At 40.4% G+C, this 72089-nt stretch overlaps 1 protein-coding gene across 1 annotated transcript; it reads right to left on the bottom strand.

Annotated features, from left to right (window-relative positions):
• Positions 1 to 33666: 33666 nt before the first annotated feature.
• GALR1 (galanin receptor 1) lies at positions 33667 to 51056 on the bottom strand. The gene is made up of 3 exons (XM_084618935.1): positions 50348 to 51056; positions 41066 to 41131; positions 33667 to 34080 (listed from the first exon to the last, which is right to left on the bottom strand). Exons 1-3 carry the CDS (start codon positions 51044 to 51046, stop codon positions 33763 to 33765), a joined length of 1083 nt encoding a protein of 360 aa, XP_084475061.1. The 5' UTR covers positions 51047 to 51056; the 3' UTR covers positions 33667 to 33762.
• Between the last annotated feature and the right edge of the window lie 21033 nt (positions 51057 to 72089).

Below are 72089 nucleotides of genomic sequence, written 5' to 3'. Positions count from 1 at the left end.
TGGTTCCAAGGCCCATCAGGGACATCAGTTGGCGGCTCCTTCACAGAGCTGTGAGCACAGGCACGTACTTGGCGCGGTTCAACCCCATCCCAGATACTTGTCCCTTTTGCGGTGTGAGGGAAACCCTGGCGCACGTATATTTGGAGTACGCCAGGCTGCAGCCCCTGTTCCAGCTCCTCACAAGTCTTCTATTACATTTTTGGTTGCATTTTTCCCCTCACCTTTTTATTTATACACTTCCCATCCGTGGCCTCACAAAGTTGCGGGATCTCCTAGTTAACCTCCTCCTGGCCCTGGCTAAAATGACCATCTATAAAACCAGAGAGAGGAGGTTGGCCAATGGAGTTTCCTGTGACTGTGGGGCTGTTTTCTGATCCTCGGTCCGTTCACATATCCGGGCGGAGTTCCTCTGGGCGGCATCCACCGACTCCCTTAATGTTTTGAGGAGCGGTGGGCGCTGTCCGAGGTTCTCTGCTTGGTGTCCCTGTCCGGTTCCCTTTGTTTGACCCTTTGATTGGGGGAGAGAGTAAGGGACCCCAGCCCCAGCCTTTGCTGCTACGGACACCACCACCTTAGAGGGGTCCTTTCACACATGGGTGCATGTGCACCCTCCCCCGGATTGTCCACCCCACAGCCTGCCCCTCTTGTTGGGTGCTTTCAAAGGAGGGAATTGTTGGTGACACTGGGCATGGCACCAGGTAACTCCAGGGGGTGGCAGACCTTGAGAGTCAATGAAGCCCCCTCGCTCTGGGCCACCAGGTAACTCGGAAGGGTGGAAGACCACGAGAGTCAAGGAAGCTCCCCGCTCTGGGCCCAGGCAAGCTTGAACATTTCCCTCCCCTGAAGCTAATGAGAAAACAATTGTGTTTGGCTACTGTGTTACACGTTGCATATGCTGTTGGTTTAGTTTTGTAAGTGTGTTATGCAAATAAGAACACCTTTTTTGCTTCAAAAAAAAAAGTACTCTCCTGTTGCCCTCTGGCTGTGCTGTATCACAATGTATAATGTGCCTGAATTATTAGTTAGCATCAGGAAACCATACAATATAATCAAGGCAAATACTAGAATAAAAAATAATCATCTAACCAGCCCAAACAAAATATCATTTGGAACCAAAGGGAGGACCTTCAAGGAAAGCCATCCCAAAAAAACAAAAAAGAAACCATTCCCAGATGACACATAAAATAATAAAGCAGTTAGGTTGGGAAAATGAGAACAAAGGAGGAGACTCAAAAAAGGGATCAAAATGTATATGCCTGGTATTTTTTCTAAAAGCCCGATCTGACTAAGCATTTAAGTATGTGTTTAACATTAAGATGATAGTGGTATTAGTTACATGGTTAAAGTCAAGCATGTGCCAAAGTGCTTTACTTGACAGGTGTGTAAAAACAGTCAAGGTAGGCCATTGTGCAGCTCTTCTGGGCTAGACTTTCACAACCAAAGAATCTTAACAAATTTCTGACTCCAGCCTGGACTAGGCTAAACTGGGGGGAGTGGTAGACACACTGGAGGGTAGGGATGGATACAGGGGACCTAGACAAATTAGAGGATTGGGCCAAAAGAAATCTGATGAGGTTCAACAAGGACAAGTGCAGAGTACTACACTTAGGACGGAAGAATACCATGCACTGCTACAGACTAGGAACTGAATGGCTAGGCAGCAGTTCTGCAGAAAAGGACCTAGGGGATACAGTGGACAAGAAGCTGGATATGAGTCAACAGTGTGCCCTTGTTGCCAAGAAGACTAACGGCATTTTGGGCTGTATAAGATGGGGCATTGCCAGCAGATTGAGGGACGTGATCATTTCCTTCTATTCAACATTGGTGAGGCCTCATCTGGAGTACTGTGTCCAGTTTTGGGACCCACACTACAAGAAGGATGTGGAAAAATTGGAAAGAGTCCAGAGGAGGGCAACAAAAATGATTAGGGGGCTGGAGTACATGACTTATGAGGAGAGGCTGAGGGAACTGGGATTGTTTAGTCTGCAGAAGAGAAGAATGAGGCCCCGGGGATTTGATAGCTGCTTTCAACTACCTGAAGGGTGGGTTCCAAAGAGGATGGATCTAGACTGTTTTCAGTGGTAACAGGAGTAATGGTCTCAAGTTGCAGTGGAAGAGGTTTAGGTTGGATGTTAGGAAAAACTTTTTCACTAGGAGGGTGGTGAAGCACTGGAATGGGTTACCTAGGGAGGTGGTGGAGTCTCCTTCCTTAGAGGTTTTCAAGGTCAGGCTTGACAAAGCCCTGGCTGGGATGATTTAGTTGGGGATTGGTCCTGCCATGAGCAGGGGGTTGGACTAGATGACCTCCTGAGGTCCCTTCAACCCTGATATTCTATGATTCTAGACTGATCCTAGGCAACCAGAGCTGTATGCTTAACAGTTCTGTGGTAACAAACTTTGGTACATAAGCTTGGTTTGGGTAGCTCTCTGCTCACTTCATCCATTTTAGAAAAAGGCAAAGAAAATAAAGATTCAAAGTTACTATTTCACAATTGTGCTCTTTCCTTATCCCTTGTTCCTAATTCCCATATACTTGAATAATGGTTTTCTGTGTCTTTTGGCTAATGAGTATAAAACATATTTGAGGAAGGAGAAACCTTTTAGTTAAATGAGATCTTCATGGAACTGTAACTATTTCTTGTTCTTTGAGCAGTTGTCACTATGTGTTGTGCACTTCAGGATGTGCATGTGCCCAGGACTGAAGATTTATCCCTAGCAATGTCCATTTCGTTCACAAATGTGCCTCGCTCTCTTCATTCATTGCACCAAGGGCATGAAGGGGGCTGCTGGACTGCTGCCGTCTTAGTTCCTAGAAGGAAATGAGGCAGCAAGGGAGCAGTGTGCTGCATATAGGGACAACACCTCTCAAAGAACTCGTTACTACTAGGTGAGTAAACCATCCTTTCTGCTCTTCTGGTTGTTTTTTGTACTACTTTCTACACATCTTGGTAACATCCTAATCTTCCATTTCCATTTGTTTGTTTGTTTTTGTTTTTAAAAAAAGTTTAAATTGTAAACGTTAAAATGCTTGTCATGCTAGTCTTTTTATTTCTCCAGCTATGTTAATCATTGGTTTCTGTTACTCATGAATTGATTTTAGCATCGTAAAACAATGAATGAAATATCCCTTTGTACTTCAGATATAGCTATTAGTCACACTAGATTAAACTATTAACATTCTTGCCATTTAAAGCTTTGAGGGAACACAACCGTAATTATCCACTATAATGCGAATCTCCAGAGACACCATTACACTGTGTAGTATAACTTCTTCAGAGGGGAGTAGGGTTGGTTTTGAGATATTTGGTGGGTGCACAGGCACTTAGACATTTATGAAGAGAACACTTTTGGTCCAGTACTACTTCATTTTAGGCTCCTTTCTGACAAAGGACACTGACCCTGATAGAAGGACATGGACTCATGGAAATGTTCTACATAGGGTGTATCGAGAAGATCCTGCTGCTGACTCTGGCTTTAGGGCTGGACCCCAGAGTTCCATAAGTAGGTAAGCTGGAACTACAGTTTCTTCTCAAGGTATGATGGTTGTAGTTCTTTTCTTTGCCACACTTTCCTGATTGTCACAATCTGGGAATTGTCCACCCATGGCAACCATATTAATAGTCTTAGTTTCTGGCAAGGCATGATGACAAACAATGGGAGTTATATAAACAGAACCCTTTCCTCAAGATGGAGAAAAAACCCAGAGGGAGCCAGATCTTTCTGATGATCTTTCCTGTGAGATGTGGACAAGTAAACCCCTATTTGTTTATTTTATTTGTTGTTTTGTAATGGAACTATGAGATTGACACTTCTGAAGAGCATCTGAAACAATCTCTGAGACTGCAGGTAAATTTTGCTGTGATGTTATAATTTTGGCCTGTGCAAAGATCCAAGTGAAATGCGAATTTGTAAGGGAAAGAAAATTACTAACATGGTCTTTGTATGGTCTGACAAAGATGCTGAATAATCCTGGTGCACTCTACTGGAAGACATTGTGAAAAGAAAGTTAAACTCTTTCTTGGAGAATCAGTTATACATAGCAAACATCTTCAAGATAACTGTGTCAACAGTACGCTCAGTATTTAATATAATGACCTTATCTTTCAAAAAAACCCAACAACTCTGCATCTATTAAAGCTAAACCTTCCATTAGGCAGGCAATTCAGTCCAGAAGTCACTCAGCAGTGAGGTCACTTTGTTGTACAAAGCACAATTGGATACCAGACAACAAGGAGCAAAGATTAAAGAGTTCTCCCACAGAAGAATAAATAATGAGGAAAATGCAAAATCTCCGCTATTAGAAAACAAACCACCCACTCAGAAAGAGCATCTGGCATCAACTGTGACTAAGCTGGAAAATCAAGAAAGAAAAGCATGTTATTGCTTCCTTTTCCTCATATTTCTTCCTGAAAATTAGGAACCTAAAATTTGTTGCCAGATTTTTTTGCTCCTGATCTGGAAGCTGGATGCTAAGAGCACTTGTACTTAGGGAATGGGATTGGGTTGGATGGACTCCTTCCTTTTGGAAGAAGATTTAAGGACTCCAGAGTGGAAGAAAGACAACCTACTGCGAGGACTGAGAGGAAGAATTTGGAGAAAGAATGCAGGGAAGAAGAGCCTGTTTGTGAGGTCCTGGAACTTTGGTGGAACTGGGCCAATTTTTAGCCTTATTCCACCTAGATTCATAGATTCATAGATATTAAGGTCAGAAGGGACCATTATGATCATCTAGTCCGACCTCCTGCACAATGCAGGCCACAGAATCTCACCCACCCACTCCTGCAAAAAACCTTCACACCTATATCTGAGCTATTGAGGTCCTCAAATCGTGGTTTAAAGACTTCAAGGAGCAAAGAATCCTCCAGCAAGTAACCCGTGCCCCATGCTGCAGGGGAAGGTGAAAAACCTCCAGGGCCTCTTCCAATCTCCCACCTTTCACCAAATTTTAAGGATGTACTAGTGGACAAATCTAACAAATCATTAAAGTCAATGGCAGTTCTGAGTAAGTAAGGATTTTGGTCATAGTTATCTAAACGGGAAGGGGGAGCATATAAAGGTCCATAAAGAGGCAGAGAATATAGAAATAATGACCTAAGTTATCTGAAGAAATTAGTATCGTAACATTTCTTAAATGTACCTATAAAGTTGTTTGGGTTTTTTTACAAATAAGAATTGGGGCTGTGACCTTTTTCACTTGCTTTGCTGATTTTGTTTTTTAAACATTAGAAATACCAGGAGTGTCATGTATGTTCTTCCCTGGTGTTGCTGAAGGATTCTTTGTAGGTCTCAGAAATGTGTAACGTGACTCTTATAATTTAATTGAAGGAATCAAGGGGTTTTGCAAGCTTTTTCCCAAGTGTTCATTGGCAATGAAGTTAAAAAGCTGTAAACATATACGAACAACAATCCAGATGGCTTGATTCTCCATTGTCCTGCCTCTGGCATAGTCATTTGCAAAGCATGAGCAGTACCATCTACCGCAAAATAATGAATCAAGATGCAAAAAATCATGAGCTGAGCCAAGAAATCATGATTTAAATAAATATTGTCTTTTGTCTGTCTTCTGATTTTTGAACTCTCTCTATCCACCCCAAATGTGTGACAGTTAATCTTGCAGATTCTCCCAGATTTATAGTGAATATGGTATTGACAACCTCAAGTGTTCTGAAATCACAAGCAATGCAATCAGGACATTTGGCTTATAAATCATATTTTAATATATAGATAGATGATAGATATAGATAGATAATTTGATTTCTTTTTATTTACCTGGTGTTTTTTGAACCTTTGTGGTGCACTCAGATGACATTTTGAAGCTCCCACCCTCAATCATGAGGGTTAGAAACTTTAATTTGTTTAAAGAGAATGAGAGTTAAGATTCTCACATGACTCCAGGAGCTGGGGCTTTAAGAAAAACACCAAATATCATGAGACTCATGATAAAAACATGAGAGTTGGATCTGTGGAAATAAAATGTTATCATTCTGAACTGGTAGTGTTTTACCCATACTTTTGAACTGCTGTAAATGACTGCAAAAGGTACAAGACAATGTAGAATCAGGTCTAAAGTTTTAGCAGCCTAACTAAATAGCCATATCCTGCTCAAATGCTTAACTGTCAGTCTCTTGTATGGTCATAATTTCAACACTTGTCCAGTTAAAATTTTCCACATCAGGTAGTCTTGACTTTTTGTATCGTTTCTTTTTCATATAAGATTTTTTCTTTTATATGCTTACAGTAATATACAATACCCCAAGTCTATCATTCCAGATGCAGTAGAGATACATGAGACAAGATATAAATGTGCAAAGGGACAGAAACTTGGAACAGTGACATGAAAAAGGCTTTTTCTATAGTAATTGAAAGTACATAATTAAATGAGCATTGTACATAAATATTATAGACGTTAGCAACCCAAAACCGACGGTCACCCATGCGGCAAAAAAGTAAACCATAAGCATAGCAACATCGTGGCTTAATAGAGCTCTAGCCTACTAATATTCCTGTTTATTTGTCACCTAAACTGATAAAACTTGGGTCATCTAAATCCCTTGTATATTAGTCTTAATTAACTTTTATTACTTCCTATGTCCCTGTTAGAACCGGAGAAAAAAGCAGTTGCAGAACGATTAGGCAAATGCTTTCCTTCGTATCCTGCCCCTGGGCTGATCTAACAGATATTTTTTATCTAGGCTGGTATATCTCACAGAAACAGCGTTCTCTTTACAGAGCGCTTGGCATATACAGAGGATACACCAAACATTTACTGTCTTTTACTATATATCATCGTCTTTTACTGTATCTGTATAAACTGCTAAGATGAGAGATCCTTTCTGCCATCATGCATCTATTTTTATAAAATTTGTTTCATCTAAGCCCCAATTAATATTTAGACCTTTCATATGGAAAAATATAAAGTGCCTAACTCTATTTAAAACAGCTGAGCAATTCATAGCAGTTATCCCCTCTGTCACCACAATGCAGGACATCATCCGTGATGATGATAGAGCCTCACCTCGATGTCGACATACGAGGATTCAGCAAACGCTATTCAGGGTTGCATTGCTGAATCACCTGCATTGTTACTGGACTGTGACAGTGGGACAGGTGTGTGCAATTACAGACCCACTCTCAGCTATACAAATTATGTGCCATGCTGGTGCAGAAATTGCAATGAGGAACTTCATTCAATGTAGAGCTCCTTTCAATTAAATGCAATCAGTTCAATTTTCTAAGGGCCTGTCTAAATGGTCATTTATTTGGCAGCAAGCTGGGGTGTGAATCTGCCACTAACTGTCTATGTGGAGCCTGCTGATGTGCACTCACAGTTCGCTACAGTGCTTTTATCTACTTCTGTTTCATGGCGGGGCCGCTAGGATATTTCATCCATGTGAACTAATTATTGGAGCCGTCCTATGCATATGAACAGATATAACGGTTTGGCATCTTTTTGTTCTATGGTAATGATGAATTTGTAAGTAATAGTCCAAGCCGATACAAAAGTGGATGCATGCTGTAATGTCTTTGTGCATACAGTTAAGCTGTATCAAGGCCTAGGGGTATGTAACAGCATCACTTCAGAATTAGAGCTGGCAGAGGATGACAATTCTGTTTCACTACAACTTTTAAAGTTCCAAAATTTGTTCACACTGAAACAAAACCAAAACCATTCAAACTTTGTCATGAAGCAAATTTGGGTCAAAACATCCATTTTCAGATCAGAAAGGTCAGGCTTTTGATGTAGGTCTCTCTCTGACTAGAGAGTGCACCCTAGACCTCAGAAAACTTTCTGTCAAAAACTTTGCCCAAAGCAGTACTTCTCCATGAAACACACTGACCAGCTCTAATCAACAGTTCCTTTCTTTGTTCAGTTTTAGAATCTCAGCCTTAACATTAATGTTAGACCTTTTTGTGGATTTAATTAGTTTCCTCAGCTGTCATAGTTAAGACCACAGAAGAAAACACAGAAAAACAAGGAAAACACCAAGAGACCTTGAACGGAGAAGAGCAGAAAATTCCATTGAGTCCATTAAAGATCTGATTTTGTCATTTTAATTAAAATGAGAAGTTCTCAGATGCTACAGTGATGAGTGGTATATATCAATTTATCATCACCTCAGTGCAGTCTTTTCTGTGTGATAATGCTTTAAGGCTCTCTCTGACGAAGATTTTATTTGAAACTTAGCCCTTTTTTTTCAGATGACAAACTGACAAGATTTTCCTGCTCGTAACATTGAAAGATTTCATCTTTAAAACTTTTCAGTTACAACCTAGAATCCTTTGTCAGGCTGAAGCAGTGATGTTATCCATTTAAAGCAAAATGCCAGATCTTGGTGAATGAAATGAAATGCATCGGACCTCAAGATTACGTGTTTCTGATTTGATAACAAGAAAATGAAATTAAATATTTATTGTCAAGCTGTCATCTCTTATTTTAGAATAAATGTAATTAGGGATATATAAGCACTTAAATGATTACATTTTTTTAAATGGAAAGATTAAAAGTATTCTGCGCAAATGAAGATACATCATGTTTTAGATTTAAAAGGCAAGGGATCTGGTTAGCACTTTGTTTAACAGATTGCAAATTTCACATGAACACACCAACCCATCAAGAAATATCCTCAACCTTTTAGAATACTAGGAAGACAATGGATATTGTCTCCACATCAAGCTGACCTTTTCAGGAGAAAAGCCAGCCTTCCTTGCTGTGCACAAAGCCCCTCTCAACCAGGCATGATGGGAAGATGAGGTGCTTCATACCCACTCTGCTTTGGAAGTCCTTATGGTGAACATGTCCTGCTTCTGCCTCTTGAAGCTGCACAACCCACAGCTCGGTGGGGTGCACACTAGTTTGGAGAATTTTAAAGATTACCTCTGGATAATCTATAAAACAGAGGGGTGGGGGTGTGTGTGTGTGAGAGAGAGAGAGAGAGAGAACACACTTTTCCTATATCTCAATCACTGGGGGGTGATCACAGTTGTAGAAGGGGTCTCCTTGATCACTGAAGAATATCGATCTTGATTAGTATTTAATTTGTGGAGAATCCTGAAGTGGGAAAGGAAAATCTTCATTCTTCAGCTAATTGGGACTCTCTTCCTCCCTGTATGATCTTTCTGACGAATGTGTTTGCCAAAGCATCATTTTCAGACTGTGGATTACCTTTTAAAATTATTTTCTGACTTACTGAATGTCAACTAGAAAAGTATCCTACCTCCATGTGAGGACATTATGGAACTCACTAACCATGCTCAGTGCATTCCCTAATGCCAACCCCTTGAACCAAATTTCCATATATGGCACTTGCAGGCAGCCTTTGAAAAGGGCAACCTTAAACCATCACATAAGAAGGTTAATGGTGACTAGATACTCAACACAAGTAATATTAACAACAGTGGGAAGGAATGTAAATCAAGATAGGTAAAGATCTGGTTAAACAATATTTAGATGTATTCAAGTCAGCAGGGCTTGATGAAATTCACCCGTAGGGTACTTAAGGCTCTAGCTGAAGCAATTTTGCAATCATTAGCAATGATCTTTCAAAACACTGGGAGGATGGGTGAGGTCCCAGAAGACTGGAGAAGGGCAAAAATAGTACCTATCTTTAAAAAGGGGAACAAAGAGGACCCAGGGAATTATAGACCAGTCAGCCTAACTTCGATACATGGAAAGATACTGGAACAAATTATTCAACAATCAGTTTGTAAGCAACTGGTTATAAGGGCTAGCCAGCATGGATTTTTCAAGAACAAATTTTTCTTCTTTGACAGGATTACTTACCTAGAGGATAGAGGGAAAGCAGTAGATGTGGTATATCTTGATTTTGGTACGGCTTTTAACACAGTCCCATGTGACATTATCATATACAAACTAGAGAAATGTGGTTTTGATGGAATTACTGTAAGGTGAGTGCACAACTAGATGAAAGACCATACTCAAAGAGCTCTTATCAATGGTTTGCTGTCAAACTGGGTGGGCGTGTGTAGTGTGGCCCCCGCAGGGGTCAGTCCTGGGTCTTGCACTATTCAAGATTTTTAGAAATGACTTGGATAATGAACTAAAGAGTATGCTTATAAAAGTTCCAGATGGCACTAACTGGGAGAAGTTGCAAGCACTTAGGAGGAGAGGATTAGAATTCAAAATGACCTTGACAAATGGAAGAATTTGTCTGAATTCAACAAGATAAAATTCAGTAAAGACAAGTGAAAAATACTTCACTTAGGAAGGAAAAATCAAAAGAAAAACTACAAAATGGGGGAAAACTGGCCAGGTGAAAAGAATGTGGGGATTATTTTGGATCACAAATTGAATACAAGTCAACAATGTGATGTAGCTGTGAAAAGCTAATATCATTCTGAGGTGTCATATGTAAGACACAGGAGGTAACTGTCCTGCTGTATTCAGCACTGGTAAGGCCTCAATTCTGGGCACCATGCTGTAGGAGAAAAATGTGGACAAATTGGAAAGAGTCCAGAGGAGAGCAACAAAAAGGAAAAAGGGTTTAGAAAACCTGACTGATGAGGAAAGGTTAAAAAAACTGGGCAGGTTTAGTCTTGAGGAAAGAAGACTGAGAAGAGACATCTGATAAGTCTTCAAATATGTTAAGGGCTGTTGTAAAGAGGATGGTGATCAATTGGTCTTCATGTCCATTGAAGGTAGGACTAGCAGTAATGGGCTTAATTTGCAGCAAGGGAGATTTAGGTTAGATATTAGGAAAAACTTTCTAATTATAAGGGGATTAAGCTCTGAAATAGGGAGATTTTGGAATCCCCATCATTGGAGGTTTTCAAAAACAGGTTGGACAAACACCTGTCAGGAATGGTGTTGTTTACCTAGTCCTGCACAGTGCAGGGGGCTAGACATGATGATTTCTTGAGGTCCCTTCCAGGGGAGACATAACCCCTCAAACTAGGTAGCTGTCTATCAGGAAGATGTCTTTGGCCCTTACAACTAAACAGCTAAAGGAGTTGACAGTTTCTGTGGGCTAGCTGCCAAAGAGTTTTACTTCTGATGGATAGGTTTTGACAGTATCTTAAACTGTGGAACATTTCATTATACAATAAGAAAGCGTACTAGGTGGATAACAAGATACCACAAATAGGGCCAAAAGTGGGTCAAAAAGTGGGTCAAAGAACAAGTTGCTATCCATTTCCATACCACAATACAGATTGATTGATTATTATTGAAATGAGCCATTTTTTAAGGAAAACTTTCAGTAACTCAGTAACAGCAGAGAAAACTTTAATGCTGTCATTACTCATAGATTTATTTATTGATTCAGAAACATTTTGTCAAGACATAAGTGATTTGCATCTTGCAGATATACAGCAATTTAAAATTTTATTCCAAAATGGGCTGGTTATGTTCCTCCCTTGGTACAACGTATTATTTTCATAAGAATTAGGTACTGTTATGTCTTCAGTGACACTGTTCCTTTTTAGATTTTTGTTTTGCTAAGTGATTGATAAAGTGCAAACAAGTTAAATTTACAGTACTTGGGAACAGTGTCAAAAATTCACCCTACTTTTCCTGTATACACACAAGAATTGTATGGGAAAAGACCAAAGAAAACTGTTGAAGAATATCAGTTACAAAGGAATGAGCCTCCAAACAACATATTATTGCTCCATTTATGGTATGAACCAAATTATAATTCACAAGATGAAAGCAAAGGACGGGATCCTAAACTAGGGTAAACCAGTGTAGTTCCATTTACTTCGATGGAGTGACACCATTTTACACCACCTGAGGCTGGCCCAATAAGTTGGAAAACTAAAGGATCAAAGTTTTATAAAAGATAATTAAAGCTTGTTTCATGATATATTTTAAAACTTATGTTTCTGTTTGAGAGAGGGATATGCCATTTTACCCTTTATTTTTCCTCACCCTTGAAGGCCCCACTTCCTGGTTGCAGGTCTGTAATGAAGGGGCCTATTTGACCAAGAAATAGGGGTCTGGCAGCTAAGGAAAGTGTTTAGCTGAAGGTTGTGCACTCCAGAAAAGAGATCTAGGCCCCACAAAGGGAGGAAAGGCTCTTGAAGTAGCAACTGGGTAAACAAAAGGAGACAGCTCTGGCGTGGGGAAAAGAGCTGTAAACCAGGATAGATAAACAGTTGGACAGTGAAAAGGAGTTAAGCAAGGTTAAAGATCCACGGAGCAGTCACAGCGGAGAGTAAGGAGACAGGCAAGGATCTGGAAAGCAGGGCTGAGAGAAGGAGCTAGGCCCAGGAAGAGAGGAAGAAGCCAAGCCAGGAGCAGGAATGGAACTGGGAGTCCAGGCATGGGGATTAGGATGTAGAATCACACCTCAGCAGCTCCATTCAACTGCCGCTGAAGTCCATGGAAGTTGAATTAGGGATGAATCAACTAAGCAATATTATATGTGATGGAAAAACTCTTTCCTCAGTCACGGTGCCTGGAATGGCTCACAGCTGACCACAGTGTCAAACTCAGGTCAGACTGTCAGAAATCAGGGCAGACACCCCAGACTGGTGGTATATTCTATCTTCATTTGCACCAGGCTAGTAATGAAACTGTACTCCTGGATCACTATATTAGTTTTACCATGGAGCCACAGACAGTCCTCTTTAAACTCTCCAGCCCCTACTTTACCACCCAGAGAGACTGGACTTTGGTTATTAAACCAAAATGTACCCCCACATTATATTACTTCTGGCCCCAAAGGGCCAGTCACTTACCCCAGGTCAAAATACGCTCCAGATCTCACCAAAGACAATGTTGTAGCCAATCCTTTAGTAAACTAAAACTACAGATTTATCAATTAGGAAAAAGTAATGAGAGTTATAGCAAGGTTAAAGCAGATAAAATACATTACAGATGAATTAATCTGTAGGTTCAAAATAAAAGCAGTGATGTAATGATCTGCCAGTCTCATAGAGTCTTTTCATAAATTCTTTCAGGGTTTTCCCAAAGTGGATTTGGGGAACTCTGTCTTGTATCTGGAAAGCCCCCTGGCGGCCTCCAAAGAGATCAGAGACATCAGGATCCTTCCCAACGTCCAGTATTTAAAGTTGAAAACAGCCGGCCAAGTGTCTTTAGCACAGTATGTGTTCATAGGTTTCCCTTTGTTGAGCACACAACGCCCCACGCTTTGAAGTCAGTGTTCCTCCCTGCTCAGCAACTTTAGACAAATGGGTGTAGATAAACAATGTGATAGCCAAAAACATTTAGTTTTCATGCAGTTTTACACATCAAGTGAATTCACAACTAAACACTAACACACTTTATTCTTCCAGGATTAATTAAGTATACAGACAGCAATCACAGGTAAGCAGTAGCGCTTTAAAGTGACTGTGTGGTTGTGGCTCTCCCCAAAAGGGGAGTCCCTGAGTGAGAAAATTTCAGCACTGTAAAGTGACAGTGTAGACAGGGCCTTAGTGTATATGTAGTTACCGGGCACGTGCCATGAAAACTCTGTGTGACAACATCTTCCTTTGTTCTGTTCTAACAAGTGAATACAATACCATTAGCAATCAACTGGTTCATAGAAAAGTGGATACAATAACATTCATATTTCTTCTGATCTAGAGTTATTTACCATAGGGCATGAATAATAGTAAATAAAGCAACAGGATATAGCCAAATTTAACAATCCAGTTGCATTTTATGAGTGGATTAGTTTGCACATATCAATGCCACTCGACATTCCTCTGAGGTGCACAGACAGGTGAACTGCCTATTGCTTTTAATCTAGACTGGTTTGCCTGCTTTTCACTGGTGATTGGATAATGGCCTGAAATGCAACAATTGATTTTTCCCATAATTGTCGAAATTTACTAACCTGTTAGCTTACATCCCTGGTTTTGATATGGGGTCATTAAGTATTTCCTGTACATCTGAAGGCCCACAGCACTGACAGCAAAGTACTTTATAGCAGAGGACCCTTATGCTATGCCCTCTTGTCTGAGAATTTGAAGCAGGGAAGTTTCCAGACACACTTCCTTCAACTACCTTCTCTTAGGGATCTTTCTACCTCTCCAGGACATCCTGCATGAAATTCTCAAGCATTCTAAGACCAAAGTAATACTAGATTTATTAGATATAAAGGGGAAAAATCACATTAATGCTAAAGAAATGGTTCGTATAACATATGGTGTCTAAAATTCTTCAAAAAACAATCCACCTAGTAGTATCTATGTTGTTACAGTGAATAAGCTATATTGTACATTTCCTGAGCATATCCATCCTAGATGGTCAGGTGAGGGGGGCCACATAAGATAGGTCATCTCCTCAGCTTGCCTGTTATTTCCTTTTCCTTCGGGACCTTTTGGTAGTTGGCCAGAGAGACAGCCTCTAATCTCTCAAGAAGATACCATCTCCATTCTTCCCTGCTCCCTGATATCCAATTCCTCTGTAATCTTTTCTGAAGGTGTGACAGTGTTCATTATCACATCAGCATTTTGCATCTATGGTGATGTAAAATAGTCTTTGTCCTTGTACAATAGCTATTTTCCTCTTTCCCACTCCCTGCTAGATTGCCACCTTAATCTAGTTATGGATTTATTTCCCAGGTTCTTCTCTCAAAAGCAAGGCCCCTTTAATCTTGCCTACAATTTAGTCCACCTAAGTATCCATTAGATACTAGGTGATTAGATTCTGGTTTGCATGTCAATTGTCCCTGGTTGGAGGTGCTAAGCAAAATCTATATCACTGTTTGCCTTTGAAAAAATAGGGCTCAGATTTTCTTATAAATCTCTTACCTTTGAAATATTGATAACTTCATACTGATTTGCCATAACTAAACATTCCTCTTTAAAAATCAAGCCACACTCTGTGCCTTGAAGGCTTCCTGCAGCAGTGAATTTTACACTGTGTAAAAAGACTCCGCAGTTCATAGACGATGATGATGGCACCATATAAAGTGATTTAAAGAACTCATTCTTCTAATTTATTATATTAAAATAGAAGACATCAGGATTTTGAGTTTTCCTTTTTCTTATTTTGTGGAATATTTATTGGCATTGGTTAGCTGCAGTATTGGACAGTCAAACTGATGTAATGCTAATCCACTCCAAGGCATCAGCAGCAGGGACAGGGATCAGACCTAGGACTTTGCATGAGCTTTTACTGCCTGAGCTGAAAGACACATGTCTCTTAGCCAAAGCTGAAGAAGATTCATCAATCTCTAGCTGGCCTAGCCATCACCAGAGGGGGACAGAATACCACACCAAGCAAGTAGGGGTTACATCGAGATAAGTATCAAAAACATATGAAGTATTTATTGGCTTGTCCACACACAAGTATGGACAGAATTCTCCTCTCACACCAATGTAAATCAAAATATTCTATTGAAATGAATGAAAGTTCATGTGTAAAAGTTAGACCATGTCCCTACATGTCCTGAGTTACCTAGGTGTAGTTCCCATTAAAAAGGGACCATCTGAGTCTCTTCAAATCAGGAACAGTTGTGGATTCCAACATTCATGGACGAACTGCCCACTCAGGACTTATCTGTACTGGGATCCCTTTTTATACTGATGTAAAACATATCTACAACAGAAGTTTGCACCTGTGTAGCTACAGAAGTGCAAAACACCTTTGGTTGAATAGAGATAATATATAGTACTTATAGTGCTTTTTATCTGTGGATCTTACAAAATAGGTCAGTATAATTAGCTCCATTTTACAGATGCAGAAACTGAGGCACAGAGAGGAGAAATGACTTGTTAAGGTCACCCAACAGGCCAGCAAGGAATTGAAAGACAAGTTCTCAGTTACAAAGGTACAGCTCCCCTTGACTTCTCAGTACTTCTCTTTCGAATTGTAAAATGCTGAAAGGAATACATTGTATTTACTTGTTAGTTAGGTGGTTAGTGTATCTATAATTGTTTTGTTCTAACTGTGCAGCCAGATTTCAATCTCTGGGCCAGAATCAGCCCAATGTCACAAGCCGGTGCAAAGTACAGTTACATGACCTAGCTTGGTCAACTGTGTATTTAGGGGTGATTAAAATGCACCCCCAGGCTGCCATTGAAGGGAAGGGTAATAATAGATGTTAAGCTTTTGAAAAGGGAGTAAGTATGTAAAGGAAATAGTACTGTACTAATTGCTGTGTTAAGCCTCTGAACATGACTCTCATGAACTAGGGGTGAAATTCTGGCCCCATGGAAGTAAGTGGCAAAATTCTCATTGACCTCAGTGTGGCAGGATTTTGCACTAGATGTTTCCAGGAATCATATTGAACCAATACTGCCAATCCCAAAGGTTCAAAAATCATGAGATTGGCTTAAAAATTATGAGATTTGAAAAACCACATTTAGGTTCTTTTTTTTATTTGCCTCTTTGGTTTGAGCCTTGAGGGTACACTTGGATCATGTTTGCAAGATTTCCTCTGCAAACATATGAATAGAGAATTACTTAGTTTTTAAATGAAAGCTGAGGCTCTCACATGCCCCCATGGATCCAAGAGCTGGAGCTTTAAGAAAAGCAACAAATATCATGAAACTCAAAATAAAAATCACTCGAGTTGTCAACACTATGAGCTGAATGCTGATTCAATTTATAAAAATACCATGCCATGTCTCCTAATAACCCTCAAGAGTTTATTCGTCATTACAGAGGGAAGGTGATATTTCCACAGTATTTGTGTATTAATGGAAGGATGGATTAATTTAAATAACTGATTTTAATCATGATTTAAATCTGAAAGCAGGAAACTGAATTAAATCAACAACTTTTTTACATTTGTACTTTTTTAGTTAGTTTCCTAAAGAAAGGTCAATTTTCATGTAATAGTCATGCAAATCAGCATGTTTGTTGGCAACTATTACGTAAGAACATAAGAATGGCCATACTGTGTCAGACCAATGGTCCATCTAGCCCAGTATCCTTTCTTCCGGTAGTGGCCAGTGCCAGATGCTTCAGAGGGAATGAAACAACAGGGCAACTATTGAGTGATCCATCCCCTGTCTTTCAGTCCCAGCTTCTGGCAATCAGAGGCTTAGGGACACCCAGAGCATGGGGTTGCATCTCTGTCCATTTTGGCTAATAACCATTGATGGACCTCTCCTCCGTGAACTTATCGAATTCTTGTTTGAATCCAGTTATACTTTTGTTCTTCACAACATCTCCTGGCAAAAATTTCCACAGGTTGATTGTGCATTTTTGTAAAAGTACTTCCTATGTTTATTGTAATCGTGATGCCCATTAATTTTGTTGAGAGTCCCCGGGTTCTAGTGTTATGTGAAGGGGTAGATAACACTTCCCTTTTCACTTTCTCCACACCCTTCATGATTTTATAGACCTCTATTATAACCCTCCTTAGTCTTTTCTGATCTGAACAGTCCCAGTCTTTTTAATCTCTCCTCATATGGAAGCTGTTCCATACCCCTAATAATTTTTTGTTGCCCTTCTCTGTAACTTTTCCCATTCTAATATAGCTTTTCCGAGACGGAGCAACCAGAACTGCACACAGTATTCAGGATGTGAGCGTACCATGGATTTATATAGAGGCACTATGATATTTTCTCTTGCTATCTTCTAATGTTTCCAAACATTCTGATAGCTTTTTTGACTGACGCTGCACATTGAGCTGATGTTTTCAGAGAACTACCCACGATGACGCCAAGATCTTTCTTGGGTGGGAACAGTTAATTTAGACCCCATCATTTTCTATGTGTAGTTTCGGATTATTTTTTCCAAAGTACATTACTTTGTACTTATAACATTGAATTTCATCTGCCATTTTTTTGCCCAGTCACCTAGTTTAGTGAGATCCCTTTGTAAATCAGCACAGACAGCTTTCGACTTAATTGTCTTGAGTAATTTTGTATCACCTACAAATTTTGCCACCTCATTCTTTGCCCCCACCTTTCCAGATCATTTATGAATGGAACACATGCCCCAGTACAGATTCTTGAGGGAACCCACTATTTACATCTTTCCATTTTGAAAACTGGCTTTTATTCCTACCCTTTGCTTCCTATCTTTTAACCATTTACTGATTAATTAAAGTAGCTTTCCTCTTATCCCCTGGCTGCTTACTTTCTTAAGAGCCTTTGGCATGGGACCTTGTCAAAGGCTTTCTGAAATTCCAAGCACATTATATCAGCTGGGAGGTATTGCCAATACTGAGGAGGACCAGAATATCATACCAGAAAATCTGGATGACCTTGTAAACTGGAGTAATAGAAATGGGATGAAATGTAATAGTGCAAAGTGCAAGATCATACATTTAGGGATTAACAACAAGAATGTTGGTATAAGATGGGGACTTATCAGTTGGAAGTGACACAGAAAGAGAAAGACCTGGGTGTATTGGTTAGTCACAGGATGACTATGAGCTATCAATATGATATGGCCATGAAGAAGGCTAGTGCAGTCCTAGGATGCATCAGGCGAAGTATTTCCAGTAGTAGAACGGTAAGTTTTAGCACCATTATACAAGGATTAGGGAGACCTCTTCTGGAATACTGTGTGCAGTTCTGGTCTCCCTTATTTAGAAAGATGAATTCAAACTGGAACAGGTGCAGAAAAGGGCTACTAGGATGATCAGAGGAATGGAAAATCTACCTTACGAGAGGAGACTCAAAGAGCTTATCTTGTCTAGCCTAACCAAAAGAAGGCTGATGGGAGATATGATTGCTCTCTATAAATACATCAGAGGGCTAAATACCAGGGAAGCAGAGGAGTTAAGTTAAGCACCCATGTGGACACAAGAACAAATGGATATAAACTGTCCATCAACAAGTTTAGACTTGAAATGAGGTGAAGGTTTCTAACCATCAGAGACGTGACGTTCTGGAACAGCCTTCCAAGGCGAGCAGTGGGAACAGAAAATCTAACTGGCTTCAAAACTGAGTTTGATATGTTTATGGAGGGGATGGTATGATGGGACTGCCTACAATGGTGTGTGGCTTATCAGCAACTGCCAGTAGCAAAAATCCGCAATGGCCAGAGATGGGACACTAGATGGGGAGGGCTCTGACTTTCTACAGATAATTCTTTCTCAGGTATCTGCCTGGTGGTCTTGCCCACATGCTCAGAGTTTAACTGATCACCATATTTGGGGTCAGGAAGGAAAAATTCCCCTGGGCAGATTGGCAGAGACCAAGATTTTTCACCTTCCTCTGCAGAATGGGTCATGGGTCACTTGCAGATTCAAATTAGTGTAAATGGTGAGTTCTCTGTAACTTGAAGTCTTTAAACCATGATTTGAGGACTTCAGTAACTCAGCCAGAGGTTAGGTGTCTATTTCAGGAGTGAGTGGGTGAGGTTCTGTGGCCTGCAAATGTGCAGGAGGTCAGACTAGATGATCACGATGGTCCCTTCTGACCTTAAAGTCTATGAGTCTACCTCCATGTATTTAAATAAGATGAACTTACTGAGCCCTAAGAAAACACCTTTGCTATCAACATATTCATTGAGACTATGTAAAGACTTTAACTAAGAAGACTCCAGTCAGTCACTATTTGCAGATGCAATCGAATTTTATTTTGAAGTAGCCTGAATGGATCGTAAAAGGTCACAGTATAACTAAAGTGAAAAGTAGAGCATGCTATTATTGAAATAAACTGGAAGCAGAAAGTGTGTTTATTTAAATGTCAGTAACCTGATATCTTTTCTCATTCATTTCTCATTTTGAGTTTTCTCTTCAGAACATTTCAAAGAATTTGCCATTCAAAACATGTCTTTATCACATCTTCCTGACTCAACCACTAAGCCCCTGACATAACTATTGCAAAATGTTCATCTAGGTCTAGTACACTTATAAATAATCTTGACTGCATTCACTGAAGAACATAAAATTTAACTCCTGCAATATGAAATGATGTTTGTGCTGCCACACCATTCCCATCTGTCTTTCCTGCAGTATTCTAACCTGTGCAAGCACCACCATGGATTTAGGAAGGAGGTAAAGTCTTTGGGGAAAGGACCACTTTTTTATTCTGTGTTTGTACAACACCTAGCACAACACAGTCCTGGTCCATGATTGAAGCTCTTAGACATGACCGCAGTAGAAATAATAAAAACCGTAACCATGATTAATAATAATAAAAAATAAAAGAAAGCAAGTCACATTGTTTAGAATGTGCCTTGAATTAAACCCCGATGCCAAAATTGTCTCATTTTAGAGTTCTAACCTCTTTTAAAAAAATAAAATAAAATAACCCCTTAGACCCTAAATATTTTTGTGGTCAGTCTCACTTGCTGAAATGGAGTGTCTGAGCACTGTACCGAAGTATATAAACCTAACAAGTAATCCAGTCACAGGTTCTTGCCTTGGTTCCCTCCAGCACAATTGAAGGGGATTTTGTGTGTTTGGCTTGTTTGTTTTGATTATTTGTGTGTTTTTACAAACCCTAGGAACAGTGTTCCCTCAGGGTCTGCACATGGCAGGTCATGTTCCCTGGTAGTTATCCCCCAGAGATAACTGTGTGAAAGGAAGTGAGTATGTTCCATTGCACCATCCCTCCTACGTTAGATGTTCAGAGAACTCAAAAGGGTCAGGGATTCATGTCTGGAGGAGGAACAGATGGGATGATGCTACGCTCACAATACCCACAGCAAATAGCAGAGAATCCACAAAAAAGTAACGCAGCCTAGGCTGGAGAGTCTTTGTCAGAATAGCATGCAATGGAGCCACATTATCAGAGAGCTGAAATGAGAAAAGGACCTTTGCACAGGTGACCCTGTGCCTCTGGGAAAGGCATGGAATTAGAGAACAACTGCAGCTTCTGTGTATCCACCATGATGGCTTGAGAGGGAACTACCAGAGTGTAATAATACAGCTTTAAGGTCAATCATTGTGGCAAAGTCCCCATTTGTCAGGACATGACAAAGGTGCCTGCCCAGCAACAGCTTTGGAAGAAGGGTTTTTTTGTTTGTTTGTTTTTCAGCTGGGTATCTAGTATCTTTGACAAGTCCAGAAGGGCACATTTCTATTGCACTCAGCTTGCAGTGAAAAGTTGATACAACATAGATTCATGTGAAGTGTCAACTGCTGTGATGTATCTGTGGCAGACAACAGTTTTCTCTTTGTACTTACAGTGGCTAGTCACAAATCCTAGCTCTGGGCCTAGCTGCAGTTCTAATGGATGTATTTATGCAAGTGAATTTTTAAGGAGGGAATGTGTTATGTAGCCCTATCATATATTTATACTTTGTTTCAACCACACATTTTAAATGGGTTTCAGAGTAGCAGTCATGTTAGTCTGTATCCGCAAAAAGAAAAGGAGGACTTGTGGCACCTTAGAGACTAACCAATTTATTTGAGCATAAGCTTTCGTGAGCTACAGCTCACTCTGAATGCATCCGATGAAGTGAGCTGTAGCTCACGAAAGCTTATGCTCAAATAAATTGGTTAGTCTCTAAGGTGACACAAGTCCTCCTTTTCTTTTTACATTTTAGATGCTGATCAGTAAGGCTAAAACAAGACAATATAGAATATATTTGAAATTTTCAAAAGCACTTGGTATTGGCATAACTGTATTTTCACTGAAATAAATGGGAATTTTACCACTGACATAAATCGGAGCGAAGTTAGACCAAAACTGAGCACTTCTAAAAACATTATTCTGTATCCAAAGAAGAAAGGAAATTCTACATGGAAACCCTTCTGAACACAAGTCTAAGAAAGGACAACCTTTCAGATAGCAGCAGTTTGCCATTTGCTTTTAAAAATTTAACAGAATTTAACTGCCCTGTTAATCCAATCACAGAGCTCTTAGATGCCAAATCTAGTCCTATAATTAACTATTCACTAAAAATCTTGTTAGATGCAGTGGGGACTAAGCACAATCAGGTACAATACACAGATGCATACCAGCTACATAATGTTTTAGAAACCAACTATGATCAGCTTGTTCCCAGTTTAATGGAACAGAATGTAACAGAGCTCTTAATGAAAATCACATAATTTGACCAACTGTCCAATGACACAGTCCAGGCCTTCATAAGGCCAAAGTGATCCTCACAAATGAGTGAAATTCCAATTTCTCCTTCTCTGGACATTTGATCTCTGCAATTTTACTGGTATCTTTTATATTAGTTTGGGATTGTTCCTTCAGTAACTTCCAATGTTCACTTTTCTTTTAATCAGGTTAGTGTCCAGATTAATAGATATGATAAGAAAACAGCGTCCTTACCACTTATTTCATTGCCAAGTATATTGTAATTGAGAAGTTTCAGAGTAGCAGCCGTGTTAGTCTGTATTCGCAGAAAGAAAAGGAGTACTTGTGGCACCTTAGAGACTAACCAATTTATTTGAGCATAAGCTTTCGTGAGCTAATGTGTCTGATGAAGTGAGCTGTAGCTCACGAAAGCTTATGCTCAAATAAATTGGTTAGTCTCTAAGGTGCCACTAGTACTCCTTTTCTTTCTGTAATTGAGAAGGAAGTTTTTTTCAGGCAAATTAAATAGTTTTCCCTAAAGGATAAACTATTGCGTCTGGTCATTTAAAGTCAGTGGTCAAAGACAAATGAAGACAAATGCAAAGATTAGTTGTTGGTCTTAGGAAATAAAAGTCAAATGCTGATTAATAGCGAGCATTATAATATGAAATAATAGCAATGTCCTCACTACAACAAAAATGTGTCAATTTTCAGACAAATATATAAAAACAGACTTTTAATCTCCATTGCAATAAAGTTAGCAGAACACTTTTAGAACATATAATCCAGTATAACACTATTTTGAGGGATTTTCTTCATCTTGAGCAAATACATGCTTGTACTATAGCACCTGCTTTTGCATGTTGGAACAGAAAATTGTCTGTATATTTATATAGAAAAAATGGTGGCAGTGGCAGAGAGTTCATGGCAATGTTGTACAGAGGTCAATCAGAACAGACTTGGCTGTTGTATTACAGTACAAGCAGACTTCCCAGTGAAAGCTCCTCAAAGCATTGAGCCAGATTCTCAGTTATAAATCAGCATAGCTCCAGTAAAGTCATTGGAACTGTGCAAGTTTATACCAGCTGAAGATCTGGTGTACTGTGGCTCAGGCACTCTACCCAATGCACTGTGTGTGCAACATGCAGTCATTGCAAGGGGACAACTCACACGAGTAAACTTACAGACATGCTTAGGTGTTTGTAGGATTGCGGGGGTTTTGTATCTTAGTGTAATGTGAGACACTTCAGAAGGTACCTGACAAGGCTAGACAATTTGACAATGCTGCAACAGAAGTTCAGTGTGGACCACTGCAAAGTAATGCACATTAAAGGAATAAATGTGAACCTCATTGGTGAGTTGTAAATTAACTAAAAACACTCAAGAGAGAGACCTAGACAAATTTTGAAAACCTCTGCTCAGTGCAAGGGAGTGGCAAAAAATGCTATATTAAGAAAAGAATTGAGAATAATACTGAAAATTATATTGCTATTATATAAATCGTGATAAACTCACAAGTAAATACTTTGTTCAGTTTTGGTAACCCCATTTTAGCTAAGCTATAGCAGAAATTGACATTTCCGTGAAAACCAACAAAAATAACTAAAGGCATGGAAAGATTAAACAGATTAATTTAGAAAGGAGATAAATAAGAGAACTCAAGAGTGAAGTATTATAATTAGCAAACATAGTTATTCCCATAACATAAGAAAAAGGAGGCACATACATTAAAAAGCAATAAATTTAAAATTGATGAAGTGAAATACTACTTTACATGATACATTATTAACCTATAAAACTCATTGCCACAAGTTATTTTGATAAAGACCTTAGTAAGTTTAAAAAAAGAATTATGCATTTATATGAATTCAGAACATCAGCCACAGTTACATTATCTATCATAGAAATATATTAGAAACTAGGTATAGTTGAAAATTTCCATCAAAATTATTTTTCAATGGAATATTGGGTATTTGATAAAGTAAATTTTTTCACAAGTTTCTGCTTTCTATTAAAAAGAAAAGATATTTTTGTCCAAAAAGCAGAATATTTCAATTTGGAAATACTTCCATGGCATATCAAGAGAGTTGTAGATCATGTGCCTCATGGAAACTCTAGTTTGGCAAGGGTCTCCCATGATGTACCAGAATGGCTCAGCAAGACGTGAGAACATGTGCATCATGGGCAATGTAGCCAGCCAGGCAGCCCAGCCCATGGAGGAGGAATGCAGTATGAGGTACCTGAACTACAGTTCCCATGAAGCCCCAAGGCATCAGTTCCAAATCAAATTTTTTTGGTTTTAGGCTGAAGATGGTTGGATTTTGATTTTTTTTTCTTATTTTATTTTATTTTATTTTACCAAAAAGTTGAAATTTTCTGCAGATGACAAAAAGAATTGTTTTCTGACCATAAGAGGCATCAATGACTATTCTTCAGGACATAAACCAATTACTAACTGCCTGAGGTTACAAAGAACTTACCCATAAGCATGATATTGCATTGATCATTATGAGGGCATTACACTACACATGGCCACTGTCACATATGAAACACCAGAACAGAAGGACAGTTGGCCTGATCTGGCATAGTAATGTATATATTGCAAAAATGTATCACTTTGAGGCTGAGTTTGAGACTGGTGGGGAGCTAAGAGGAGCAAGTGGTGGGCAGGAAGAAGCCAGCGGGCTGGCGGGGTCTCGGGACACAGTGCAAGCAGAACAGGCCGGGGCCCCTTCTGAGCATGGGCCCAGCTCCATGGTGGCACCACTGTTGCCATTGTAAACCCAGTACCGCCCAGATGTAGCCAGAAGGAGTCCCTCCAGTGGTGAGTAGAATCATAGAATCATAGAATATCAGGGTTGGAAGGGACCTCAGTAGGTCATCTAGTCCAACCCCCTGCTCAAAAGCAGGACCCATCCCCAATTAAATCATCCCAGCCAGGGCTTTGTCAAGCCTGACCTTAAAAACTTCTAAGGAAGGAGATTCCACCACCTCCCTAGGCAACGCATTCCAGTGTTTCACCACCCTCCTAGTGAAAAAGTTTTTCCTAATATCCAACCTAAACCTCCCCCACTGCAACTTGAGTAGAGCATCTTCTGACATTGTCAAATTATTAATAATACCATAAAGAGTTTATAAGTGGGAAAAGTAAACAATCTTAATCAAATCCTATGAAATAAAAAAAATATTTAAATTAGTTATGTAAGTAGAGTCTGAATGAGCTCTTCCCTGACATCTAGTGGTGAGCTGTGGAAAAAGATTTCAGAAGCTGATCTCGTTTGCATGGACACACCTACCCTGCATAGGTGCTCAGCATGATGGGCTTGCTTGCCCAAATGATCACTTGTGGATGGTGTTGGATCCCCAGTCTCCTAGTTATTGGGGCAGGAGTAATAAAGGGTCATTATCCTTGTTGTGTGAACTGAGGGCAGCAGAACTGTACCTGGCATACCCCAGTGGAGGAACTCACCCTCAACTGAATGGCACTCGCTAGGCAGGGGACATGGGTTCCAAAGCCCAGTTAGTGGAGAGAGGGTAGGGATAGGTACCTGTATCCCTGTTTAAGGGTTTTAGACACTATTTGACCCTTTCTCTCTCCATAGTATAATAAAAGAGCTAATTTAGACTCAGTTGAGCATCTTGTTACATACTGCAGAGCTGAAATCACTGATACTTTGGTCTAAATATTAGATCTACTTTGAGACAGTGTCTCTATTGCAAGAGACTGCCCAGTGTGCACTGGCAGTGAGGCTCCTGCACTGAGAGCTGAAATCAATGAGAGCTGTGTTGGGGGTGGGAGGGAGCTGAAGACAGCTTGATGAGTGGCCAGCCAGGCAGCTTGTGGAGAGGCATGGCAAGTGGTCAACAGCAACACTGGTGGAGCAGGCCAGAGCAGAGCCCCACAGAGGCATGGTAATTGGCCGCTGGAGTGAGGACCGAGTGCCTGAGCAATGCAGCGTGTAAGGTGCCCCCCTCCCCACCTTCCACACAGGGTGGGAGGTGAACTTTGTGGATGAACCTCTGAACTCTGGGACTGCACTGGCCAAGGACAGCAACTCTGAGTGGGGTACAGAGAAGGGATGGTCACATTAAAGGGACTTTTCAGTTGCTGGACTTAAGGCCCTGAGGGGAAAAGGACATTTCCCAACTTACTTGGGGGTGGTTCTTTTGCTCATGGCTTTTGTTTATGAACCCTAGTTGTGGTGTTTTCCCAAATAAATACTGAGTTAAATCCCTCCTTTTATTAAAAGTTTTTGTTACACTCAGACTCTGTGCTTGCGAGAGGGGAAGTGTTGCCTTCTAGAGGCACCCGTGGGGTGGGGTGTAATTGTCCCAGGTCACTGGCTGAGGGCTTGACCTAGTTTTGTGTTGTATTGTTGAAAAGTAACCCCTAGATACTGAACCCAGCCCTCGTTGCTGCTGGCTCCACCTTCCAGAAGGGTTACAGTTACTTAGAAGAAGCCATTTAAGGGGCTGTCTAAGGGACAGGCTAGTTGTAAATGTTAAGAATCTTAAATCCAATTAAATCCCACTGTTTCTCTGTTTACCAATGTTTAGCTCCTGACTCCTCTACAGGAATACATGATCTAACCATCTGGTGCTTAACAGGAGAACTGTTAGTAATTTAAGTTACAAGCATTTTCATACCCAATAAAATCTTTTCAGCTGTTTAAATCCATTCCCTTGGTTTTCTCTCACGAATTTATGTTGAATTTTCTTTTTTATTTGGGGATGGGGTCCCGTTGGTTGACTTCTTGACTCGTTTCTGTTTTTCTTGTCTGTCTGTGGCATCTTGCTTGTAGAGATGGATAAGATAAGTTGTGATGTGTTTTTTATCTAGCAGGGGAGGTTGTTCACTTGAGTCTTTTATACCCATATCTTACCTATTTCCATGAAATTATAGGAAACACATCTCTTTCAGGCTTGCTTAGATTCAAGCTGGTGTCATTCCTTCTTTGGCTCGATCCCTTCATGGGTAGTCCTTAGGAACCTCTTAATCTTATGAATATAGAATTATAGAATCATAGGACTGGAAAGGACCTCAAAGTCATCTAGTCCAGTCCCCTGTAATCATGGTAGGACTAAATATTATCTAGACCATCCCTGATAGGTGTTTGTCTAACCTGCTCTTAAAAATCTCCAATGACAGACATTCCACAACCTCCCCTTAGGGTATTAAGCACTGGAATAAATTACCTAACAGTTAGGCAGTTTTTCCTAATGACAATCTAAACCACCCTTGCTTCAATTTAAGCCCATTGCTTCTTGTCCTGTCCTCAGAGGTTAACAAGAACAATTTACCTCCCCCCTTCTTGTAACAACCTTTTATGTACTTGAAAACTGTTATCATGTCCCCTCTCAGTCTTCTCTTCTCTTCTCGAAACAAACCCATTTTTTTTCAAACTTCCCTCATAGGTCATATCTTCTAGGCCTTTAATCATTTTTGTTGCTCTTCTCTGGACTTTCTCCAATTGGTTCGCATCTTTCCTGAAATGTTTCACACAGAATTGGACACAATACTCCAGTTTGGTGGAGTATGTAGTTTAGTAACTGAATATCCAACGTGTCTTTAATTGTCTTCTTCTTGTGGCAGGAAGGTAGCACACAATTTTCAATACTAGTTTTAACTCTTCTTATTCCGTCAATTTTTTGAGATATTCTTTCCATTTTATTAGAGTTTGACAGGAAATTAAATTCTGTTTTCAAAATGTGCAAACACTCCTGTTCTTTATATAAATATTCAGCTCTCAAAACAGTCTTTTAAAATGAAATAACTTTTAGAAAGTCTTTAGCTTAATTTGTCGATGCTACATGACAATTTTTTTTGCACTGCTTCTGTGGGGTGCGGGAAATCCATTTTGTACTGTAGTTTAAATGAATTATTACTCAAAGTTCTGTATTAATATGCTTAGTAAGGAATCTACTTATCAAAAAACATTTCCTGAATCTTTTTTGTTGTCTGTATTGTTATACACATACTTGCTGACTGGTATTTTGAAATAAATTACCAAAATAGTTGAAACTGGCATGATTATATTGTGTTATTTTGACAAATAAAATATGCAGAATTTTAAAATATTATATGCATAATTTTTAATTTTGGCACAGAATTCTCCCAGGAGTGGTCTACACACAAACCTGCACCAATTAAATCAAATGAGTTACCGCGTAAGGCCATTACCAACCTTAGTCATTAGCCCACATAGACTTGCACTGAAATAACTAAATAAGCTATGATTCACACATTTGGTTATTGTGGTTCAACTGTGTTTGTAGACTAGTGCTAATGTAAGTGACATCAGAATCTGGCCCTGTGTGTGTAATTCATGAGTAATGCACAAACTTGTAGGGCTCAATTCTAATCTTATCCCGGTTTTCTATTGGTATGGCTCCCTTGACTTCAGTTGTTATTGTTTATTTACACCAGCCTAAGGAAAAGGAAACTCAGAATCCGCTGCATTTAAAATATTTACATTTCAAAGGCTTTTAAAATTCAGTAAAATGGCACAACAAAACTTCAATAAAGGCATTTGCATTCTGATATGAGGGCATTTAACTATGGGACTCCATCTGATAATTGGTATAGCATTGAAAATTAATCCCCCTTAACTCCCTGAAAGATTACCTTTGGGTTGTTAGATTGTTATACAAACACACTAAAACTGTTTTAATATTTCAGTACCTTACAGTTATGTGCAGAAACATAAATCGTACAGATGTATTTAAAATTAAGGCAGAATACAGATATCATTTAGAACAGCTGCATGGTACTTTAAGTCAACTATACACTGACACAAGTACAGATTAAATTTTCTGCTCTTTCACAATTTGTGTATGTAATGAATTCACAATACTAGTACAAATACTCTAAGCTAGAAGTTCTTTGCTCTTATCTGAAAATGTATAACTATTGTTAGGCACAATATAAATAGACCAAAGTATGCAGCAGCCACGAACATAATGCAGTCTAAAATAATTACATTCATAGCGTTATCACTGTACATAGATTTTCTCCACTGTCCACACAATTTATGCATTCAAAACAAAATTTCTTTTTTGTAACATTTTAAAACACAGTCCACCTGGTGCTTATCTCTTGGAGATAGTAATGTTCTTTTACAAAAATGAGTGCCATAAGCTTCAAAAGTTAGGAAAGACATGCACAAGTTCAAAATCACTGACTATCAAAATTTGAAGGACCGTGAGTTTTAACACTTCACTCAAATGTTTTATTTTGCCAAAAAAGTAAGCTGTTTTATTAAGCTAGTTTATAGCTTGAAAACCACTTTTAATGTGTTGAAAATGACTCATCTACCAAAGCCACAATATATTCCATAATAAAAACCCCTATATTAAGAGAATGTTGAAATGGCACAGTTAAGCACGCAAAAGTCAGAAAATAGCAATGTTAAGGGTGACTCCCACACCAGCTTGACTCTGTCCTCTTTTGCATATGCATTCCAATGCAGTTGCTGTTTACCTTCTCACATTATTTCTCAAATAATCCAATATAATTTTCCATTTTTTCTCTTCCTTGAGATAAACAGATACAGCATTTTCTCATATTTCTTTCTTGAATATTTATACTATTTTCACTCTCAATGATCCAGTATGTTTGTATCGACTTAGACTTTTAATATAAGTATGTATTTTAATAATTTATCGGCAGCCATGTATTATCCACTTTCTTAACCAAAAGGGGACTGCATTCCTCAGATGCAATTCAGGAGATGAGGCAATTGCCTGTGAAGCTAATGTAGCTGAATATGTAGGTGACACTGATATGCCAGCAAGAGTTTATTATAACGTAGTGCAGTTGCACTTATTGTGTAGTATGATTATTTAAGAATAGTTTACTTTCTGATTTTCAGATAAATGATTTATGGATTTGGGGCATTTCTGTAGTAGTTTTACAAGATGCTACAGATGTGTACCTAACATGTAGAACAATTTATGATGCACTCTATTACTTTAGAGAGTATGTGATCACGTAAATAAATCCTGGTTTAATAATGCATACACACAAATTTGCAGACCTAAGGTTGAATGAGAAACCCTAAAACAATCAGAAATTATTAAATTGAGTGCTTATTTGTGCAACATTAAAGTTCTCTTAGTGCAGAGTTTTCTAATGAAATTTCAGGTTATTTTTTAAAGAGAAAAAGAGAAAAAAGAAATTCCATAATGTGAAAATATTTGGCAAGAAACCATCAGCAGCCTCCCTTCCATGTGAGATCTGCAAGAGCGAGCCTCTTTCTAGAGGACTTTGGAATTCTGCAGGAGGGACCCACTCTCATGTGAGCAGGAGAAGCTGCACAGCTTTTACCTCGCCATATGCCATTTTGCCTCAACCTCTTTCTCACTGACAAAATAAAGGCCCGTGAAGTGGACTTTCCTATCCTTCCATCCACTCTGCAGAGACAAATATGGGAAGCATGATCTTGTCCTTATTCAATTTTAAAGGGGACTTGAATAGCTCCTAGTACTAAAACAATGTATCACATTATAGTTATGTTTTGAATATATTAAATGGGCACTTTAATTCTAAACTTTTTGAGAGACAGTCAGTGTGAAACAGCCTAAACAGGGTGTTTGGTTTTGTGTGATTAGAAAGTTGGCAACCCTACTTTGGCCTAATTAGAAAGTCAAACACAAATACTCCACAACTTGGGGTTCAGCCCAGCCCTGTGACTCTGGATGTGGAGTTTCACATTCCCAAAGGCATTCTTCCCACCCCCACCCCACCCCATCCCACCCTGCATTTCTGAAGCAGCTTTCTTCTAGGGTCTGATCTTGACTTCAGTGGGCTTTGGATCAGGCCCATAGCCCTTCACCTGAGTGCTTTTGTACGATGAAGGGGAAGCTGCAGTGAAGTTTAGTGCCCAGGTACCATGCCACAGGGCCTAATTCATGTTTCATTTGTTGTTGGGAAGAAGGTGAGGGAGGGTTTCCTCCACAAAATGCTCAAACTCATTGATCCACTATGGACCAATAATCAACAAAATTTAAAATGATTAACATTACAAGGAAGCTTTTTCCAGATAAAATATCAAATTAGATATCTTAACTGAGTTTATGTATTTATTTTACTTTTAAACTCATAAATTAAAAATGCCAGAAGCAGTGCCTTTCAAAACTGAAAGGAGATGTTTCCAAGCAGAGGTATTCTATGTTACAAATGCTGGAAGTGCTCTGTAATTATGGTAGTGAGTGTGACAAAGCCTGAATACAATAAAGGGTTCTTTATCTTGATGTAGGTTGTTAACAAATGTAGCTGTAGTTCTGTCTAAATAGTCATTTTATTTTTTCAGTGGGGAAAAAAAGCAAATAAATTATGCAAAAATATAAATTAAGAGTGCCTATAGATAGCATGAATTTACATTCCCTTCTTTTGCCAGATTTTGTATTTTTTAATTACAGTGCAGTCCTGTGAAAATGTGCCAATCACAAAATTTGTAATATAGACTCTCAGAACCACTGCTCAAAATAACTTTATATCTTTATAGAAATGTTGCAAGATCTCGCCATTCTATTCTCTAAGGGTTCTTATACCACCCCTCTTCACCATAGTATGCAAGCCCCTTCCAGTAGTATGTGACTAACACCTGTCACATGATGTTTGTTCCCTCTCTCATACTCTCCCCAGAGGAAGAATTATGTTTGCAGTGGAGTCTTTTGGTGGGTTTTTAAAAATATATATTCCATTTATGTATATATGTTGCTGTGTATACCATGTTTGAGAAGTCAGGTCAACGATGTATGCCGTGCAGTAGGTGGTGAGGTTTTCGGTTGCCCCTAGTTCCTATGGAAATTCAGTCCACAGTCTTAAACTAGCCCCTGAAGGAGCTGTCTCCCAAACTACATTCAGCATTTTCTATTTTAAGAACATAAGAACAGCCATACTGGGTCAGACCAAAGGTCCATCTATCCCAGTATCCTGCCTTCTGACAGTGGCCAACGCCAGGTGCCCCAGAGGGAATGAACAGAACAGGTAATCATCAAGTGATCCATTTCTTGTCGCCCATTCCCAGCTTCTGGCAAACAGAGGCTAGGGACACCATCCCTGTCCATCCTGGCTAACAGCCATTGATGGACCTAGCCTCCATTAATTTATCTAGTTCTTTTTTTAATTCTGTTTTAGTCTTGGCCTTCATAACATCCTCTGGCAAGGAGTTTCACAGGTTGACTGTGCATTGTGTGAAAAAATACTTCCTTTTGTTTGTTTTAAACCTGTTGCCTATTAATTAATTTGACTCTGATAATGTACTTTGCATGTGGGACAATAACTCTATGCCATTTCATGTGTACTCACTCGGATATGTAACAGAGTAAGCCATTCACATACAGGAAAAAGTGAATAAATAAACAAAAGTTCTATATAAGCAGAACTATTTTCTGGGAAGATGATTTCTCTGCTATGTCTGAGTGCATGAATTAGTGTGTAAATGCAGACATTTTTGTGTGAATTAAGCCATACCCTCTAGCTTGGAATTTCACTGACTTTGTCACAGCTATCTTCCACTAAGCACAAAAAGATACTACACCTGCCCTGTTGTAAACATTAAGTTTCAGGAAGAAGAGGAATGTGGCACAGCATTAACTGGAGAAAAATGTAAAAAATCATGCACGTAATATGGATCCAACCCAATTCCTACTAATGTCAATGGAAATACTCTCATTGACTTCAGTAGGAGCTGGATCAAATTTAAACTTAGAAGGTCAGAATGTCAGCTGGTATACATTGATGTATCTGTATTAAGGACAATGGAGGTACACCACTTTACACTAGCTGAGAATCTCAAATAAAGTCAGTGGAACTACTCATGTTAGTTAAATGTCTACAGGATTGGACCATTTAATTTGTTTTAAAAATACTAATTGTATTTTTTTCCAACTTAAAACTATTAAGCTGTCTGATATTAAGACACTAATAGAACTGTTGGAATGCTAATGTCAACAATTTCAACCCCCATTTAAAGCTTCCTTCAAAGAATAACAGTGTGTGTGTGTATGAACATATTCATAACTTAATGTTTAAGCTAATATATTTAGATATATATCAATAACTAGAAATGGCATATAGAGAGAGACCTGAAACAAACCCTTCCCACTTCGACTACATCAACCTATGTTATGCCGCTGCTATGTGAGTGCCTTAAGCAAAATTTTATAAAGGTGTAACCATTGTTTTGTATATGCAGCCAGGCAAGGCACACAAAGTACAACCTCATGTTAATACCCTGGTGTAAATTCTACAGTTACATAGTTAGTTTAGCATTTCTTCTCTAAGTAATTATTTCAGCATATGAAAATTATTTCTGCTCAACATTTGCTTAAAAGCAAACAAAACCATTGTCAGAACCAACCTTGAAGAGATGACTGAAGTTTTAATTATCTTTGCAATCTAATCACTTCTTTTGAAATCATAGTACTGCACTATTAATTACCTATCTTTGAAGTGATCATTTCTCCCCCCCCCCCACACACATACACACAATTTATAGAATAAAGTATGACGTTATAGAACTGAATTAGGAACTATACACTTGCATTCTATGTTAACATATTTGTGTTATAGGTGCAATTGGAATATGCTGTACTTTAATATTTATAAATAGCAAGTTATTAGCTTTCCTACTAAATGAATAAGAGGGCTAGTACTGACATACCATTACCCACTTTTTCTGGAACATCTTTCAAAGGACATCTCCTCATTTGAACCACGCGAGACAAAGATGTCTAAGATTAAGAATGGCCACAGTTATCTGATAAATGTAAGGAAATTGATTTTTTTAATTCTACCAGTTATTAAGCTAAAGCTGAAGCTGCAGCTCTTTTTGGGAGCTCATTGTGCTTTTTCTAGAAGTCTAGAAAACCCAGCACGACAGGATTTTTTTTTTTAATTGTTGCTCACACATGAGTACAATTTGTAGACGGTGCTGCATCTATCCGACTTCTACTTTCTTTAACATCACTCAGAGGTGATTCGTTACCTATCTGGCATTTGAAGACTTGTTTGTAGGCCTTCCTAAAATTTTCGGAGAGGAATGCGTATATAATAGGATTTACAGAAGAATTGCTGTAAGCCAGGCAGTGTGCCGTCACTCTGAAGAGAAATGACGCTTGAGTCAGTGGGAAAGCTCCAAATTCAGCCCAGAGGTGGATCACATGATGTGGCAGCCAAGATATGCCAAAAACCACCACCACCACTAGCACAGTCTGAGCTGTCTAAGGCAGGAAAAGAGAAACAAGGATGATTTATTAGCACTTGAACAAACAGTTTCACACAACGTGCTTCAAAACCATTGTAGAGGGATGGAAAAATATTAGGAAAAAACACATTTCTAAGTATTTACAAACTATTTTTTAGTTTATCGGCCATATGTATTTTATTTCATATAATGGGATTAGGTCAAGAAGAACATAGGCCCTCAAACTTCACTTGATAAACATGAGGTTCCCATTGCATGGACCGTGTGATTCAAATGGTAGGAAGCAGTATGTAAAGATTAAGGCTCCGATTAACTACTTTGTTAGTCCAGTTTCATGTCAGTGGAACTCCACTGAGTTGCAATGGAGTTCCATTGACACAAAACTGCTGTCATGCAGTGGTGATGCAAGCCCTTGAGAAATGCCATAACTTTAAATCTAATAGGCTATGTTTTCTGTGAATTGCATAAAGATTTAGGGCCAGATTTTCAAAAGACCTCCACCTAAATTCAGTTGCCACATTTTCAAAAGTGCTCAGCATCCAGCTGGCCACTTAATTTAGGTGCCTAAATGGGGACTAGGGGTCTTTTGCAAATCTGTCCATTAGCCATACAAATCCCATTAATGTTGGTGGAAATCATGGGAGTAGTGCCCAGCAATGAAAAATGATCACAATATATGTACTAAACCTGAATTGGGAAGAGGAGGCTAATATATGCTTTTGATAACCTGGAAACCCAAGCTCACCAACAAAAACAGTATTTTAGACAAAACTAACAAATTGAGCAGAACAGACTAGACCACACTACAGCTACCTGACTTCATTGTCCTTATTTTCATAAGGAGATGCCATCCATCTCCAATGATAGACTCTGTCAATGGGGAGTACTAGGATATAAATAGAGAAATGTTAGGCTTCTAGGATAATGGAATGCAACCATGGCTTGGAAAAATCATTGTCGGGGCTTTTTTAATTTTTAGTTACTTCTTTAGGAAAATACTTATTGTTTTGCAATTGTTTGACAAATTAACACCTATTAAGTTTCCAGCAATTACCTCTTTCAATTAGTTCATTGATGAGAGACATAAGCTCCATCTTAACTATCAAATTTGTCATTCACTATTATTACATAAATAAGGTCTTGTCACTTTTTCAACATGGTTTGGTCTTGCCTGTGTAGACGGAGTCAAACCATGTTACAGAGCTATCTTATATCCCTGGGCATAGAGTTTAGTCCCATCTACTCAAGGAACACTAAACTATGTTATAACACAGAAACGGTACACATCAGTGTACATGAGGCCTAGATATTTTGCTAGGTTCTTGAATTTGGATTCTATTTACCTGTAAGTAACCAGCCACTTACTCTGAACAATAGATTTTTAGCTCAAGCTGGTAAGAAATCAATCTCATCTCCTCAAGAGAAGGTTGGACTGCTCATGAAAATCGTTTCCATTTCAGTGACAATGAATAAAAATTTCCTGCATGGGAGACTGTGCTAATTAGTTCTCACTCAACAGAAATGTTAGCATTAGATTTAATTCCCTTTAGCTGGAAACAGAATTTGGCTGGTATAGGAAATGTATTCAGCTCTGCCTATGAGTAACTTCACTGAGCAGCCGTAGAACTTCAGGGTCCTTCAGTCACCTTCACTCTTAACCTCACTAACACAATCATCCACACCTAGATTCTTATTTCAGTCGACCCAATCCATCACATAATATCCATTGCCTTTGGAAATACAAAAGCTCCAGGAAACTATTCAGTAGATTCCACATCAGGGTCACCTAATCAACAGAGCAGAGTTCATCTGCTAAAGATGAACCTTCCCATGCCAAAAGGAAAACTCTTTCAGATCCACAAGTGATGATGGAATAGCTGGGGGAAATAAGAAGAAACAGAAGATCTTCAATGATCTGAAACTCAAAAAAGAGTCCTATAAAAAGTGGAAACAAGGTCAAATTATGAAGGGTGACTATTAAATAACAACACAAGCATGTAGGGACAAAATTAGAAAGGCCAAGGCACAAAATGAGATTAAACTAGCTAGAGACATGAAGGGTAACAAGAAAACATTCTACAAATACATTAGAAGTAAGAGGAAGACCAAGGACAGGGTAGGCCCATTACTCAATCAGGGGAGAAAGACAATAATAGAAAATGTGGAAATGGCAGAAGTGCTAAATGCCTTTTTTGTTTCACCAAAAAGTTTAGTAATGACTGGGCATCTGACATAGTGAATGCCTGTGAAAATGGGGTTAGGATATGAGGCTAAATTAGGGAAAGAACACGTTAAAAATTACTTAGACAAGTTAGATGTCTTCAAGTCGGCAAGGCCTGATGAAATACATCCTAGAATACTCAAGGAGCTGGCTGAGGAGATATCTGAGTCATTAGCGATTATCTTTGAAAACTCAAGGAAGACAGGAGAGATCCCAGAGGACTGGAAGAGGGTAAATATAATGCCAATCTATAAAATGGGGAATAAGGACATCTTGGGGAATTACAGACCAGTAATATAATGCAGCAAATAATCCAGAAATTAATTTTTACACACCTAGAAGATAATAAGGTGATAAGTAACAGCCAACATGCATTTGTCAAGGCCAAATCACATATAACCAACCTAATCACTTTCTTTGACAGGGTAACAAGTCTTGTGGATAGGGAGAAGTAATATATCTTGTCTTTAGTAAGGCTTTTGAAACTGTCTCACATGACCACCTCACAAACCAACTAGGGAAATATAGCCTAGAAGGAGCTACTATAAGGTGGGTGCATAATTGGTTCCCAGAGAGTAGTTATAAATGATTCACAGTCAAGCTGGAAGGGCATATCGAGTAGGGTCCCGCAGGGATAGGTCTTGGGTCCAGTTCAGTTCAATATCTTCTCAAATGATTTAGAGAATGGCATAGAGAGTACACTTATAAAGTTTTCAGATGATACCAAACTGGGAGGGGTTGCAAGTACTTTAGAGAATAGGATTAAAAATGCAAAGTGATCAAGACAAACTAGAAAACTGGTCTGAAGTAAACAGAATGACATTCAATAAGGACAGATGCAAAGTACTCCATTTAGGAAGGAACAATTAATTGCACACATACAAAATGGAAAATGACTACCTAGGAAGGAGTACTGTGGAAAGGGATCTGGGGTTTACAGTGGATTGCAAGCTACATATGAGTCAACAGTGTAACACTGTTGCAAAAAAATCAAATCCCATTGTGGGATTTATCAGCAGGAGTGTTGTAAGCAAGACATGAGGAGTAATTCTTCTACTCTACTTCACACTGATAAGGCCTCAACTGGAGTACTGTATCCAGTTCTGGGCATCAGACTTCAGGAAAGATGTGGACAATTGGAGAAAGTCCAGAGGACAGCAACAAAAATTATTAAAGGTCTAGAAAACATGACCTATGAGGAAAGATTGAAAAAATTGGGTTTGTTAGTCTAGAGAAAAGAAGATTGATGGGGAACATAATAAGTTTTCCTAAAAGGTTGTTACAAAGAGGAGGGTGAAAAATTGTTCTCCTTAACCTCTAAGTAAAGGACAAGAAGCAATGGGCTTAAATTGCAGTAAGGGATGTTTAGATGAACATTAGGAAAAACTTCCTAACTGTCAGGGTGGTTAAGCACTGGAACAAACTGTTTAGGAAGGTTGTAGAATCTCCATCACTGGAGGTTTTTAAGAACAGATTAGACAAACATCTGTCACCAATGGTCTAGTTCAGTGGTTTTCAACCTTTTTTCATTTGTGGATGCCTAAAAGATTTCAAAAGGAGATGCAGACCTCTTTGGAAACCTTAGACATAGTCTACGGACCTTCCCCCCCCCCTCCCGCCCCCCCCCGCCCCCCCCCCGAGATCTGTAGACCACATGTTGAAAACCACTGTTCTATGGTAATGACAACCTTTCTGAGATCCCTTAAACATAGTCTGCAGACCCGCAGGGGTCCACGGACTACAGGTTGAAAACCACTCGTCTAGTTATTACTTAGTCCTGCCTTCAGTGCAGGGGACTGGGCTAGCTGACCTACTGAGGTCCCTTCCAGTCCTACACTTCTATGATTCTATTTAGTGATCATTCAACCAGTCATACTCCACAGCACTCTATCCTAGACTTGTCTTACCTCTGCACACACTCTCCCATTGTGCCCTAAATGCGTTCCTTCAAGCCTAAAGCCAGATCCATCTCTTCTGTAACTTCACTGGCTACAGTGGGATTATGTTATGGATAAATTTAGCAACTAGCATGAAATAACCCATGTGTTTGATCCTAGAGTAGGAAATGAACAGGATTCAGGCAACCTATAGTCTCTGGGGCAGATCTTCAGCTGGTGTAAACTGTCGTAGAGCAGGGGTTCTTAAACTTCATTGCACCGCGACCCCTTTCTGACAACAAAAATTACTACACAACCCCAAGAGGGGGGACCGAAGTCTGAGCCTGCCCGAGCCCTGCTGCCTGGGTGGAGGGGCCAAAGCCCAAGGGCTTCAGCCCCAGGCAGGGGGTCTGTAACCTGAGCCCTGCTGCCCAGGGCTCAAGCTCTTGGCTTCTGCTTCAGCCCCTGGTGGTGAGACTCGGGCTTCGGCTCTGGGCTCCAGCAAGTCTAAGCCAGTCCTGCTGACCCCTTTAAAATTGGGTTGTGACCCACTTTGGGGTCCCAACCCACAGTTTGAGAATCGCTGTCAGAGTATTTCACTGTGTCCGACAATTTTCACAGCTGAGGATCAGTCCCTCTGTTCAAAAAATAAAATATGTTTGTGAGGGGAATGGACACCAAGAGACACCTCTCCCAAGTCTGTTTCTAGAGGCAGTAGTAGGGGATAGGAAGGACAAAATGGAGCAAGGAAATTTTTGCAATATTTTGAAATATTTGCAAATAATGAGCCAGGTCCTCAGCTGATGCAAATCAATAAAACTCTGCTGATATCAATAAAAGTGTGCTAATTTACACCAGCACAGAATCTGCCCAATAAAAGATCTGTCTTAATAAAAGATTACAAATAGGACCCTTCAATTTAGGAAAAATTCCCACTGGGAACTGAAATATTGTCTTTATCACGCATACATTTTCAGTAGGAAACAAAAAGGTAAATAAACCTACAAATTTTTTTCAGAAATTTCTTTTTTTCCTGTATATATGACATAAAGAAAGCACAGTGCCCTAACCCTTTCACTACGTTAACATTTTGATACAAAGCAGAATGATATGGATAATTGTATACCTGCTCAACTTACTAAGAGAGATTTGTCTCTGACCTTATTTACACCCAAGCAACCCCCTATCCCCCAATCCCCACCCCCCCGTGATTTTAGTTCGATGGCAAAGAATTTAGGGCAGATTTTGTCCCTGTGTCTCTTAAATCTATCATGCTTAAGATACTTGGTATCTGTGGGATGCCTAACTGTGCATAATGGTTTGACAATCCTTGCAACATCTGTTTTATTCCATTATCCCTCTCAAGCCTAATTCCAAAGTTTACCTTTATAACATTATCAGTATAATCTACAACCAAGGAAACACTACAGGGCTGCTCTTATTTATTTAATGGGATGGCTCTTAACATTACACATAAGTAAATAAAACTACCTGAAATATAATTTCAGGAAATATGCTAATTCTAATATGTTAATGCTAACGTTTTGTGTGTGATCAATAAATATACAAAAATAGTATTCTAGGAAACATTTATTTTGCATTTAACTTTTTTCTTAAATATGAAAGTCTAATTTAAAAATCCACTTATGAACTCCTTAATCAGGCAACACCCATTCATTTGAATACTATGAGAAGCATAGGATTAGGCCCTAAATGCAGAATGAAAATGAGCAAGAGTTCTTGTTATTTAGAAGAAATAATAATTTAAAATAGTATATTTTTTTTTTCAGTATGGCTATGTAAAATTGTATTGCCAACCCCAAGCATTCAACTGTCATTAGTTGGGTCCCAAAAACTCATGAGATTGATTTAAACCAATTATATTTTTCAAACAATAATATTTTGGTTAATTTTGTTTGCCTCTGGTTTTTGAGCCCTTAAGGTACATAAGGGTACACTTTTTATTTTTAAATTAAAGCTCAGATTCTCATATAACCACATGACTCCAAGAGCTGAAGCTTTAAAAACACCAAAAATCACAAGACATAGGATAAAATCACAAAAGTTGGCAATTTCCTGAATCTTTAGTAGTTATATCATAGGCCCCAATTCCACAAAGTACTTAAGTACCCTGCTGAATCAGAGATTTAATACCTAATCCTCTTAACACTGTGCCTCTAAAAAAAAAAAATCTTGATCTGTGTTCATAAATATAGAAGTCAGGCAGGAAACTCCTGATTTCAAGTCTGCTCAGAATTAGAACTCTACATCGCTCCTGGTGCCAAGTCTGCTCAAAATTAGAATTCTACATGCTGTATTACCAGACAAATTCACTATGATACAGACCCTTCTATACATTCCTAAAGAACAATATTAGCTTTGTGATTTAAAGATCTTTTCAAAATTTTATTTGCAGTATTAGTAGTGGGTGTTTAATTTAAGCCCTGAACAGCAGAGAATAAAAACAGTTTTCATGCATGGCAACGTTTTAAAAGAGGATCAGGAAGTAAAATAAACCTTATTTAGAATGTTCATCTTAAAAACCAGAAATTCTTCGTATTACATCAAAAATTACATTAGCAGAAAAAATTTACAAGATAGGGAAAACATACAGGAGAAGTGAAAAGTACATTTCTACTAGAAATACGTCTGAGTCACACTGATTGGTTCTGGATCTGGTTTTCACATCCTCAAAAGTTCAAAGTATAAAGATCTAGAATAGTGGCTTAGCCCATTGTAGAGACTAGGGGCCAAAAGCAAAATTCAAATCTAGTTTGAGGTTTGGATTTTAAACCCTCAATGTTCAGGTGTATTTAGATTCAAGTCCATCTCTATGTTATACCTTTGGTAACAAGCAACATTACATTGAGAAGTTAGCATGCTTGGTAAGGAAAGCAATCTACCTTTTTCTTGGATGCTTCTGACTTCTTTGACATGTTTCTCAACTTTTTATGCAGATGATTAAGGACCTGAAAAAGATTAATTTGCGTCTTGCATTTAACGGCTTTTAAAATTAAGGGACATGTTTCAAAATTATGCTGTCCAATATTGCTTGCAAATGTTGATGTATCCAGTCTACACATTTCAAAAGTGCATGCTGTAATATCTAATATGCACCCATAGGAATCAACAAATATGAAGCACATAAGTTATTTAATTCTAATATAAAAAACAGATGCATCACATAACAAAATATACATGGCAGTGAACCCAATCTGCCAATAAACATAAACCTGTTCTACAGTCATTTGTAACTGGCAGTCATTTTTCTTCCATAAGAATGTCTATGTTTGTGAATTTAGGATGACTTTCTTTGCACATAAAATAAAAAACGTATATTTTGAACCGTAGCGTTCCTTAGCCTTCTGCATAATTTGCATTCAGCAGCTGGATATTTGGTTAATATAATCATGCCTTGGAGCTGTCTGATTTTGAAGAAGGAAACTAAAAAGGTTTTTTTTATTAATTTATATAAAAATGTGTCACAAGTGAAATATGACCTTTATGCAAGATTTGCCATGACTTGTCATGTATCTATAGTAGGTCAGTTTTTTATTCTGGCAACAGAATTGACTTGTCATTAAAGAGAAGCTTCAAAATTGTAACAGAACCTTGATAGTTCACGCACAAGATTTTTGGGTAGTGTAGCAGGAACATATTTTGGCTGCAACCATCATTCGCTCTGAAATTAAGAGCATCTGTAGGACAGGATCTGAAGAAAAAAAATTGTGCCATGCAATTGTTTATGGGAAAGTATACAAAAAAAAAGAAATATTCAATAAAATGGAAAGGTGGCAAATTCAAATACGCAATTAGACTATGGAACTCATTGCCACCGGATGCCATGAAAGCCAAGAATTTAGCAAAATCAAAGGAGGGATTGCGTATTTATATGGATAACAAGACTATCCAGAGTCATAACAGTACATATTTTTACAGAGTTTTAAAAGGGATAGAAAACCACATGCTTCAGGGTTTATAAACCAATCTCAATTTAGAGGTTAGAAGGAGACTTCCCTGGGGGCAGATTATCCCATATCTGCCTATTGTGGTGTCTTTTGCCCCTTACTCTGTACCATCTGGTTCTGGCCACTTTCAGAGAAAGGATATTAGATAAGATGGATCACAGATGTGATCCAGTATTAATCATATGTTCTGAAAAATGTATCTAATGCAGTGGTTCTCAACTCTGGTCCACCGCTTGTTCAGAGAAAGCCCCTGGCAGGCCGAGCTGGTTTGTTTACCTGTCGTGTCCGCAGGTTCGTCCAATCGCCTCTCCCACTGACCATGGTTCGCCGCTCCAGGCCGATGGGGGCTGCAGAAAGCGGCGCAGGCCGAGGGATGTGCTGGCCGCCCTTCCCGCAGCGCCCATTGGCCTGGAGCGGCGAACTGCAGCCAGTGGGTGCCGCGATCAGCCGAACCTGTGGATGTGGCAGGTAAACAAACCAGCCCGGCGCGCCAGGGGCTTTCCCTGAACAAGCGGTGGACCAGAGTTGAGAACCACTGATCTAATGAGTTAAAAAGAAAAGGGATATATTTCTGAATGACAATGGTCACTTGAGGGTGAAGAGAAAAGATGTAAAAGACTGCCGGATACCTGAAAACATCAACTGAAGACAATTTGTATGTAAATACAAGGCTAAAGGTATGATAACTGTTAAATACATTAGAAGTGTATTAGTTCAGCAGTATATACATACCAACTGCTTGATCCTGCATTTTTTTGTACATCTCAATCTCCATTCTTCTGCATCTTCCTGACATGACTCAAACTGTCAGTAGACAAGCCTGACCCACGAACAGCATGAGAGAGACACATAGATTGGCCTTCACTGAGTGTGGTCTGGATGAACCCCCAGACCTCTCCACCTCAATAGTAAGGAGACCAGAGGGCAAGAACAGCCCTTTTCCCAGACTTCCATGAGAAGAACTCCTGGGTTCTTGTAGAGAACCTGGGGCAATGATCTTCCTTCTCCTGACTCCTGCTCCCCTCCTCTCACCTGGGCAAAGGGAGGGAAGAGAAAATCCTGGCTGCTTCTGCCAGAGTAATATACAGAATAAGCAGTTTCTAGCAAGGTATGAGTAGGAGCTGGATGGGGAGGATGAGGACAGTGAGTGGTGAATGTGTGGCTGACTTTGGAAGAGAGTAAGAGCAAGTGAGAGAGAAATGAAAACCATTCCCCCGGTTGCTGCTTTAGACTAAGATCTGGAGTAGTGGCCAGCTCCACACTACTTGAATAGGCTATTTCCTCCAGGTAGTTAACCCCTTGAACTTTCTCCATTTTGGATTAGGTACTAATTTCACAAACCCACCACATGCAGCCATCTGACTAGTCAAATTCTAGCTTTGTATGGGGGGTTCACCAGATAATCTGCAGTCCATGTGCAGAAGTTGGATGCCCCTATTCCAACACCACTGAAACAAAGCAGACAATCCACACATGACAGGAGCTGTGGAGGAGTGATATGTTTATATACGTATACTCCAAGATCAACCAATGGCCTCTGTACACACTATTCCTACTTTGGACCAGAATGCTCCCAATGAATGATCCCTTGCTCCTCTATTACTCACACTCAATTCAATCGGATCACTTTAAAAATATGATACTATTCACTGTGAGCAAGGGTGGCAGTGTCTGATCCTTTTTTCGGAACAGATTGCATGAAGTAGTGGTTTGTGGGCTATTGTCAATCACAACACTGGAACACATGAATGTTCTTCTTACAGCATACACTGAATATGGATTTGGTGGGGTCTATTATGCTATTTTCCAGATGCCAGTCAGGATTTGACCCCAAGTAGTTTTGAAGACATCTACTTCTGCATTTGTAGCAGCTGGTAACACTGCAGGATTTTTAGGAAAAAAAACCTGTAACATGCAGAAATGCATCCAAGTGAGTTTGGTACCAAGATTTAGTACTCCATCTGAGCTCAGAAAGCTAGCTGAAGTGAAGGATCACTTCTTATTTTTTTAAGCAGCCTGGAGAACATAGCTGATTCACACAACTAAATCCCCACTCACTTAGCTGAAAATGTACTCCATACTCTTTTCTAACAAGAATTTATATGTCAAAAGACTTAAAATCTGGAAAAACAATTCCTTACATAAAACTTTTCAAGCTCCCAGCTTTCATGTACCTATTGTTTACAGATCATATTTTGCTCTCAGGAAAGGATAAAAGGGAATAAATTCTCTTGATTAACCTGAGGTTTTGCAGGGTCTTTTATGACCATGGCGGTAGAAGAGTCTTAAAGCCATCACTGAATCATACAGGGGGCGGGGGCACAGCGCGGGGGGAAGAGAGAGAAAGAGAGAACATGGTTTAAAAGACCCTGCTGCTTTTGGCATATATATTTCCACCAAACAACATACAAGCTTAAACACTGTACAGTTTTAAAGCATATTTGATTTCTTGCTACTTACAGCCACTTCATTGGTTACACTTTCATTATTAGTAGCTCCTGGAAAGATCCATTTAAAATAATGCCCCTAAGTAGATTACACAACGTAATTATCTAATAATAATGACTGTATCTTGGTATATGTAAACATTGCATTCTGAACCACAATTTGTCATATAAATCTTATTTACATTCAAATGTCATTGTCAGCAGTGCCATAGTTATGGTACTGGGACCAATTCAATTACTACAGCAGAGCCTTTCATTCCATTCTACTTAGTACTGTGTCACTACAACTATTATAGATTTTATTTATTTTTCTTTTTCTTGGTGGGCCTGGGTTATACCACTTCCATTAACATCCTCCTGCTAAAACTTGGGATACAAGATTTCAGTCCAGGAACATTTTTAAGCTCATTTTTATGTTAGGACTCCTACGCTGTGTGATTTATATTTTTAACTGAGTCTATAAATCAAAATGAATTTCCGCAGTTCAGAATGTTCAGGATATTAGTACATAATGGAGATTGGTTTCTCTTAGTATTTCTAAAGGCAAAAGTAAAAAATAGGGCAGTTATTAATATTTGAAATGGATAAGTGGACAATAATCATTTTGGGGTATATCCTGCCACATGAGTACTCCCATCAAAGTCAATGACCAAGATTTTTAAAAGTGACTAATATTGTTGTTACCTTAGTTTCTGGGTGCCATGATTTTTGGGTGCCCAACATGAATGAGCCCTGATTTTCAGAGGATAGCTTTAAGCTTTCTCAACTTGGGACCCAAAAACTGAGTCACCCAAAATCACTAGTCACTTTAGACTTCCTTGGTAAATGGGAACTGAAGATGCTCAGGACCTCCCAAAACAAGCTTTGGCACTTTGCAGGCTTGAGCCATTGGTCCTTAAGTGGCACTTTTTAATGTACAATCCTATAGTAACCTCATAATAGTATATACAATAAATTGATATGTAAATAATAAAAGAAATACGTAATCTCATGACAAATCACACTTACTGAAAAGAGCCATTTCAAGCTATCCATCAAATAATATGCACTTAATTTAATACTCACTACTGAACTATTAAATAGTTAATCACTGCTTATAAATCTCATTACATGTGAATGCCAGCTCTGGTTTTCTCTGGGTTTGCAGGAGGACAGATTTTAGAAATACCCATCCCTGTTTCAGTATTTCTGTAATTTGTAATGGTGCTGTTGTCTCTCAGAAAGAGCTGTCCTTTTGCTAGTACTTCCCAGTAGGATGTGAATTCTCTGATAATGTAATTTAAGACAGAGGGAATGCAGCTAGCTTGCCATTTAAATGCATAAAAAATGAAGGAAATTACAATTTACATAAAAAAACAAGAACTTGCCTTACAACAGTCCTGAAAATGCCATATATTCAAATAGAGAACTGCATTCCCTTTGTCTTAAACTACATTATGAGTAGACTGAAGCTTCCTTATTATTACTATTTCACAGATCCACAGCTGGCGTAATTAAATGTAGCTCCATAGAAATCAATGAAGCTACATCAATTTATACCAGCTGAGGATCTGACCTAGTAATATGCTCTACTTTATAACTAAATGTAGCCATTGATGTACCTGTTATATTACACAACAACTTTCCTTTCACACTGTGTGCACTGGGAAGCCAAGATGTCATGGTTGTGTTTATTTCAATAGCATTCTATGGTAATTTGCTAAATGGAGCTTCATGATGACTCCTTTGCTGGACATATACTATCACAGCTCTGGCCTTGACAAATTTAAGACTGAAACTCTGTCATTGACTTATTGCCATTCCAATCTTAACCTACCCCACCCCCTGCTCATCCGGATGTGCCAAAATACTGCAGGTGGAGTTTTGTCAAGTCACAGTCACAGTCACAGTAGGAGTGAGCCCTTATGTCGCAGACAGATGCCAAGTGCCTCCTGCAAAGAGCTGAGTTTATTCAGTTCTCACTGCTACGAACTGAGGGTGGTGAGCATCTCACAGAACTGGTCCCTCAGGGCTGGATCCTGACTTCAGCGGGAGCAGGATTAGGCCTGTCATCTCAGACCCCTTCAATTCCTAACCAAAACAAGGGTGAAGTAAGGACAGCCTGGTAGCGAGTTAAAAATGAGGTTTCAGCTGCAACTTTGAATTGCCTTGATTTCCTGGCTGTGACAACATTTTACTGTTAATTAACATACATTTAATTAGTTTAGTTAACCCCTGTTTCAGGCTATTTTAACTTGACCATAAAAGATTTGCTCTGGGCATAAACTTGTTATTCTGGGACTCAGATTTGAAGATTTTTTTAAATCATATTCTTTATATTAATATTTATAATAAATAGTTATTTTTATAATCAAAATGGTGTGTTTATATTAACTTTAATATTTCAATAAAGTCTGTTAAAAAACAATCCCTTTTAATTTTGTTTTTAAATTCTACAAGTAAAAATTTATAATTTTAAAAATCATTCACACTTGTTTAACTTACAAAACTTCTTTCATGTAAAAAACAAGGGTTTAGAGGCCATAAGTCAATATTGTGAATGATGCTCTTTTGGCTATAAAAATTATTAATACTTATTCATTAAAAATTAATGTTTAAAAAAGGCATCTTCTGAGCATGTCCATTAACACTTTCCCCATATCTGTTAATATCTTTATTTAAATATGGTGATGATCAAATCTATGGTATTGGTTTCTTCCCCTCAAATCTACTCAGTGCACACAGTAACTCCTGTTACAGACAATGAGAAATCTACCTACCACACAGAGAAAAGAGAACTAAACCTTTGAGGGCTAATACTAATTTTAATGTTTTGCCTTTTTGCCAGTTTGACACCTCTGTCACTTTAAATGTTGTTTTTGCTCTGTAATTTAGAAACTTTGTCCTTTGAATACAAGCATATTTCAAAGTGTTTTAAAATGCACGTTTGCACTCTATCGGTCCTTTTTCCACATCACAATTAATGAATTTTTACACAAACTATATAAATTATACACTACAACCCCCTTGGAAACATGTTTGCTTTGGAGGAACTGATTCCTCAGCAAGAGAGCAGATTTTACTCACATGAGCAGACCTATTAACTTCAATGCAATTTACTGTAGTGAGTAAGAACTAAGGAAGCGAGTAAAGGTTTGCAAGATCTCAGTAAAAGAACTGTCCAGTCTGACGGAATTCAACCTGTTCTAGATTCTGGAGAACAGCAGTCTGAACTGGTGCTTCCTTCAAAGCTGCAGAAAACAATGGTACAGAAAATGGATCATTGCCTGAGCGAAGAAGTGGGGAGAGTGAGTGTGTCACAGTTCAGCCCTTTTCATCAGAAACTTGCTCATCATCAAGTGATTGCTTTCTGGCAGCAAAAGGCATGATCCTGAGCCCCCTGAAGTCAGAGGCAAAGCTCCCATTAACTTCAGCTGATGCAGGATGAGGCTCCCTAACAAGCGGGTAGCGTGCCTGTTGCTCTTAGTGTCTTTTAACTGAACATTAAGAAGTAAGTGGTAGAACGGGCATCGTACGGATCAGGACCCCAGTAATAATGTGGCTGCAGGGACGGTGCAAGGATATTTTTGCACCCCAGGCGAAACTTCCACCTTGCGCCCCCACCTCCCCGACAACCTCCGAAAACTAGTAAACTTAGCATTATAAACAGCCTGTCCGAACGGGTAACGGCTGTTGTAATGTTTCTTTTTTACCTTTAAGGCATTTCAATTGTTTGCCATTGCCTCTGATGGTGTCCCATTCAAAGTCTTACTATTGTGCAAAGCTAAACAATTGAGCCTTGCATTGCATCATCAGCCAGGTTAGGCAGGGTGACAAATCCCCCTTACCCCAAACGGCCATTATCCCCTGGTGACTCTTTTCTACCCCTAGTCTGTAAAGCAGACTTTTAAGGTAAATACATTATTCCTTCAATATTACCCATGCACACATCTCACAAAGATTCTCACTCTTGACAAGTTACCAGCCTTGTGTAGATCCCTTCCACGTTCCTCTTTGTGGGTAAGTGTCCTGTAAGACACGTGCAGGGTGCAGTGTTTGTCAGGCCTGCGGTGACAGCTGTTTGTGAAGATCAGGGGGCCCTTTGCCAAGGGATTCTTGTGTCATAGTGAGGTTGGGGTGGCTGACTGTATGGGGCAGGGCACTGAGGCTGGTGGGGCAGGTAACACTCACTGGGCTGAGGGGCAGGCGGTCCCAGGATGGGGCAGGGGTCAGCCTGTCAGTCTCCAGCGCTCGAGCCGCGCCAGGGCCAGCAGCCTCTTCACCTCGGAGTCTCCTCCGCTTCCCCGGGGGCCACCCCTCTTACGCTTCCCGCCTGCCCCTGCGGAGGCTGCGCCACCCTGGGCTCGGGCCACCCGACTCCCCCCAAGTGGCACCTGGTTCCTGCTGCTCTCGGCCGGCAGGTGCAAGGCCCCAGCTGAGCGTGGCCCCTTGCGCCTCCTCCGCGGCAGCGCCCCCAGCCCGTGTCTTCCTGGGCGGCCGCAGCGGCAGCAGCCGGGGAGCCTGAGAGAAGGAGTGGCCCCCGGGCAAGCGAGGGAGACTCCGAGGTGAAGGGGCTGCTGGCCCTGGTGCGGCCCAAATGCTAGAGACTTACAGGTACCTGCCCCTGAGCAATAGTGTAAAAAAAAATTGGGGGGCATTGCTTTTTGGCGCCCCCAAATCTTGGCGCCCCAGGCTGCAGCCTAGTTCACCTAGTGGTTACACCAGCCCTGTGTGGCTGGGTTTTATTGAAGTGCAGCATGTTTTAACTTATTGCAATTTTTTTTTAATATGTTAACAACTTTGCACACTGTTGCATTTTGCTGCATTTTGCTGCATCGGCATCCCAGCAGTACGGGAAAACACAGAAAGTGTTTATCGCAGCTGAAATGGAGATTTTAAAAAGAAGTTTTTTTCTAAAAAAAATGAAAACTAGCAGACAATATGCCCACTATCGGCTATACTATACCTCCTCCCCACATTTACTGCTGAACCCTCGGACCCACACAGGTGTGAGGTTCCCCGAAACACCTTACAACTGGACATTCCTAGCCTATAAATCCACAGTGTAACTCCAGCCACACTTAACTCGCTTTGAGTGTACCCCCACTCCCTTACACACACCGAAACTTCAACCCCTCCCATGTTCTTACTTCTGTACTCTCTTCCCATGCACGCAGCCCAAAACTACCCCTCATAGCCTAGCCCCCTGCTACTGCACCCACACACAGACCAGGTAGCCCACCCATCTAACTTTTGCAGATGCTAACACCCTATACCCCACCCTGTCCTATAGCTATGCGTCTACCCCTTCCTCTATTCAATCATCGTTGTATTTTTTCGTCTACGCACACAAACCCTATACCTAAACCCACCCTGTAACTATACCCCATATACACCTACACACTTCATACCAGCATCCCATCCCTGTACTATACCCCCATACACACACACACACACACACACACACACACTATAGCTACATCCTATAGCTAAACCCCACCCCTCTAACGTACCCCAAACTCTCACACCCCCCTTAAGGCTACACCCCACTTCTGCAACTGTACCCCAAACTCTCACACGCCCCCTAAGGCTACACTCCACCCCTGTAACTGTACCGCAAACTCCCAGCCCCTCCCCTGGCTACACCCCACCTCTGTACCCCAAACACTCACCTGCCCTATACCTACGCCCCTGTAACTACCACATACACACCCCCTATAGCTATACCCCTTGTAGCTGCACCCCGTACACCCATCCCCTGCACCCTCGACATCCTCCCCCTCGCATCCACCTTGGCGTAGCAGAAGGAGATGAGCAGCAGCGGCAGCAGGTAGCCGAAGACGAAGGTGCAGACCACGTAGACCTTCTTGTGCCGGGGGTTGGGCCACTGCTCCCAGCAGAAGGTCTGGTTGCTGGCGTCCCGGTGGAAGAGGCGCTGGTGGTGCGCGACGGGCGAGGCCATGGCGATGGAGAGCGCCCAGATGAGCCCCACGCCCAGCAGCGCGTTGCGGGAGACCCGCAGGACGGAGGCGCGGCGGGAGTGCACGATGGCCACATAGCGGTCCACCGACATGGCGGAGAGGGTGAAGATGCTGACCAGCATGGAGATGGTGAAGAAGTAGTGAATGAACTTGCAGATGAAGGCGCCCAGCACCCAGGTGGGCAGCACGTAGACCGTGGACTGGAAGGGGATGCAGAAGAGCAGGTAGGCCAGGTCGGCGATGCTCAGGTTGAGGATGAAGATGTTGGTGGTGCTGCGGGGCTTGCCCGGCTTGCTCCTGGCCAGCACCGTGATCACCAGCGAGTTGCCCAGCACCCCCAAGGCGAAGATCACGCCGAAGACGATCAGGGTGAGGAAGTTCTCGATGCCGATGCCGAAGAGGGGCTTGGTGTCCTGCTCCTCCTCCGAGAGCCCCGAGAGGTTGAATTCCCCCCGGGGGGGGCCTTCGCTCTGGTTCAGGAAGAGGATCGCAATCGCCTCGGGCTCCATGGTTGCTGCGGCTGCCCCCCCCCCCCACACACACACACCAGCGACAACCGGGGAGGGTGGAGGAGAACAAACAGCGCCTTTGTCCTGCACACGGGTCCCCGCCTCGCCCCCAGAGACCCCCCCCCCGCCCCAGGCCCTGCAGCTGCGGAGGCCCCGAGGGAGCTGCGCTGCGCTGCGGGCCCCAGGCGCCCAGCCAGAAGAAGGGGGCGGAGGCGGGGGCAGTTTGCCGCCGCGCTCACGGAGCCGCGAAACTTTCCGGTGCCCGGAGGCTGGATGGCATCTCGCCTCTGCTGCTCCCCGGGTCAGCGCCTCGTGCGCGGTGGGGGCTCCCGGGCTGCGGCCGGCCGGGGCTGGCTCACCCACGCAGGCACCCGCCTCGGGGATTTGCGGAGCGGGGTGGGCAGGGGAGCTCCTGGGGGAGCCTCGTGGTCAAATGCGCCCGCAGCGGCGCTGCCCAGCTCCGTCCCCTTCGCAGTTCCGCCACGGCTGCGGGGTTTGGGCTCCCACCCCCTCTGCCCAGCGCGGTGCCACCAAAGGGCAGAGCCGGAGAGCGGCGCTGGGCGAGTGCGCGGGGACCTCAGGCGTCCCTGGGAGCGCAGCAGCCTCCCTCGGCCCTCCCCGCTCCTCCACCTCCTCCCCGGCCAGCTCCTCCCCGGCTGGCCTCCCGCGCGCTCTCCCGCCGCCCGGCTCCTGCGCGCTGCCTCCGCCGAAGGGAACGTGCCGCCCCGCCGGGCTGCACCTGGGCGCAGCCCCCAGCTCGCCACAGCAGCCGAGCTAATCGCGCCGCTAATGCGCCGGCAATACACTAGCAACCCCTCCTCTGCCTGTCCGCAACCCCCCTGCCAATCCAGAGCCAGGCCAACTCACCCTCTTCCACCCTCACACCTCCCCTCAGCCCTCCCAGCTGCCTGTCCCAGCCCGTGCACTGCTGAGCCCCAGCCCCCGGGGCTCGTCTTTCCCCATCAGCAGAGTCAACGCTGCTGCATCGCACACAGCTCGCATCCCTTCCCATCTCTGGAAGGCTGGTCGGGGACTGACCTGTCGCTGGGTTGCGTGTGCGTGTTTTAACTGGAACCACAGCCAACTTCTCCAAACATCGGGCCAGCTCCTGCTCTTGCTGCCACACTCGGGGGACTGTAGTCAATAAATAGCACTGTACATCTAGACAGTGATTCACAAAAACACGCCATGATCCCTGTCCTGGTGTAGGTTTTGCCCTTATCAGTCAAGGCACAATTTCAAAAGTTAAACAGGTGTATGAAGATGTGTGACTGATGCTGCCTGAGGGCTCCATCCTCTGAGACGCCCCAGCATCCTTCTTTCCTGGGGGATGCTCAGCCCCTCACGAGGACTAGGTTCATAAAGCCCAATCTTGTAATGCTAATTATGGACCCTCTTCAGGAAAGCACTTAAACAAAGTTTAAATCCATACCTGTTCATGACAGCAAAGAAGCACATGCTCAAGTCTTGCCCGGAAGATAGATACTTTCTGAAATAGGGACATGTGTGAGTAGTCCCATTGAAATCAGATGCAGGATCAAAACTTTCCCTCTGATCCTGAAAACTCATGCATGCAAATAACTCTGCATATAAGAAAAGGAGTACTTGTGGCACCTTAGAGACTAACAAGTTATTTGAGCATCCGATGAAGTGAGCTGTAGCTCACGAAAGCTTATGCTCAAATAAATTGGTCAGTCTCTAAGGGGCCACAAGCACTCCTTTTCTTTTTGCGAATACAGACTAACAGGGCTGTTACTCTGAAATCTGCATATAAATTGTCCCAATGACATTAAAAGCACTACTCATTTGTGCCACTAGGTGTAGGTGTTTGCAGGATTGCAGCCTTGGCCCCCATTTCCTGACAACATCTTTCTTCAGGAAGGATACAGAAGCATATCCTTACATTCCAGTGAAGTCAATGTGTTAGTTAAAACTAAATGCATGTATAAGTGCTTTCTTGAACCGGGATGGATTTAACCCCATGATAACAGTTTTCCTGAATTGGGGCTTTAGTTTGCTGCAAGCCTAAGTCTGAGCTAAATATATTTTAAATGGTATTAATTTCATTTATATGTTCACAGTTTTATTAAAGTTTTGTAACACAGATAAGTTCACAAAAATAAAACAGGGATACGTTGTTGTTAATAATACAATGTAGCACGTTTACTATTTAAATAATCTTACAAACTTCACAGCATCCCTGGCAGGAAAATAATATTATCCCATTTTATAGATGAGAAAGTGAGACTCAGAAAATTGAAGTGAACTGTTCAGAGAAGAGGTTATCAAAACAGAAGTTACATAAACATATTTTCTAAACAATTGGATGGAATTGAAAACTTCGTGTAAGAAGTTCATATAAATTACACACACCCCCCATTCTTCAAATGTGAGTTTTAACATGGTTTCTTGATAGTTCTTAAACATCTCTTGTTTTCAGATTATAAATGTAGGTGCCATGCCTGACTGTATTGTTATGTTATCTCCTGTTTCTCTTTTTAAAACACTTTTGGTCTAGAATAGAGAATGAATGCTGAGGAGGTAGGTGGAGATAAAGGTAGGAGAAAATAAGATTAAAGGGAAAATTCGATGTTCTTAGAAGAAAGAATAAGATCTGTATCATTGAATGTTCATTCCTAATTTTTGTAGATATATGGTTGACATTTTTTTAGATATATGGTTGACATTTTTCCTTTTTTACATAGCCTCATTTACATATTATTATTTCCCAAGAGCTCAAAGCTACTTCACAGCAATTTTAGTGCCTGAACCACCGGGATAAATTGAACTATTCTGGTGTGATTTTTGAATGCAATGAGCTCTTGCTTGCTTTGCAACCCAGAATTCGAAAGGTTTTTTTCTGTTTGCCTTCTCTGCTTATATTGATACAGATCATCAGCTAGTGTAGCTCAGCCTAGCTTCATTGACTTCAGTAGAACTAGACTGACAGAAACCTGCTGAGTATCTGGTCTATGTACAAAAACAAAATAAACACTGAAAGAGCTAAATCTAGCTAGTAGAAATTTAAGAGAATGTTTTAATTATATTAAAACTGTTTGCTTTTCTGTAGCTATTGTAACTTAGTTAAAAATGACAGAAACAAATTATTTGTTATTAATTTTTTAACTTAAAGCTTCCTATAGTGTTCTTGTTTGATTTTTTGTATATAATTTATCATCATATTGACATGTTTTTAAATGACCATCAAAACACAGTAGAATACATTTGTGCATCTGTAACAGACTCCAGAGCAGACATTTTGAAAAGTGTCCATTATATATCAATTACTTTGGACAGATTAGAAATTGTGGGATCCAAAATTAATGTTATAGGGACCAAAATAGATTTTCTTAACATTGTTGATGTATATATTTATCAGTTTGAATCCCTTCATATGCTGTGATGCAAGAAGTATTTTTGATTAGCACTAACGTTTTGCACTTAAATCATATCTTGCAGCCTGTTACCATTCTCTAAAATATTATTAATTAAATACTGGCTCCATTGAAGTCAATGGCAACATTCCTGTTGATTTCACCCTATATTTCTGAAAATGTAATTCATTTGTGCTGTTCCTTCCTTTTTGGCTCATTACTCATAATAGGTGTTATATGTTGAGTAATATAGCCTGGATTATAGATACAGACCAAATAATACAATATTGTTTAACAGACGGAAATAACCAGGAAGAATAAATCCAGGAACAAAATCGGTTTTATGAGAAGACAACCTGGACATTTCATTTGTGGTATTGGATAGAAGTGTTGGCACTAATACAGTTTCCTAGGTGATGTATAGCCAGATTTGCAACTCAGACACTGCTTTTCATGTGCACATGCATAGTATTTGTCAGCCTGCAAAACAGTACCCAAAATGTGTACCAGATAATATAATTATGTTGTAATTTTGCTATCTTGATTAGTAGTGCATTAGTAGACTAGAAGTGCATACTCTTTCTGTTTAAAAACCCAATGCTGCCAAAATACTCACTTACAGGATTAGGTTCGTAAATCAGGAAGGAAAAGCAGATATTACCAACTTGTAATTTTCAGATGGTTAGAACCATTTTGTTCCCCCAAATTTGATAAAGCTCATGATCCTTGTGAAGGATTACACACCGAGTTTGGCATTTTAGTTCACATTTTTGTATTACAGTTGCCTAAGTGTAATAAATAAACTGAACAATTTCAAACAATGGAAAACATTTTTTCACATGCACAGTAAGCTGTTTAGTTTACTTCCTTCAAAGACTCCAGAAAGATTCACTTTTGTGCACAGAAAAAGCATGGCAAAATTTAGCCCCTATATAAAGATTCCAAGAATTCCATACAAATAATTATGTTATTTAATATATTTTATTAATGATCTGGAAAAGCAGGGGAACAATGAGGTGGCAAAATTCAGGCTCTGATTAAAAAAAACACTTAAAGCACATACTAAAGTTGATCCCTTAAGGACTTGAGGATATCTCTTAAGCACATACATAGGAACTTTCTTGAATAGGGATGCTTTTCTGAATCAGGATTTTAAAGAAGATTCCAAATGTTTCAGATGAGCCAAAACTAGCTGTCTGTGAAGACATTCAGAGAGAACAAAGCAAGGTGCATGTACAAGATCATGACAATGAAATTCAGTCGGCAGAATTTGTGGCCACGCTCCACAGCGTGTTCTGTTCTGTGAAATGAAATAAATGTGCACCCCACAACGGAATGATCAGGAAGAAATCTGAGATGAAAACTTCAATGAGATTTCCTTTCCTTCCATACACTCATTCAGGTTTTCTCATAAGAGGCTCTGATGGGTGCACCATTACTCTTTTATACAAGGCCTGTAATAAAACACTTCAGATACTTCAGTCAAAATCTAGCTTATGAAAGAGGCTGAATTCAATTATGGTTTAAAGTTAATAACCCAACAAATTAATTTTAAATACCCATCTATTACTTTTTAGAGGTGATTTAGTATTGTATAATATTGTATAATCTAAAATACTTTTCCCCATTGCAATACATTTATAATTAGCAATAATTCTTCTACTTAGAACAAGGCAACCATAACTATATATATGTGTGTGTTTATACACACCTCAGATACTTTTTTCCTTCTATAGGATTTCTATCCAAGCATCTCAGAGTTTTTTTAGAGACAAATTTATTAAACATGACAATAAACATGAGGTAGGTAAGTATAGTTTTTACCATTATATTGAATGAAGAATAAAATGGGTAAAGGGTAGATGGAAGAGTCCCTCAAAGATGGCATTTCAGCAAAACCTGCCCCTCATGTATAACTTCATTACTATAGAAAGGATGAAACCAGATTTAGGGCTCAGTCCTGTAAAGTGAACTCTTGCACCAGTCCAGCAACAACTTAAGAACATGTTTAACTGTAAGCATGTGAGTAGTCCAATTGGTTTCCCATACCATTGAGGGATGAACCCTTTGTTCATTATGCTTGTCTTAGTAAATGACAGTTTTTATTATTACAAAAAGCATTCCCAAGGTTGTTGAATTTTGTGTACGGAGGTTGAAAATAGATTGACTTTCAAGATTAACCTTGTTTCTTTTAATTCTGTGATACAAGATAGTAGATAACAATTAAAGAATCTATGGTTAATTGTTTTTACTTTGTTAACTTCCTGAAGTAGAAACCCCTATTTATCATTCAGAAGCTAAATCAAAAATCTATAATCCACTTTTAACTCACATGCTGGAAGATTATTAGCATGGGAAAATCCACATATTTGGAGATGTGAACGACCCTACCACTGGTATTCTTAGGAAGAATATAACACTGTGGTCATAGATGTCAGTGCAATAAAGTTTCATTTTAACTCCATGATTGAGAGATATTGCTAATAAACTGTCTGAGTTTATTGCTAGTTTTACTAACATTTAGAAAAGAAATAAACATCCATCCCTATTCCCTTGAGAGAAACTACCATTTTGCTGCAGATTAAATGCCTAACTCTTTAGTCTGATTTCTAAATATCAACTGTGGAATAGAAGCTGAACGTAGCTTGAATGCAGAGGACTGACTTTATTGTTAAACATGTTCAGTATGGTAGTGGATAAGGACCTGGCAAGAATGGAGCCTTATTGTGTTAGCCACTGTACAGACAGAGTCATAGACAGTCCCTGCCCCAAGGAGCTTACAGTCTAAATAGACAAGACAGACGTGAGATGGGGGGAGGGGTAGAACACACAACCAGAGTGAACAATGGACGGTAGCAAATAGCTGATAGTGCCACAGTTTGTGGGCGAGCGAAGGGGAGTAACTTAAGAGGGGATAAGCTAAATAAAAAGGGAAGGGAAGAGGTGATGAGAGGGACAGGGCAGGGGAGAAGAGGGTAATACCAGTACAGGTCAGAGAAAGTCCAGTCAAAACTGTAGAAAGTTCTCTGAATGTCCAGAGGTCTCTGCTTTGGCTTCCTCTTCCCCTACCAGCTGGAATCTCTGTCTGGCTCCTCTCTGCATTTTTCCCCTCAAGGCACATAGCAGGAGAGAGATGAGGTACCACATGCATCCAACGAAGTGGGTATTCACCCATGAAAGCTTATGCTCCAATAAATCTGTTAGTCTATAAGGTGCCACAAAACTCTTTGCCGCTTTTACAGATCCAGACTAACATGGCTACCCTTCTGGTACTTGACACCTGGGTCCTACTGTCCCCAAAGCATGTGCGTGGTCTCTCCTGCATAAGTCTGGGTGCTGGGGGGAGGTGTCCTTGCCTGGCCTTATTTTGCCCCCTCCCCCGCTTTCTCTGCTTCTGCTTGTACCAGCTGAAGTCATTGGCTTGCTCCTCTCTGCAGGGTTGTTGCTTTTTTTAAGTTATGGTTTGCAGTGCTGTAGTTTCTCTTGTTCCAGGCACTCTGGGGTAAGTACCTCCCAGTGAAGTATATGAAAATAATCTGTGTTGTATTTCAAAAGAATATTTTAATATGCAAAATTGAATGTTCATTACCTGAACATTTACACAGATGTTATATAGCACACAGCATTTATTCATTACAAAAGTTGTGTGACTAAATTACCTTTTCTAGTAATATATTCTAATGTTTGGTAGTTGTTTAAAAATATTAATTTTTTTTAATATTTGACACTATTAAACTACGCTATGCTTTTCAGAGTTGAACCCAACAGAGTTTTTCCTGGGTGAAGAAACCTAACTGTGTTTCATTCCCCATCCCAACTTCACTCCCCACAAAAATGAGAGAGAGAAAAAAGAAAGCAAAAAAATTCCTTAAATTGGCAGAATTAAGAGGGATTTTTTTTAATGAATGCTAGCAATACAGCAAGGCATAATATAGCACACTCTACAGAAACCAGGACAGAGCAACTTAAACCCTCGGAGGTGTGCAAGCTGCAGAGGCCATGGACACTGAATGATCCAGCTATAGAGCCAGAGGACTAATCCACCTCCTAGAATCCTAATAAAAAGAAAAGGAGTACTTGTGGCACCTTAGAGACTAACCAATTTATTTGAGCATAATAAAAGCTACATGCCAGGGAGTGAGGGGTGCTGGAGGAGGCAGAGAGAAAGGAAAGCTCATGTGAAGTGAGCTCCCTATCTTCTATCCCCTTTTTATGCTTCTAAGGGAGAAGAGAAACATGAGCAAGAAATAATACATGAGGAAATTTGGAAAAATCCCAGCTACTATATTTGGGAGTAAAATAATCTGGAATATGGATATTCAGTGGAAAGGAAAAACCTGGAAAGCAGAAATGTAGCTGAAAGAGACCGACACCAGATAGCAAACTAGACATAAATTGGAAGGGTGATATGGTAGCAAAAACCACCACTACCACCTTCAACAACAACAAAAGCCATTTTGGCCTCCACATGATGAGACATCACAACCCAAAGTGTGGGATAATTATCTCTTCTCATATGGCTGCTGTTATGATTGCTCCTGGAATACTGACCTCAGTCTACCCTAACGCCCCCTGTCAACTAAGATAAAATAAATAAAAAACATGTAATGAACAAAAAAAATCAACCAAAAAAAAAAAAGCAGAGGTTAGTTTTTACCATGAAAATGAAGAAAGCCCAAAACTCCATGAAGTCTGATAGAGATTCTGCTATTACTATTAATTTTATATGGCAGACACTTGGATACTACAGTGGTCGGTCAGCAGTATAAAACCCCAAGATGGATAGGTAGGGCCTACCAAATTCACAGGCATGAAAAACATGTCACGGACTGTGAAATCTGGTCTCCCCCTGTGAAATCTGGTCTTTTGTGTGCTTTACCCTATACTATACAGATTTCACAAGAGAGACAAGTGTGTCTCAAATTGGGCATCCTGACCCAAAAGGGAGCTGCAGGGGGGTCGCAAGGTTATTTTAGGGGGGGTCATAGTATTGTCACCTTTACTTCTGTGCTGCCTTAAGAGCTGGGTGGCCAGAGAGCGGCGGCTTTTGGCCGGGCGCCCAGCTCTGAAGGCAGCGCCCCGCCAGCGGCAGCACAGAAGTAAGGGTGACAATGCCATACCAGGCCACCCTTACTTCTGCGCTGCTGCCTTCTGAGCTGGGTGGCTGGAGAGTGGCGGCTGCTGACTGAGGACCCAGCTCTGCAGACAGCAGCACAGAACTAAGGGTGGCAGTACCACACCATGCCCTGCTTCTGCATGCTGCTGGCTGCAGCTCTGTCTTCAGAGCAGGGACCCAGGCCAGCAGCCGCCGCTCTCCAGCTGCCCAGCTCTGAAGGCAACGCTGCCGCCAGCAGCAGCGCAGAAGGGTAGCAGTACCACAACACCCCCCCCCGACACACACACACACACAACAACCTTGTGACCCCTCCACAACTCCTTTTTGAGTCAGGACCCCGACAATTACAACACTGTGAAATTTCAGATTTAAATAGCTGAAATCATGACATTTATTATTTTTTAAATCCTATGTCCGTGAAATTGACCAAAATGGACCATGAATTTGATAGGGCCCTATACAGGACTGTCTCTAGGCACCAGTAAAACAAGCATGGGTTTGGGGCAGCACAATTCCAGAGGCAGCATTCTGGCCACCCTTTTTTTTTTTTTTTTTTTTGATTGGGCAGTTGCGCTCTCGGCGCTTGGAGCAGCAAGTTTTTTGCTTGGGGCGGCAAAGATCAGATATAGTGTCCACTTCTGGATACCACCTTACCGTTAGACTTATTTCATTTTTATTTGTTAAACTCCACCAGAGCCCGTAATGCTATGAAAAACTACAGAAGACATGGTTCTTGTTCCATCGAGCTTACAATCTAAATAGACTAAAAAATGAGTCTGAGTTACAAAGCGCTGTAGCCGAGTAGAGGATGGCTTTATCTCAGAGCTTTAGATGGTGCCCAAAAGAATTGTATCATCATTGTGCTTTTGAATTTGCTAATACTCAAGGAAAGTACAGGTTTAGAAATGTAGGTGAAGATAAAAAAACCTGACAAAAACACAGGAGAAGTACATAGTCACTACCTGTCAGCTTATGTGAAATGAAAGTTCAGACGGGGCTCAGCCTTTGATGTAGGATGCTAGCAGCTGTCAACATCTCAGCAGATCCATTTGCAAACCCTGACCATTTTTATTTTACAATAAACCTGGGCATTTTTCTAAATTTTCAGGCAGTTAGTTGGGGGGAGGAGTTATTATTATTATATTTCTAAGATTGTCAGCAGTTTAAGCTTGATTTTGCTCTGTTGAGTTTTCCGTAGCTTAAACTCTTTCTGATTTATTGACTAAGTTTTGCTGAATATTGACTTAGGCTCATTTGTACGGTATTTAATTTGCTCTGGGGTGGGGCTTGGTTTTAAGTCCAGCAGACTATACTGGTTCCATTTTTTCTTTGGTCTCAGTGAGCTTATTGAGGTTTTATCCCTTACAGTCCATTTGGAATTTACTGTAAAATTTTAATTTGTTGTAAAGGTAGTTGAGACTTTTTTCCTCCAGACAGTCACTGGATATCTCCAAAGTTTCAATCTAATGCCATGAAATAGACAGATTTGTTGGTGGTATTTCTAATCTCTGCCTGCAACTCAGAAAAACATAGGTCCCCAGAAAAACAAAAGGATCAATTCAGAATTCCAGGTGTCTCATTTGCATAGTGTGATACAGCATGGCCAGAGGGCAGCAGGAAAGTGTTTTTTGTTTTTTGGGTTTTTTTTTGAAGCAGAAAAGAATTTTATATTCATAACACTTACAAAGAATCAGCAAAAAGGATAAAGCAAAACTATGCAACAAAACAAAAGCAAACGCAAGGTATAACACAGCAGCCTTCAGGAGGGAGAAGTGTTCAGGCTAGCCTGGGCCCAGAGCGGGGGGGCTTCCTCGACACTCGTGGTCTTCCACCCTCCTGAGTTACCTGGGGGCCTAGAACGGGGGGGACTTCCTCAACACTAATGGTCTTCCACCCCCTCGAGTTACCTAGTACCACGCCCAGTGTCACCGATTATTCTTCTCCTGAGAGTGCCCAACAAGATGGGCACGGCTGCAGGGTGGGCGGTTTGGGGGTGGGGGGACGTACACCCATGTGTGATAGGACCCCTCCTAGGTGACAGTAATGATGGTATCCACAGTGGCAACGGTTGGGGCTGGGGTCTCTCGCTCTTCCCCCCAATCAAAGGGTCAGACGGAGGGAACCGGACGGGGTCACCGAGCAGAGAACCTCGGACAGCACCCACCGCTCCTCGAAGGCGTCAAGGAAGTCGGTGGACGCCGCCCAGAGGAACTCCGCCCGGATACGTGAACGTACTGAGGATCGGAAAAGCAGGAAAGTGTTAGAAGGGAGCCTTATTCCCTGTAGAGGGAAGAAAGTTTGCTATAGATTAATTAAAGCACCTGAAGCCAATTAAAGCACTTGAAGCCAATTAGAGCACCTGAAGCCAGTCACCTGATAAAAAACCCCTGCTTCAATCAGACAAGAAGAGGAGTTGAAACAGAGTGGATTGGTGTTGGAGCAGAGAGCAGGTTGGAGGGGTTGAAGCAGAGTGGATTGGTGTTGGAGCAGAGAGCAGGTTGGAGGGGTTGAAGCAGAGTGGATTGGTGTTGGAGCAGAGAGCAGGTTGGAGGAGTTGAAGCAGAGTGGATTGGTGTTGGAGCAGAGAGCAGGTTGGAGGAGTTGAAGCAGAGTGGATTGGTGTTGGAGCAGAGAGCAGTTTGGAGGAGTTGAAGCAGAGTGGATTGGTGTTGGAGCAGAGAGCAGTTTGGAGGAGTTGAAGCAGAGTGGATTGGTGTTGGAGCAGAGAGCAGGTTGGAGGAGTTGAAGCAGAGTGGATTGGTGTTGGAGCAGAGAGCAGGTTGGAGGGGTTGAAGCAGAGTGGATTGGTGTTGGAGCAGAGAGCAGGTTGGAGGGGTTGAAGCAGAGTGGATTGGTGTTGGAGCAGAGAGCAGGTTGGAGGGAAGCAGAGGAGAGTTTGGAGAAGTGCTGCGGTGGGCTAAGAAGACCAAGACCCTAGGTAAAGGGACACTTGGTTTGTGCAGAGGGAGGGCAGGAAGCCCCACAAGCTGAAGGGCAGGAGAGGCAAGTAGCCCTGGGGAAGGAACCGCTAGTTCAAGGAGTTTACCGCTATCCCTAGGGCCCCTGGGCTGGGACCCAGAGTAGAGGGCGGGCCTGGGTCCCTCCCTCTCTACTCCCCTCCTCTAGGACACCAGTGGGGCAGTTAATACCCCAGTTCAGGGGCAAGAAACAGTGGCCTGAACCCCACCCCCACCCCCAAGAAGAGAAAGCATGATACCCATCATAGTAGTGCCGGCAATTTGCCACAGTAGTGAGGAAGGAGATTTGGCCACCGCTAGTCAGACTTGCTAGTGCTAGCACACACAAGTGTAAAACCACAGCTCCGGTGGCAGCAAGGAACCTTGAGCTGGTGGCAAGATTCATCCATAAGAAGGTTGGAGGTTCCTATCAGACACTATCAAGAAGCTCTGGAAGTGGGAGCAGCTGTAGAATGGTGCCGAATCCGTACAGTCACCAGCTGTCCTAGTCATGACTTCATCTCAGCCAGCACTGACCAATATTTACATTGCATTGCCCCTTTACCCCAGCACAAGAGAAGCTGTGGCTGCTTTGTGTAACAACAACCTCCTATGGAAGATACTTTATCCTAGGGCAAACTAGTGTGGACTCAAAAGAGAATCTAGCTCACTTTAAAAAGTAATCACACATCACCAAAGACTATTTCTGATGTTGCAATCAGTTACAAATGTGGAAAGAAAACAGATTCTTATTTTATTAATAGAAAAACTGAACAGTTATTAAATGAAGGTAATACAGTTTCTGGTATTATGCAAGGATTGTGGAATGTTCTTGAAAGCTCCAGTTTGACAGGAATCTTGATTACAGACAATGATGTATTTCATTTAAAAAATGAAAATCTTTCAAAAAAAAACAAAACAAAACCCCTCAGAAAACCCACATTGCTTTCAAATATTTCACAAGAAAAGCAAACATTTTGGTTTACCATAAAATAATGACCATTGCCAAAACATATAAACAATGTGGACTTAACCTGTTTTGCAAGAAAGAAGTGCTGGCATTTATAGGGAAACTAAAGAATCCACTTCTGGACATTGGTCTTCTAACATTTCCTTAAAGAAAGTTTCTGCCTAATAGCTGACAGTTTAGAATTCAGAGCATTTTTTTCCCAGTTTTGTTTGTGATTGAATGAGAAAGGTGAGAAACTCACATTTCAGAAATGAGATGATGCTCAGCATTTTCTTTTACCCAATATTCAAGCAGTAGTGAAGCCCTGTGATGGTGGGAAGAGGCTCTCTATATCCCATAAGAACATTAACATACAGGGGGAAATGAACATTAAATACAGATCTAGATTATTCCAATGGTTGAGGAACAGCCTATTTCAATAGTTATGATTACTCTTGTATTCAGACATTCAGCTACCACAGTGATGAGTTCTGGAATTAGAGCAATAGATAGTTGGTTACTGTATTTTCTTCAGGGTTGCTGAGGTATTGACTTTTCTATTTAACTAATATTTTGATTTTTATTGTGAGACAAAAATTATGTTTTCCCATCGTTGACTTCCTTATTGGTTGCTTCTCTTGTCTTCTTTCTCTTTCCCTAAGATTTCTGAAACTGAAGAACTATTAACTGTGGTATGTAACCTTAAATCAGCCTCTGTACCAGATGACTAGAGGATAGCTAATATAACAATGATCTTTTAGAAAAGCTCCAGCGGTGATCCTGGCAATTATAGACTGGTAATCCTAACTTCAGTATTAGGCAGATTGGTTGAAACTATGATAAAAAACAGAATTATTAGACACATAGATTAACACAATATGTTGGGGAAGAGTCAACACAACCTCTGTAAAGGAAAATCATGCTTCACCAATCTATTAGAATTCTATGAGGGAGTCAACAAACGTAGAGAAGGTGAACCAGGTGATATAACTTTCAGGACTTTCAGAAAGCCTTTGAAAAAGTCCGATACCAAAGGCTCTTAAGCAAAGTAAGAAGTAATGGGATAAGACAGAAGGTCCTCTTGTGGATCAGAAACTGGTTAAAAGATAGGAAACAAAGGGTAGGAAAAAATGGTCAGTTTTCACAATGGAGCAAAGTAAATAGCAGGGTCCTCTAGGGATCTGTAGTGCAACTATAATGGGACTGTACTATTCAACATATTCGTAAATGATCTGGAAAAGAGGTCAACTGTGAGGTGGCAAAATTTGCAGATGATACAAAATTATGCAAGATAGTTAACTCTCAAACTGACTGAGAAGAGTTACAAAGGGATCTCACTAAACTGGGTGTCTGGGAGACAGAATGGCAGATGAAATTCAATGTTGATAAATACAAAGTAATGCACATTGGAAAATATAATCCCAAGAATACATACAAAATGATGGGGTCTAAATTGGCTGTTACCACTCAAGAAGGAGACCTTGGAATCATTGTGGATAGTTCTTGTGCAGCAGCAGTCAAAAAAGTTAACAGAATGTTAGGAACCTTTAGGAAAGTAAATATCATAATGCCTCTATATCAATCTATGGTACGCCCCCACCTTCAATACTGCTTGCAGTTCTGGTTACTCCATCTCAAGAAAGATATATTAGAACGGGAAAAGGTACAGAGAAGGGCAACACAAATCTTCCATATGAGGAGAGATTAAAAAGACAGTTTAGAAAAGATTAAGGGGGGTTATGATGCATAACGTTAGCACCCTCTTAGCCAAGATGGTGTCTGCTCTGCAGGCAGTTCTGGCCAAGAGAAGGTATGCACAGGAAAGCAGCAGGGAATGATCCTTCTACCCCAAGGACACCTGCTCCAAACCCCCAGAGTGAACACACACACCGGAAGAGAACAATGAATATAGAAAAGGGAAATATTTATTTACAGAGGCATGAGAGGAGAAATACAACAGAGGGAAATATAAGGGGAGTGATAAAACAGGGTTACATTCGACATGAGGGCCCACGGGCCCAGTGGTACCACAGTCTAAAAGGGCAGACACCAAGCAATGTGTCTGCACACAGAGTTCGGGAGTCCTGGGCAAAGTTCCAGTCCAGTGGTGAGTCTTGGGTGCTCCTGGTCATCTTCGGCACCAGTACACTTCCCTCAACAAACCCCTCCAGTGCCCTTTTCTGTCATTCTCTGCAAACACACACAAAGTGACAACCTCCCTACTTAATTAGCTAAAAGCATCCCTCCTTATTCCCAATGCAAAGTCACAAGCCCCAGTACTCACAGCTCCATACAGCTCGGGGCAGCCATGATACTGGGTCCAGATCTAGTTTGTCCTTCTCGGGTGATTCCTCCCTGCCGCAGTGCTCCTCCTGGCTCCTATCCTGGGTTGTCCCCGATTGGCCATTCTGTCCCTCCCTGACTTCACGCAGGTTCTTGGCTGCTTCACTCTATACTGCAGCCCTTCTATCTGTAGCTCCAGACACACACCCTGCCCCTCTACTCTCTCTCTCTCTCTCCCCCTCCCCTTCCTCCTTCTGGAAGCACTTCCTCCTTCTGGAACAATCAGCACTTCCCCCCCGTCAGGAAAAAGATGTAAAGGGATGCTCTCTAAACCCGAAGGGGGTTATAAAATCTATAAAATCTATAAAATCATGAAGGGTGTGGAGAAAGTGAATAAGGAAGTGTTATTTACCCCTTCACATAACACAAGAACCAGGGATCACCCAGTGAAAACAATGGGCAGCAGGTTTAAAACTAAAATAAAGTACCTTTTCACATAATGCACAGTCAACCTGTAGAAATCATTGCCATGGGATGTTGTGAAGGCCAAAAGTATATCTGGGTTCAAAAAAGAATTAGGTAAGTTCACAGGTGATAGGTCCATCGAATGGCTATTAGCCAAGATGGTCAAGGACACAATCCCATGCTCCGGGTGTCCCTAAATCTTTGACTGCCAGAAGCTGGGACTGAACAAGAGGGAATGGATCACTCAATATTTGCCCTGTTCTTTTCATTCTCTCTGAAGCATCTAGCACTGGCCACTGTCTGAAGACAGGTCACTGGGCTAGATGGACTATTGGTCTGACCCACTATGGCTATTCTTATATTCTTTCTTTAACTTTTCTGAATATTTTTTGAAGCAAGTCTTTTAAAATTTGTAAGCCTTTAGGGATCAATCTGCAAGGTGTTGAGCATTTCTGAGAGGTGCTAAGCACCCTCAATTTCAGCTGATTTCAATGGAAGACAGGGTGTTCAGCACCTCTTAGGATTCCTCAGTACATCACAGGATCGGGCCCTTATAGAACAGAGTATGTATAACTTAGGTGTTGTGTTTCTATTTGTCTAAAAATATTCAATTCTTTGAGACTTATAGGAAGCAGAACTTGTAAATCCGCATGGCTCTGTTTGACGTAGTTGAAACTATGCCAATTTACACCAGCTAAGGAGCTGGATCATAAGTTTTTGTGGGTTATGGAAATTTTTGAATATATGTTTACATTTCCCTCTAGGGATCTGATAGAATTATAGTGTCTTGAATTTGAGCAACTTCGTTTTGTCACAGCAACTGGTGTTCAATATTTCAGTGTTTCTGAAGGCATAATTAAAATAATAAAAAGAACAGGGAAAAAAAGAGGCTGGGGAAATCTAGTAGTAAAAATAACTGCCACAGACTTAATTTTATTTTATTTATGAGAATATACTCAGTGTATATTTATTTCTAGTTAAAGATTTTCTTGCTGAGAAAAAACATGTGAATAGTGCATGAGGGATTTATCTCCTTTTCTTTTCCTTGTTGAAAATCACGTTAATGCACCGTAAACCAATTTTCCAATGAACGGCTTAATTCCTCTTCTGAAATATGCACCGTTAATATCCTTACCACAGTCATAAAGTGTTAAGCATTGACTGAGGACATAGATGCAACATTTTTTAAACTTCCAATGCAGATGTTAATAGATTGTGTTAACTGTGTACAATTTGTTGTTTATTGATTTCACCTTTGTTCCATGTTCTTCAGCTGCAAAAAGACAAAGGACAAAATTCTTATCTCAGTTACTGTATCTGGAGTAGTTCCAGTGATATCTTTAGTGGAACTTATCCATATTTATGCTGATGGAACTAAGACCAGAATTTGAACCATGGGTTTCAGTGCCACAGGATTACACTACATTTTTTCTTATTATTTTATAACATTATCTTATCTTATTTTACAATAAGACTTCCCTAGTAGGAGACGTTTTTTTCAATACAATAGGAATAGAGTATCGCATCCAAAGGGGTGTGATGTTAAATAGTAATGATGAATACGAATGGTCTTATTACCAACTTTGTCTTGAGAATAAATCTACCCTATGCTATTATGGCATTACCATTCCTAGCAAAAACTTCAGGAAGAACTTTAATGCTTTATATATGACTAATTATGATACAGAATACAATTGGTTTAACTTAATGTTTGCAAGAATTGACCAATAACACAGGCATTTTGAGGATACAACCAAACTGTATGCTATAGAGTACTTTGATCATTTAAATAAAACCTCCTTAACTATTTCCTTGAAGCAACCCCATACTCCAAGAGTGGTTAGGACCTGAAGGTTGTTCCCTTAAAAGTCTGTGCATGCATTTTAATCCGGAGGTCAGGATTTCAGCAACCGAATGATCAGTACAATTGAAACATACTGAGATTTTCCAAAAATGACCTGGGGATTCTCTGAATGCTGAAAAAAGAAAGAAAGCTGTGCAGCCACCTTCTCAGTCTGCGTCACGCAGTGTGTGCATGGAGCTTTTTCATGAGTACGATCCATGGCACGCATAAGCCTGAGTAGCTGCAGCCGTGTTTTGTGTTCCCTGCATTCATGGGTTGAAAAAAGAACTTCAGAGGAATCTTCATTTATAAACCCTCCAGGCTAAGTAAACAATTTTGAAGGCCAACATGAAACTGAGAGTGCCCTCACACAGTGACGGACAGCAAGGACAAAACAGCTATTTAATTATTTGCTATGCCCAAATTGTGCTCCTAAAGCAGAAGGGTAGCTCTGTTCTTTTCTAACTGAAATTTTGCAGATAATTTGTTTATAATGAGAAATAGGTCCTTCCAATACAGTGCTTCCACTGTGAAAAATGTTAAAGTGGCAAATTAAGTAGTACAGTTTTTAACCACTTTTGTTAAGAACCTTATTATACTTTCAGAATTATCATACAGAAATGTGAACAGAAATTGGAATCTGTGTTTTCAGTTAGAGCTAAACTAGCTGTCTCCTGAAAACTAATTTAAGAAAGTTGTCATTTTGCAATGAAAGCCTCTGAAGAGTGACAGTTTTAGGCATAGCATAGGGTTAAGATTTAAGGTGGCACATCAACATAAATTTGGCCTCAATGGCATATGACTACCTATCTGTCTAGATATTTATACTCTGCAGTGTTGCGTAGCCATTTACACAGCATATATTCAGTCAATTTAGAGAGCAGAAGTGTCAAGCATATGGCCTGTGGGCTGGATATGACTTGCATTATGCATTTAAGTGGCCTGCATGAAATTTCAGATCATGCAGAATTTAAATTTTCGTTTAATTAAAAGTAAGTTTCTAGCCATTATGGCTGCAAAGGTAAGCTTCTATAGCATGAACCAAGCGTAAACTAATGTCATGAAGTCTGTCTTACTCTGCAAACAGCCTGAAACAATGACTGAGGTGTCAACTCCCCAGTCCCCTACTAATCTCATTAGAGTGTCAGCTCAAAAGCCCACTGTTGACACTGAAGTGTCAACATTAACTATTCCATTGCCGATCATTTTAGCCAGTGGAAGAGGAAAGGGAGTGGGAGTCAAATGCACAAGGGTGGGAACTGGGAGTTACTGCAGTGAAGGAAATGCAAAGGGAAAAACAGAGAAGAGGGAGAGAAACAGAGAAAGGCACATGAAGAAGGAAGAGAAACAATGGGTAGAAGTAATGGAGAAGGATATGTATTGAGTGACATTGATCTGACAATAAGTTACTGAATAAATATAATTTTAGTTACAGGGAGGCCACAGTCACACCTCAACCTCTGTGCATTGACATCAGTGGAAGATCCACTGTGGATTGAGGGCCCTATGAAGTCCTGAATTTATATCCCGGCCATCGGACCATAATATAATTTAGAAACCACCCATCTTCAGAATGAGTTTGACACCTTTGGTACAGACACTGTATAAAAATACCGATTTATCCTTGCAACAGTCTGTCTGTGTCAAGAGCTTGCAAAGGAGAACCTACTAGTAGTAGTCATTTTTCTTCTCAATAAAGCTCTTGGTACAGTCAGATATTTTTATCAGGCTTAGCTTCCTTAAACAAATAGTAACTGGTGAAGCCTTTTCTAAGTAATAGATCCACACTGAGCCATCAGCTTCAAATAATTTTAGGACTCCAACATGAAACACCCTCATGCTAGCTTGCAAATTCACCTGGTACCAGGAGAGGATCCACACCCACCTTATAGATAGAGACTGCCAGTCAGCAATGAAGGAGAATGAGAGTCCATTCAAATCCTACCAAATTAATCCCTGTTATCACATACAAAGTTACAGGAAACTAACACCACCACCCATGGTAGCATTGTTTCCTAAATGACCTCATTCTCTGGTGACTTTAGCTACCTCTCTCTGGGGAAGAAGTGAAGAAGAGGTGATTCTGCAGAGCTTTATGATCCCTGTGTGTGGGTTTTTCTCTAGGAGGTTATTCTCCAGACCAGTAGAAATTAGGAGGAGCAAGTGGGATTAGGGAGAAAACACACACACACACACAGAGCCAATTCTCCATATGATAAAATGATCAATAGTTCTACTTAGAGTGAACACGTTTCCTTATTTATTCCACACCAGCTCACTGTGGGATGAATGCACTACAGTCTTAGAACAGTCATCACAATACCTTATCTTGGATTTTGAGTAACTCTTTATTTTTCCTCCTGTTCATCTGAATGTGAAAAATTACAAGATTTACAAGTGAGAGAGAAGAAATAAAACAGTAAGCCGTAGCTTTTATACTTAATTAAGTTAAGATTCTTAATTAAATCAGCAACATATTTAAACCTTGTGTTCCTTGTTTTATATTGGATGAAGAACAGATGCAGAAACAGAGAATTCAACAATGACTAGGAAAGAAATACCCTCGTTGCAGAGCGCCACCACAAGGCCTGTGTACCACTTAAGAAAGTTGCTCAGCTCATGTATACCTTCACTACACTACACAACTAATTTAGCCAAGCACATATGTTCTTATTAGTTCAGCCAAAAAAAAAAAAAAGCATGCAAAATGCATTTTGTATGTACAACATGTGATTTTCAAATGGTCATAACTTAATCAAATCAAAGCCAAATTGCTCCAGAACACTTGAAAGTGCCTCTTGTGAATAAGAGATGAGGTGGTGAGGTAATACATTATCTTTTATTGGACCAACTTCTGTTGGTGAAAGAGACAAGCTTTTGAGCTACACAGAGCTCTTCTTTAGGTCTAGGGAAAGTCTATTTTTATGTGATATATCACCAGTCTACCTCCAACCATTGTGACTGTGAAATTGTTGGGATAAGCTTTGTACATTTGTGTTATAGTAGGAAAATTATGTTTTCCTCATTGGCCACATACTCAAAAATCATTTTTTTCATAGATTCATAGAGTTTAAGGCCAGAAGGCACCATTACATCTAGTCTGACCTTCTGTGTACCACAAGCCATTACATTTCACCCAGTTAATCCCGTTCTTGTGTTTGACTAAAGCCTAAATATCTTTAGTTTATATGTATACCTCAAACCTTCCCCAAAATTTACCAATAATGACAAATGTTAATGCATAAGATAAATTTTTTAGAATTATATTGGAAACCATTATGCAGACTTAACTACACTAGTCTCTGACATAATACATATACATATATCTCACCATTTCTATCCACTTAGTGGGAGTTTTGCCTGGGTAGGAATTGATATTCTGGCCCTTAAATATTTCTTCATTGGAATTATTGACCTAGATGACCTATATAAGGCATTAGCACATATTATACAACCTTAACATGCTGAATCATCTAGCTTTCACTCTCCACTCTCATTTTTCAGTTTTAAATCAGGAAACATATTATGATGAAAGTAAAATAAAGAAAACCAGACTACTCTAAGCTGAGGTCTTAATTTCGTCCTTTATTTTCATCTGATGCATCATTTCCTAATTATTTTAACCGTAAAGTAACCCCAGCAAAATTTCAATCCCTGGCACTCAAGATCTAATACCTTGTCCATACAATGACCGTCCTTAAGCAAAAAGGAATGTTTTTGTTCAGTTAACCACCAGAGGGAGCGTCAATAGTCCTGTGAATCAAAAGAAAAATGGTGAAAGTGACAAAGAAAAAAATATCAAAAAAGCTTTGGGCCTTATTCTGCCAAGTCTTTCCTATATCAGTAGTCTTTACTCACATAGATATTCCCACTGATTTCAGTAGTGAGATTTGTATACCTGAAGACTATTCATATGAGTAAGGGTTTTCCAGATCAGAGTCTAAAGTAGGGCTTCTGAGTTTAAACAATTTTTATTCATTACTTCAAAGAAAGGGCTTGATTTTTATACATTTATGTATATATGTATATAAAAGTTAGGAATTAATTATTGTCATT

The sequence above is a fragment of the Lepidochelys olivacea genome (assembly GCF_965140295.1).
Source record: "Lepidochelys olivacea isolate rLepOli2 genome assembly, chromosome: 2".
Taxonomy (NCBI): Eukaryota; Metazoa; Chordata; order Testudines; family Cheloniidae; genus Lepidochelys; species Lepidochelys olivacea.
The sequence above is the reverse complement of the archived record's forward strand: the minus strand, read 5'-3'. Positions and strand labels throughout refer to the sequence as shown.

Bases quoted from the DNA above. Each gene is read 5' to 3' on its own strand.
- GALR1 (XM_084618935.1), bottom strand. From the start codon at position 51,046: ATGGAGCCCGAGGCGATTGCGATCCTCTTCCTGAACCAGAGCGAAGGC. The intron at 41,132-50,347 runs GTGGATGCGAGG...AATCTTTTTCAG, and splicing joins TCTCCTTCTGCTACGCCAAG to GTCCTTAATCATCTGCATAA. The intron at 34,081-41,065 runs GTAGATTGCTTT...TTCCTGCCTTAG, and splicing joins CAGAAGCATCCAAGAAAAAG to ACAGCTCAGACTGTGCTAGT.